The sequence below is a fragment of the Dermacentor silvarum genome, chromosome 11 (genome assembly GCF_013339745.2).
Source record: "Dermacentor silvarum isolate Dsil-2018 chromosome 11, BIME_Dsil_1.4, whole genome shotgun sequence".
NCBI lineage: Eukaryota > Metazoa > Arthropoda > Arachnida > Ixodida > Ixodidae > Dermacentor > Dermacentor silvarum.
The window spans coordinates 91,660,945-91,733,033 of record NC_051164.1 but is presented as its reverse complement, the minus strand read 5'-3'; positions in this window follow the sequence as shown (position 1 = coordinate 91,733,033).

Sequence of the window (72,089 nt, the reverse complement as noted above, 5' to 3'; positions counted from 1 at the left end):
AGCGAGGGCAGTGACGTCCCCCACAGCCCTGAGGGTCGACCCCGCTCTGATACAGTAAATATAGCGCTGGTTTCACATATAATAATAATAAATAAATAAATAAATAAATAAATAAATAAATAATAAATAAATAATAAATAAATAAATAAATAAATAAATAATAATAAATAATAATAAATAAATAAATAAATAAATAAATAAATAACCTGGTGTTGGCGAAATGAGCCCTGGACACTGACCCCCCCTCCTCCACTCATAATACACTTATCGATTGCTTAGTAATATTGTGTCACCGCGTTGTAAATCGCATTAAGGCGTCGTCAAGTGCCTCGGTAAACACATTTATTAGAGGAAACGCGAGCTCGCCTCGGCTATCGTAATCTAGACCGCTGCGTTGAGCGAAAAGTCTCGTAGTTGTTAAGCGTCGCTGCATTCTAGCCAGCTCGGAAATTGGCTTCATGTCATGTCAATATATCACGCGTCACCGAGCCGTTTCCCAGCGCCTTGCAGCAATGCCCGTAGAGCAGCCTCCCTGAGGCCTTGCATCTTGTTAGCCATGCCTGTGAAAACAGGCGTTCTTTCTTAATCTTCAATCTGGCATACGCTTAACACTCCAGTTCTCTGCAAACACAACCGTGGACTGCCCAAGCTTGTTATCACCACGGCTTCGCTTTCTTAAGCCATGCTTAATTAAAAAAAAAAAAAAAGATGCCAAGGTGAGATAATGGGTTTGAAGTTCGTTCCCGTGACTGGTTTGCGGTGCACCAAGTTCTCGCACAGAAGGCCTATAAATAAGTCCGCAGTGAGTGGGCTTCCTGATCGCGGTTGTTGGAATCGATGCCAACTTGGAAGCATTCGAGGCCCGGAAGATCGATTCTTCGCTACTGAGTGCAGGCCGTGACGGATGTGTTGATTGAGTCATTCCAACGAACGCGCACAAACTCAATCTTATCGCAGTGGTGTTAGAATGCAACGTGTGTGGCCGTCACGAGCAGCCGTTTGCTCGATGCTCGTTTGCGAAGTTGTATTCAACAAACCATGCTTTCTAATCCCGGCCGCGGCGGCCACCGCATTTCGATGGAGGCGAAATGCAAAAACGCCCGTGTGCTTGCGTTGTAGTGGTGCTTGCGTTGGTGGTCAAAATTAATCCGGAGCCCTCCACTACGGCGTGCCTCATAATCAGAACTGGTTTTGGCACGTAAAACCCCATAAAGAAGAAGAATGTGATTAACTTAGCAAGCGCCGAGCAAAACAGTTTTGCTGTTGCTTTAATTCAACGAGCTCAAACTGTTGCTTCAATTAGATATTAAATTCAGGTATTAACAGGAACCTTTTATTACGACCCTCTGTGGAACGCCGGGGCACTACATATATGCGTTGCAGCAGGCTTTTTCTCGCACACCGTCGCATGCAATCAGCCCATTATGCCTGTGCACGACATTTGCTTTTTCCGGGAGCCTCCCACAAGCGCACTCATATCGCCCGGGAACATGTGATGTCATATTGTGTCGGCCGAGGCATCTGGCGTCGTTTCGTATCTTTCTTATGCACAAATAAGTACAGGGTGTTTCAGCGAACACTTTCAAAATTTATTTAAGGTTGCTTGTGGCAGATAGCCCAATTCTAGTTCATGAGCTGGTCTACTCGAAGAGGCGGACATTACTTTCACAAGAAATTGAGATGCATAATCGAATGATTAACAAAAATTCACTAATTAAGTTTTTAACTAATTACCTGATGGCGCATATTGCAATTTACAAATTGTAGCCGTGGAGTTCGCAAGGCGGGTCCACTTGAAATTAATTCTCAGGTTGACACCAGTTTCGAGATATTAATTCCCAAACTTTGCAGAAAAATGCATTGACGTTCCAGTTAAGTTTGTGCTTCAATGCAGACAGCGACGTTCTGTTAAGAAACTAACTGAAACGCCAATGCATTTCTCCGCAAAGTTCGGGAATTAATATCTCGAAACTGGTGTCATCCCGAGAATTCGTTCCAAGTGGATCCGCCTTGCTAACTCCACGGCTACAATTTGTAAATTGCAATATGGGCCATCAGGTAATTCGTAAAAAACTTAATTAGTAAATTTCTGTTAATTATTCGATTATGCATTTCAATTTCTTGTGCAAGTAATGTCCGTCTTTTCGAGTAGACCAGCTCATGAGGTAGAATTGGGCAATCTGCCACAGGCAACCTTTAACAATTTTTGAAAGTGTTCGCTGAAACACCCTGTATATTCCGAGGTGTGAACGCGCTCATTTTTCTAGAGCTGCGCGACTCCAGACGAAGACATTTATTGCGGTTCTGTAACTAATGGTATAGTCATTGTGAATTCGCAGTTGAAGAAACATTCGCCCTGCATTCCGGGAGCATATACAGTGGAACCCGGATATATCGAACCCACAAATAACGAATTATTGTGTATAACGAACAGCCGTAATATCCATCCGGGTTCGATTGCATAGAATGCGGTCGATTAACCGGCAGACGATAGGCGGCCTGGCCATTCACACGGCTGACGCTGCGGGATTCGTGATTCTGTGAGGCGGGAGCTAGTGCGCGTGACCCTGCTTCCGCTGATCGGGTCAGTTGCCCTGTCCGCGCCCCTGGAAGCAGCAATATCATCTCGACCCGGAGCACTGCAGCTACTGTAGCTTCCGCGCAAAGCGATGGCCGCGACGGCGTCGTCCTTAAAGCCGGCGCGCTGTTCTCCTGACAGTGGGGCGGGTTCGATGCGGAGCGCCCCCCCCCTCCCCCTCCCTCCCCCCCTCCCCCGGTCGACCCCTTAGAGATTGATGCGCGCACGAGCCTGACCCCTTCGCTTTCGAGCAGTGGAATGAAGGGGTGGAAGGAGGGATGGGTGTTGGATAAGAGCTGATGCCTTGGGGGGGGGTCTAGTGTGTGGGGCTCGTCTCGCCCCGGCTTCCGACAGGCGCGAACGGCTAGATGGGGGTCCCGGATCGCTTGTTCTTCTCAAGCTTAGATTGAACGGAGGGCCCTCTCTCGTGATGTGCGGTGTTATGATCGTGAAATATCTGGCAGTAATAGTGGTGGTGGAGAGGGCGCAGTACGACGGAGCGTCGTTTTTGGAGCTGCCTGTATTCAGACTTCACACGTTCCGGATAAAGACTTCGGCTAGCGTGGGGCTTTAGCGCGTTGTGTAAACAGCTTTCGACGGAAGCCACGCAAGATACAGAAGTGACTACCATCGCTTTTCTCCATAACTGTTTGAGAACGCGGCGCTGGCGGTGATATCTTGACTGGCATGCACACAGAACTACAATTGAAACTGCCATGTTCTACCTATCTGCTGGTGCGAAAGCACTGGTAGCAAGTAGCAACAATCGTTAGCGTATAGGGGATCTTTTTTTCTTCTCTCGTTTATGAGCACAATGACGCAAAAGGAGACGTTCGTAAGGTCTCATGGTTGAACAAACTGTCACATGATTGCGCCGTCTGCGCTGCCGCTGCTGTTGATATTCCGTCTTTACGGTTTTCGATACGTTACGCTTACGGATACGGAGAGTGCCTCTCCGATGGCTGGCACACTTTTCGCTGCCGCCAATCGCAGCGTACCGATGTTATAACGTGGATGCAGCGCACTATTAGCTCGTACTTTTGATAACACGAGTTCTTCGTTCCTGAGAAGTAACTCTTTGCAAACGCAAGGGCCTTCAATGAAATTCAACTGTCGCCACGCATACGCCGACTTGAACCAGCTGGACCCGCTCGTCCGCATTTCCATTTGTTCGACGTTCATTTTGGAGCCTACAGCAGCCGTGTTCACGAACCACTTGGAATATTACACTGTAGCACGTCGTGCTTGTTTACGAGCGCATTAATGGGAAACCAACAGCAGAGACAGGCCGCTTGCAGTCTAATGAAGTGGATGCACGACGATCGCGAAGATGCAAATGTCAGACGCCCTTGAGAGCAGAGAATCGCTCGGGCAGTTCGAAGCAGGCACGAGGCCGGTTATGCATGAATATAAAACTGTCAAAATAACGAAGTAGTGACATCAAAATTGAAGTTTCAGTGGAGAGAGAGAGAGGGAGACGCGAGGAGCTGCATCTTGTCTTACCAATACTGTGCAGTGTGTAACAAGGTATATAGCTTACGAACGCGTTGGTGGTGGTGTTAGGGCGGGCCATTGCCGAGGTAAGCTTTGCGTGTGGGTGCGTGTGTTTTCACACCACCCATGTGACTTGCGTGATGCATGTGTAATAGAATAGGCAAAGAACGACTCGTTAAACATTTGTGGAAGACCACTGAAAAGAAAACCGCAAGTGCTATCGAAAGCAATGATAGCTTGCCCGGCGACAACGCAATGATGGTGACGACTGAACGGTGGCGGTATACGACACAGCTTTCTCTGGCGGCTTTCCTCAAATAAACACGGTGACAAAATTGACGGTGATGGTGGCTGCAAACGTCGCAATACGAACACTTAAAAGCGATCGCTTACACCCTATGGAAGCACACGGAGTTATAGTCGTGACACATCGACAATTCAGCGAAGATAATGCTCTGCCACTGTGCCGCAATGTATTGCTGGCTCCGACATTGAGACAAATAATCGGCGTCACAGAACGGGACCTTTGAGGGCGCTTTATGACCACATTCGTTAAACTTTTGAGTTAAATGTTACACCATCGTGTACACCCTTGCGGGAATCGGTGTTGCAGCTTTAGGAAATTACGATGGCGTCCCCGCGTCAAGGAAGTCCAGATCAGTAAACACTTTGGTGACCGTTGTCGTAATCGTTTATGTCGTGATTGGCGTGTGCGCGGAAGCCGGATTCAGCAACAGTGCACACTTTTATTGTAGCTATATCCATTGGAGCAACAGGAAGGAGACGCGGCGAATGCTAATTAAGCAGTGCGAAGACCGTGCATAGGCAACTCCATCACGCGAGCTTGGTCTCGCCTTCGTTTTCAACGCTTATTACACTACAGATGGCGTGATGTCGAACCGCGCATCTCGTGAGAAACTTGGCTCGACCGTGTCCTCCTCTCCGCGCACGCGCGGGTAGGAACTCTCCGTAACCTCGAACGCAAAGCGATGTCAGGAGTGCGCCACAAGCTACTGGAGAGAGAGAGACGGGGGAAAGGCAGGGACGTTAACCAGGCTGAGCCCGGTAGGCTACCCTGCACTGGGGAAGGGGAAACTGGCGTGCTCGAAAAATACGCATACGTGAATCAGGAACAGGGGATGAAGCACGAAACCGAGCAGCCGAGGGTCGTCGGAAGCCAGCCAGCACCCGTTCCAACTCACGACTACTCGAATAGACGTGTCGGGAGCCGAATAAAAGACAAGTAAGAGACGAAATTGATGATGACCGATGACTGGTCGCTGGAGCTATCCTTTTGTGCGCCGAATTATTCTCCCGTGGCTCTGTCGAATTCTTTCTGTTAATTGCCTTCCCGTTTCGCTCTCTCACTTATCCTCTCCACGTTACAGCCCGCGAGGCCGCGAGTCCTTGCCCGCAGACAAGACTACAAAAATAAATGCGGATGGAACTTGACAGAAAACGAAAGCACAAGGAGCGTAATCGGTGATTGTCTCCGTGCCAGCGACGGTCTGATTTGCTGGGACGTCACGTTGAGGTCTCTGTTTCCTCGCAACAACCGTCTCGGTAGTGGGTAGCGTCCAAGCTGCGTTTTACGAGTCGAGTTGCCCGCCCTTGGGTCTCGCAAACTGGTCTCTTAGACGAGACTGTGCGTAGTGGTGTTGCGCGCATTACAAACGTCCATACCGTGTGGCCTGCCGTCCGGCTTGTCCATTGTAGCTGCGACAGCTGTCCTTGATACGGGGCTTGTCCGCATACGCGAGCTCCGTATATAATATGAACGCGCGGTGGGGTGTATAGATGACTTCTTCTTGGCGTTCTGGACGCGCCCGATGCAGAACTCTAATTACGTTCCCACGTCAATCTCGTTTCGCGGTTGTCGCGGTACCGCAGTGCCTAGTGCGCGTTTGTCTGGCGTGGCCTCCGGTCGGAGGGCTTCGGCGGCGCCACTCGTGACTCGTGCCATTTATGCTCCGCTCGAAACCGGACGACAAAAGCGATCATCCGATTGATTTCTTCGATAGCGCACGCGACAGCGCGGCGAAGCGCCTTCCAATACTGTGGCATGGATAATTGATAATCGCCGGTTTCGTGGCCACCGGTTCTGTCCGGATTTCCTAGCCACACTGTGTCCTTTTTTTAGTTGAAGTTATGGTAATGGAGCATCACCACCCTATAGATAGTCGACTGCTATTCCTCTTACGACAACGTAGGAAAAAAAAAAAATCTCCCAGGCACTCCGTACAGATAGTTAATCAGCGAAGCGGAAACGTGCGTCCCCGGTGTTTCACTGGGTTAATCCCGACGGTACATTAGTCTTTCTCAATTATTGGTTACGTCTTTGTGTTTCTTAATGAGTTTACACACCCGTTCGCCCGCGACGGAGAGAACGACGTCACTGACGGTTGCCCGCAGTCCACCGTTGTCGCATTGCTGCTTGCGATTCTTCAAAAAATTCATCATCATCATCATCACCAGCCTATATTTATGTCCACTGCAGGATGAAGGCCTCTGCCTGTGATCTCCAATTACCGCTGTCTTGCGCTAGCTGATTCCAACTTGCGCCTGCAAATTTCCTAACTTCATCACCCAACCTAGTTTACTGCCGACCTCGACTGTGCTTCCCTTCTCTTTGTATCCATTCTGTAACCCTAATGGTCCACCGGTTATCCATCCTACGCATTACATGGCCAGCCCAGCTCCATTTTTTCCTCTTAATGTCAACTAGAATATCGGCTGTCCCCGTTTGTTCTCTGATCCATACCGCTCTCGTCCTGTCTCTTAACGTCGGCCCTAACAGTTTTCGTTCCGTCGCTCTTTGTGCACTCCTTAACTTGTTCTCGAGCTTCTTTGCTAACCTCCAAGTTTCTGCTCCATATGTTAGCACCGGTAGAATGCAATGATTGTAGACTTTTCTTTTCAACGACAGTGGTAAGCAGTCAGGATTTGGCAATGGCTGCCGTATGCACTCCAACCCAATTTTATTCTTCTGTAAATTTTTCTCATGATCAGGGTCCCCTGTGAGTAATTCACCTAGATAAACGTACTCCTTTACAGACCCTAGATGCTGACTGGCGATCCTGAATTCTTGTTCCCTTGCCAGGCTATTGAACATTATGTTTGTCTTCTGCATATTAATCTTCAACTCCACTCTGACACTTTCTCGGTTAAGGTCCTCAATCATTTGTTGTAATTCGTCCCCATTGTTGCTGAATAGGACAATATCATCTGCAAACCGAAGGTTGCTGATATTCACCGTTGATCCTCACTCCTAAGCCTTCCCAGTCTAAGAGCTTGAATACCTGTTCTAAGCATGCACTGAATAGCATTGGAGAGATATTGTGTCCTTGCCTGGACCCTTTCTTGATAGGCAACTTTCTACTTGTGGAGAATCAAGGTAGCTGTGGAATCCTTGTAGATATTTGCCAAGATATTCACGTATGCCTCCTGTACTCCTTGATTACATAATGCCTCTATGACTGCTGGTATCTCTAGAATCAAATGCTTTTTCATAATCTATGAAAGCCATATAGAGAGGTTGATTTTACTCCGCAGATTTTTCCATTACCTGATTGATGACATGGATATGATCCAGCCAGCCTGTTCTATTGGTTGGCTGAAGTGTTGCCCTGATTCTATTGGCAATTATCTTGTTGAGTATTTTATACAATACTGAAAGCAAGCTAATGGGTCTATAATTCTTCAATTCTTCAACGTCTCCTTTCTTATGGATTAGTATAATGTTGGCGTTCTTCCAGCTCTCTGGTACGCTTGAAGTTGTGAGGCATTGCGTATAAAGGGCCGCAAGCTTGTCAAGCATGATATCTCCTCCATCTTTGATTAAATATACTGTTATTCCATCTTCTCCAGCAGCTTTTCCCCTGGTCATGTCTTTCAAGGCCCTTCTAACTTCATCGCTAGTTATAGAAGGAGCCTCTGTATCCGGTTCATCACTATTCCGAATGAAAGTAGTTTGGCTATTTTGGGAACTGTACAGGTCAGCATAGAATTCTTCCGCTGCTTTTACTATGTCATCGAAATCGCAGATGATATTACCCTGCTTATCTTTCAGTGCATACATTTTGCCTTGTCCTATGCCTAGTTTTCTTCTTACTGATTTCATGCTGCGTCCATATTTTACGGCTTCCTCAATCTTTTCCACGTTATACTTTTGGATATCCCTTACTTTCTTCTTGTTGATCAGTTTCGACAGTTCAGCGAATTGTCTGATCTCTCGAGTTTGACACTTTCATGTTTTGCCGTTTCTTTATTAGGTCAACTGTTACTTGGCAGAAGTTACCTACTGATTGCCTTGGTGCCTTACCTTTCACTTCAATTGCTGCTTCTGAGATCAACCTAGTCACGGTTTCATTCATCACCTCTATGTTGTCTTCATCTTCCTGTTCTAAAGCTGCATATTTGTTTGTGAGCACCACCTTGAATTGGTCCGCTTTTACCCTTACTGCCTCTAGGTTGACCTGTTTCCTCTTGACTAATTTTACTCTTTCTCTCTTTAAATTGAGAGAAATCCTAGACCTCACTAACCTATGGTCACTGCACTTTACCTTACCTAACACTTCTACATCCTGCACTATGCTTGGATCGGCAGAGAGTATGAAATCTATTTCATTCCTTGTCTCTCCATTAGGGCTTTTCAAGGTCCAATTCCTGTTGCTGCGCTTCCTGAAGATGACATTCATTATTCGGAGCCTATTCCTTTCCGCGAATTCTGCCAACATCTCTCCTCTTGCATTCCTAGAACCGATGCCGTAGTTGCCAATTGCTTGCTCACCAGCCTGCTTTCCCCCCACTTTCGCATTGAAGTCGCCCATGACTACAGTATGCTGAGTTGGCACCTTTCTCATTGGTAATTCAACATCATAAAGCTGTTCTATTTCTTCATCATCGTGACTGGAGGTTGGGGCGTAGGCTTGTACGACCTTCATTTTATACCTCCTATTCAGCTTTATCACGACGACTGCTACCCTCTCATTAATGCGTTTACGGGGGTACGGGCCATTGCTTAAGGGGGTATGATCCATTCATTCTCTTACGTGACGGACAGATTTAATTTTGAAGGAATTTAATTTTGAAGATTAGCAGCCAGGTGTTCTAGTAAATTAATTCAAAATTAAATCTGTCCCTCACGTAAGACAATGAATGACCCATACCCCCTTAAGCAATGGCCCGTACTCCCGTAAACGCGGCCTCCCCATTACGACGACAGAAGAGAAGCGAAATTCTACGCTGGAATGATGAGCGGCAACTAAGCCAGCTGTGGAAGACGACGACGAACGCGTGAGCAGTGGCACGAGCGCGTTCGCGCGGTTGCGCTGAGGGGCGCCGAAAAACCAGCAGTGGAAGGAGACGACGCTCGAGCCATTGCTGATGATGATATTTTCTGCGTACAGGCGACGGACGGACGAATCGGCTAGCCATATACAGCTTCGCTGTAGAAGAGTGATGAAAGAAGGCAGCAGGCAAGGAAAATTGAACGCGCACATAACGTGCACAAGACCAGTAACACGAGCTCGCTTGATATGTGTGGTACATGATGTGCTGCTGATGTCTTCCGAAAAGCCCAGCAAGAAAAAAAAAAAAAAAAAAAAAAAAAAAAAAAAAAAAAAAACGCTCAACGTTTCAGGCCGCGAGGTGCTTGCGGTTGCTTGCAGTATCGAGGCCTCCCTTTTACAGCGTCACCACTTGTGTTATGCGCCGGCCGCATTTTGTGGCATCCGTCTCCGGTGCCATCACCGTGTTTATCACCATCGTTTTCTTTGGGGGCACGAATCGACGGCGTGAGCGCGTACTTCGTTATCCCTGTAGTTGTCCTTGATGCTATCACGGATTCTGTCGTCGCCGTTAACGTTGTCGTTGATGCTGACGTCGCTGTCGACGTCGTGCTCGGGTCAGCTGACTGTTTCGGGTGGCAATAATGCTTTAAGGTCGAGTTGGCGCACGTACACATTTCTTCGTATTTGTTTCCGTTTGGCATGTTGGAAAGAGAGAGACTGTAAGAGGGAGAGATGACTCATTCCCAGGGAAAAGGTTTAGAGGTCCGTTAGGAAGGCGGTAGTTGCCTGGTTTCCCGCCCTGTTGTGAAGATAACGGTTCGACAGTGGGAAGGGCTCGAAAGTGCAAGAGACAACGAGAGCGTGAAGTTTCAAGGTGCATGGCCTGCGTACAGTACGCATACATGGATGCCCGGCATGGAAGGGGAGCGTCTAATCGGCGATCAAGAAACGATTACTGCACTATGTAAGGGTTGGATCTGTGATTGCTTATAGCTTCCTGATTTCATTTCATTTCATTTTATTACCTGTACGACTTCCTGCACCAGTGAAAATGCTTCGTGGCACTTTTTTTTTTTTTTGCAACGTATAAAAACGAATGGGTATTCGTCCTATACGCAAATGAGGCCTCCCCTTTAGAATAGTTCCTGGCAAATAAGAATGGGTCCTAGGCTCGCCTGGCGGCGGCTGATTTCAACGTAAACCGCCCGGAATGTTGTCGCGAAATTATTTTCAAGCCCGCAAATACACAAATACGAAAATATGAAATGCAAAAATCCCACTAACACAATTTAGACAGCGCCTAGAGGCCTTTCAGGACGGTAAAGTAAACACCTGTTTGAACGACGAGCCAAAGCTGCAGGAATGCATAAAGAGGCGCTTCCCCCGCTTCTCGTACGCGCTTATAATAAAGAGCCGGCGATTCGCTCGCGCGAAAAGCGCAGGCTTCTTGGGAACGAGTTCCGCCCGTTTTTATGAGTGCCTAGCGTATATGTACGTGCGTATATAACGGCCGCTCAGGCCCTGCAATCGCATTCTCGGAGCGCCCATTCCGACTTGTGGGCGGCGCTAACGCCTCTGGCTTTCTCGACCACGACTCGCTTTATATACGAATCGCCTTCGCGAAGCGGTTCGCACGTGCCAGGGGGGCTAGAGCGCTTGCACGAGCTCGCGCTATCAGAGGCGTTGGGGGGGGTGTCGAGCAACCATTTGTTTTCGTCATTGCTTCGCAAACAGGCGCGTAATAAGCCCGTTTCGATGCAAACAGCCGGGACATTAGACCGATGGTTGTTGGAGAGGCGGTTGGGGGAGGGGGGGGGGCAGGGGGGGGGGGGACGGAGGGAAGACGGCACACAAATGGCGCCAGGTCAAATGGCGTTGCTCAAGAGTCACGACTCAACCGGGCAGCCCATGCTTGACCGAATGCATGCATGACTTCGCACTGCATATATCTGCGCACGACAAACCTGTGTGCGCAGCGGTTCAAAATGGCAACTAAACAACATCAAAAGAAGCGGCCCGCGGATGCTTACGGAAGGGAGAGCTGAGAGCGAGCGACTGATTAATGGAGACGAAACTGGCTCGCGGCGTGCTCACTTCATTTATCAACGTCTGAGCGCCTCGGCATAGCGCACCCGAGTGCGTGCTCTCTTGAGGTGCAACGCACCCCCTTGGGAGGCATTTTTCTCTTCCATTGCTTTTTTTTTTGTGTGTTTTGTGCAGCTCTCCCGCTGCTAATAGCCTTGCAGCGCGAGATCGAGGAGTGGCCACGGCGGGGAAGATTTGTGAATCCGCGCCGGCCTCGCCGAATGTCTTTAACGCTTTTATTTTCTTCCTCATTCTATCGTTCGTTCTTCCCTTCTTTCTTTTCGTTCACTTCTCCCGTTTTTGTTCGCTCTCAGTCGTAGTCAGGCGCGCCTATACCAGCAGCTTTGTAGCATACAGCTCGTAGCGCATCCGCTACCCCTCCCCCCCCCCCCCCCCCCTTTTTTTTTTTTTTTTCTTCTCTGACGAGTCGTCGTCGTCGGCTAACCGACGGTCAACCATATACCATCCCGAGCCTAGCCAAGCCTGAGCACGTTGCCGCAAATCAGCGACTTATCAGGGCGGTTGTATCGGACGCGTCGGGGAAACGGCCGGGCGTGGAGTCTTTTCGAGTCTGGCCGGGGCGGTGTGCTTATATGCACACTTAAGGAACGCCGCGGAAGACGCTCTGCGCGCGTGCACGAGCTCGCGGTGCGCCTGTTTGCACGCGCAATTATTCAGGAATCGGTGTCGATTACGGCCGGGGCCGAGCGGGCGGCCCTAATGGGACGGCGCTTGGTTACACACGCGGCGCTACGGTGTGTAGGAGAGCCTTGCCTTCGGGGTAACCATGCAGTGTAGTAGAAGGGGGAGGCGTTATGCTTCCGTTGCATTGCATGGGCTCTGGAGCAAGCGGACGGTTTATGCCGTTCGGGAGTACGTTATTCATCCTTTCTGCGCGCTCATTCGACGCGGGTGTCTTGTTCCGCGTAGTGTTAGATGCACGCATTCTTGTTGTCTGTGTGTGTCCAGTGACGACTGCGGAAGTGTGGTTAATAATGGATCCCGGGTGCAACTAAGTGAGCGGTGGGATGGTCTACACCTTCAGGCGATACGTTAGTGTGCGTGCCTGTATAGTTTATCTGATCTCGGGTGTTCCAAGGTCTGCTGTCGTGTTTTAGCGCTCAGTGACAGTGAAATAGACGCCCAGGCTGAGCGATTGCCGGCCTCGATCGCCAGGATAAACCCGCCTGTAGTTACGGCACACCACCACCACATTAGGCACATACAACTCTCGCGCGTGAAGGGCTTTTCAATGTTTGAGAAGGTAATGTAAAAGTTATAGGTAGTAATACAGTGCTTCTCTTGATATCATTCTCTAGTGTCTCCTTAATAATTATTAGCGCTAGTACTGTCAGCGCTGTCATGTATTTAGCCAAGATAACTGCTTCCGCAAATCAGTGGCTTATCAGCGATTGTAGCACCGATACTTGTCATTGCAAACTGCATCACGTCAGGTTATCGTCAATTTTCACCGTGCGTCACTATAGCTCTTGGCTTGGTTAGAGTGTCTCTCTATAACGCCTAAGACCGTTACTGTCCCTTGGAGAGCGATAAGGCCGAAACGTAAGATAAAAGAACAAAGTCGGCCCATAAGTGTTCCGTTCTTTCCCGCAACGGTAACCTAAACCACCGGCCCTACCCTTCCAAACTGGCCTTCCTGGCATGCCGTTGGAGCGAGGAGCATATGCTCTAGAGAATGCATGTTAACAAGCTGACAAGGAGCATCTGTAAGACATCTGCAATTGCCCATGGAGAATGCGTTCGGGTCTTGGGTGCGGTTCGTAAAAGGCGGAGAGTGACGCTGTTCCGCGTCGGAGGCGGGGGGGGGGAAGAAGTCGCCAGCAACGACTGTAATTAGCCTCTCGTAGATATGCGTCGCGTAATTGTTTCCGTGCCTCGACTGGCGCAATGCTCACTGGACTTGTCCATGGACTGTTTTACGGGACCCACCGTGCATGACACGACCCTTTATCTGCCCTTGCATGCACGTACAGCCTTCGAGAATATGCGCGTTGCCTTCCACGTCGGGCTGTGTTTCGGTCGGCGCAGGCACGCATCCGAACCATCAACACTGACCTCCCCGCTCCCTGGGAGGTGTGGGGTGGGGGGGGGTGTCGGGCGGTCTCGTGCTGGCGTGGTGTCTCGATGACTGGTTATGCGTATTACGGATGCAGCGTGTCGGTTATCCTGCCCACCCTTTGGGTTCTTAGTCGTTAGTAGACCCTTGCACGCCCCTGTGGCGCCTCAAGCCTTGGGGCATGTGTTACGACCTGTCGGCGTGCCTCAGCGGTACGTATAGTCGCGCCTCTCGCGGCAGACCCGAGGGAGGAGTTCGGCGAGGAGGGGACTCGGCCCGCGAGTGATGATGTGTTACCGATTGCCCGAGATGTGCGTTGAGATAAGCCGATTCGGGCTATTTCCTGTGTCAACAAACCGAATGCTCGCTTGAGTCTACACGCAACGGAAGAGGAAGGGATGACAGGTGCATAGAAAAACGGTGTCTGTTGCAGGGTCTTGGAACACCAGAGGCAGCGGCTGTTCGTCGTCTAGTGTGACTTGATGTTTTTGCATCGCGACTCGTGACTGACAGCTTCGAAGTTCCTTCACGAGGGTGCGGGATGTTGTTAACAAAGGCTTTCTTCGTTCTGTTCCGTTGTACCCTCCTGAGACCCGAACACATCTATGGGCTATAATCGCTCTTCAATGTGTTTTTTATTGTGTACTGTTATGTTACTGAACTTGGAAAAGCAATTAAAAAAATTAAATACCACGGTTAGATGCCAGAAACTTCAGTCTCCATGTACGTGAAAAAAATAACTCTCCATTATCTCCTCATGTTTGCCATGGTAAAAACGGCATTTCATTGCTTAAACGCCGAGACGAAGATGGAACTAGGTGTAGTGCATTGCGATATGTTGCTGCCACGTCCTGTATTTTCACACAATCTCAGTGATTTCGAAACACACCTCAAGGTTGCTTTCGGCTGTCCGGGAGGACACAGAGGCCTAGATCAACTGAATGTCAAATGTCTCGAAAGCGGATGACAAGAATATGAGTAACCACTTCTTTACAGTTACACATGCCCTGTACTTCACACCCAGAATGAATATTTTGCGTAATCACATCCGAGTGAACTTCAAAAAAAAAAAAAAAAAAAAAAAACAACGTTGAAGGCAACGTGCAATGTATTGTACAAGGGGTCTTAGGAGGATACATTGGTTGCTGTGAAGTGGGTGATGCGCAGAGTACTTCGGATACTCCATTCCTGTAATAAAGAAACAAGTAACAAGTAATAAAGAAACAAGTAAGAAGAAACGAACAAACATGACGGCGCAACCGAATGATACATACACTTTAATTGTAGTCTTCTACTATTCGTGTAAACAGTTCTCCACGTTCTAAATGCATGGTGCATGGTTCTAAGTGCAGGGTAGCAAACCGAACGTGCGTTTCGTTAATCTCCCTGCCTTTCCTCTTTCTATCTTGCTCTGCTGTTATTTTCTTTTGTTCATATTACACTGGAAGCTTGCGCGGCTTGTAAATCTAGTACGGTAGCCCTTAATATTGTGCGTCGCCCTTCCCTGCCCTTTGCCACAAAATCACATATCGTGGACAGCAGAGCCGCTCAGACAGGTGGGTTCGACCTGTGTTTTGCATTGCTACCCGCCGTGGCGACTTTATGGCTTAATAGTGTCGCGATAACGGGATAACTTACAAAAAAATGCGAATCGCCTATGCCGACACAATATGAACTTTATGTGGAGCGCTAACCGTACGAATGATTTAAAAGTCTCTGACTCGGGACGACTCTGAAAAGAACACTCGGTACCGTGAGTGTCTTGAAAATTTAACATGAAATGTTAAGAGTGGTTTTTCACCGTTGGGGGGTGTCCAGTTCGTTTCCGTTGTACACGGGTGGTTGCGGGCAGAATGGAGTGGTAAACACATCGGCTACATTTGCCACTGCGTTCCAGAACAAAAATACTCGTAAAGAGGAAAACAAAACAAGCCGCTACCGCAACGCAGCTCAAATATACTACTACAAAAAAAAAAAAAAAAAAAAAGCCGGGAGATGCCACGCCCTGTGGGAGTCGATGTCATGCGAAGCAGTGTGCGGGGAGCCTACCATGTTAACGAAACGATCATGAGAGCACCAAGATGTAGGCGGCTCATTCATAACCTACACGACACGCATCTCATGAAATTCATGTCATTAGTCCTCAGGTGTCCCTTTAGCTACACCTAAGATACCTTAAGGCAAAATCCTTAGTCATGATCATGACTTCTAACATCAACCTTTAGCCTTTTCCTTCACTTAGTACCACATCTGAACCCATTCCATTGGTTTTCGAGTGTTAATATTTTTTCGCTGAGTCATTGTCATTTTTGCGGAGTCATGCTCATGACTATTACTTCTACCAGAGTCCTTTAGTGTTTCCTTCACTTAGTATCCACGTCAGAATCCGTTTCAGTGGCTTCTGAGTGTTAATCGTTTTTTTTTTTTGCTGAGTCATTGTCATTTTTGCTGAGTCAGGACACTCCAATTTTGGTACCTACGAAGTTAATGAAACGACCATGACAGCACCATGACCTAGGCGGCTGTTTCATCACCTACATGACACGCATGTCATAATAATCATGACATGGCATATCATGTATGTTCGTCATATGCTCTTGTCATAGTATGCTAATTTTAGTACATACCATGTTAACGAAACGACCATGAGAGTACAAAGTCGTAGGCGGCTAGATAGATAGATACTGTCTAAGTAGCAAATGTTTGCCAAGAAATGCTTCGCATTTAATACGGTATAGGCCCTTTGCAGAAGTCCTGCATGCACTGAAGTAAATGGAACTTCCAAATACAAACGTCAGTTCGAGCACAGCGCTGATTTATCACGAGAACCTTAGCTCCAATGTTTCCTCTCGTTCGCACGTTGATCGCTGATTGAAGCTACCGCGTCGTAAGTGAGTGAGTGGTCCTGATCCCTTTTGACGCAGGGCAGGCGCTTGTCGCCTGTGCGCCCCGATAGATGGCAGCACGGTTCCGGCGTTCGTAAGGCGGTCGTCGTGCCTACAGTGTTCACGGCCGCTGTACCTATGCTGTAGCGTGCCAATGGGTGGTGGTCACGGAAAAGTCACCCCTGACGCTTATAAAGGGCGTTATGTTTTCATTGGCGCCATTATCTAGGCCAGGGGTCACGTGGACGCCGTGGGCCAAGGTTCTGTGTGCGGCCGGCGTAGTCCTGTTTCCCCTTTACGAGTTCTGTGAAGGTTAATTAACGCTTCCTCTTTCCACTCCAAACAGCTCAGTGTGATTTGCATGTTGTCATGCCCTAGGTATGTCTGTGGCGTGACGTCTCACTACAGTTTGTAGAGCATCATGAAACACTCCCGATAGAGCTTTCTGTTGCTCAATACGTGCTACATCAAAGTGTTTTGCCGAGCGTGAAAGAAACCCGCGAATACACGCAAAATTGCCGCGCGGCTGGCCGCTCGAGCCACTCTGCGGAGAAGTGCATTGGTGTTCCAGTTACTTTTGTGCTTCAATGCATAAACGACGTTTTGTTAAGAGTACCTGGAACACCAATGCATTTCTCCACAAAGTTCGGGAATTCTCGAAACTGGTGTCATTCTGAGAATTCGTTCCAAGTGGATGCCTTGCGAACTCCACGGCTAGAATTGTAAATTGCAATTTTGGCCATAAGGTAATTTGTTAAAACTTAATTAGTGATTTTTTGTGAATTAGCGGAATATGCATTTCAATGTTTGTGCAAATGTTCGTTTCTTCGAGTAGACCAGCTCATAAACTAGAATTGCATGTGCTATCTGTCACAGGCAATATAACCGTTAAAAATATTTGAAAGTGTTCGCTGAAACACCCTGTATATTTATTGCATTTGTCTACTTTTTAGGTCACGCAAATTTCTATGCATACGTATGCTATTACGAATAAGCTTCATGAAGCGATATGTTTCTAGCATTCCCGATTAGGTTGCATGAGTCGCCAATCGGATAGCTCGCCCGACTGACGTCACGCGCCTCCGCTACGATCGGTTGCGATCCACATTTTTAAAACCTTGTAATAACTAACACTTTTTACGGAGAACTCTTAAATCTGTCTCTCTGTTTAGAAAGACCTACCCTACCGACTCAGTACATTTGTACGCAATCGTCAAAATCGTTTCAGGGTCCTTTTAAACCCTGAACCACTTTTTATCGAAGTCGAGAAATGCAATTGAAGTTAAAATAGAGAGAGAGAGAGAGTGAGAGAGAATAACGTTATGCAAAAGAGCACACGAGCGCAGGTAGCTCCTCCGCTCTGCAGTCGGCGGTCCCCTCAGTCCAGGAGTCCAGGGGCCTTAGCTGCCCTTCTCGCTCGGTTGACCTGCAGGTTGAGCTGGTCCGTCGAGTCGGAGCTGGACAGCGCTGCCTCCCATTGCCGTGTGGTGGGGTGTGTTATGGGTGTGAGCTGTGGTGTGTTTGCGCAAACCCATACCATGTGGTAAATCGTTGCTCATTGATCGCAGTGTGGGCACTTATAGGAATACAGCGCAGGGTGCATGGCGTGGTAGTAGACTCAAATGTGGATATGTGTTAAAATAGACTATTTCAGAAATACTTTGCCACAAAAAACGTACTTCGATGCGTTCCGCAGAAGCGGAATTATTGGCAATCAAAGGTCGCCTATGAACCTCGTTCGTGGCGCTCCCGTTCCTCCTTCAATGCCTTGCAGTGCGAAGGCTACAGCACAGCGGGGCGTGCACATGCTCACAACGCTCCCCTAGGGCCGTATTCTGAAACGTTCGCCTAGGCGAAATCAGCGTGCGCGCTGATTGGCTGGTTGAGCTAAATTGAATGACGTCGGGCTCAACCACTCAATCAGCTCATCCAATTTTGCTAAAACAGCCAATCGGCGCACGCCTGAAAGCGAAAAAAGAAAATTCGCCTAGGCGAACGTTTCAGAATACGGCCCCTACTGAACGTCACCGTGGCGCGCAGTTTAGATTTGATTTTTCAGTTCAGATTTGGACAACCGCCAAACCAGTGAGCCGCAGTGCGCCCAACCTGCGGACTCGTCGCGGCGGCCGCGGTATATCTACGCTTGTAGCTGTAGATACCGTGTAGAATTACATGTAGCTACGTAGCAGACAGCAGACATGCAATTCTATTGCCTATGCGCAGCGTTTGCTTTGTGCGCGACAGGGCTTGAGTGCTCGCGCTCGCACTCATATATACGTATGCTGCAGTCTGGCCGTGCTACGTGGTACGGACCGGCTTTGTCCTGCACCATCTTTACCGACGGATAGTAGCCACATCCAACTTGCGCATTTTTTATTTCAGGGCTATCAATAGATCAATAAGAAGCGACGTCTGCCAAGGCGTCTAACCAGGAGCCGCCAAGAGTGAGAGCGCGCTGACAGGCATGCGTGCCGTCTGACCTAAGTTTCGCGTGATTCGAGGCCAGTTGCACGTTCAAAACTAGTTGAAATTAGCGATACCTGACGGCTACTACACCGACACGCAGGGTGGCCAAAATTAATTCTTACGCGGGCGGCCGCGGCCGTGCGTGAGCAGACGATAGTCGGCTTCTTCCGGAAGCGCGTAATTTTTATCGAAATTCGAAATCAGATTTTCGCTTACTTCTGCCTGTTTGTTAAACTGTGCCAATACATATGCACGCTAACAGTAGGAAGAAGCGCAGCAAACACCCTTCTTGGTTCGTGTCACCCATTGGCCGATTGCAGCCGGGTATGGGAATCTGCTATATTACGAAATAAAGCGTCTATAGAGAAGAGGGAGGAGCAGGCTTTTGACAGCGTTTGAGAGAAGCAGAAGACATTTCGCGCTCCGTTGGCGAGCTCCACGCGCCGCGCACGACTGCAGAATTTGGCTGAGATGCTCCCAGCAGCGTCTGGTGAGACGCGATGTACGTGGTGTGGTGTACAGATAAGATGGGATTAGCCTTGCTATATGAAGCTGCACCACTTGTGCGAAAGTACAATTATGAAATAACGCTCGCTCTCTTCTTGTGCGGTTGATTCGGAGCAACACACAATTAGTGCGTTAGACGCTGGTAATATTACAGCTAAGTTACAGCTAAGTTTTTTTTATAGTACCATATGCATTACAATCAAATTATTGTGCACATGAAAGCCTATTTATGACGACGATTGTCCGACTGATTAATATTCGATTTCGACCAGATCTTTGACTTTGCCAACCTTCGAGGTTTTTGTGCTGAATGGTGGCCCTTTTTCTTATTAGGGTTTATATACAAACACAAATTGTCCTTCATAAGTTTCTTTGTGCACTGCTCACTCTGGATGGGATCATATGGCGCTCGCAGTTATGTGCATATAGGTAATGTACACTTTAGAGGTGGGCGAATATAAACTTTTTCGAATACGAATCGAATACGAATAGTAAGTATATCGAATATCGATTTGAATGTCGAATAGTCAAACGCAGACGCAAGTATTCACAGCAGGAATATTTATTTCGGTGTAATTGGGTACCACGCCTGTACTGACTAGTAAAAAAAAAAAAAAAAGACAGCTAACTATCAGGGACAAACGATCAGTTTTATGCATAACGTTGCAAATTTTCACTATAAAACTGCACGAATAGCCTCTAAAGATACTTTGGTTGGAAACAAGCTTTCCAAAAATGCACAGCTGCTCTATGAGTAGCTTTCCAAAAACGTTGCTGGTTGCAAAAAAAAAAAAAAAAAGAAAAATGCTATGGTGGTGCTTCGCTGGTGCACCAGCGATGCACCAGCATTTCGCCACCTCTGCACCAGCTGTGCACCTGCTGGGTTGGTGCATTGCGCACCAGCTATCTGGAACAGCTATTCCGAGGGACCTATTTGTAACATCTTCGATCTCCATCGTTATAAGTTCCAACCATAGAGGCATCAGCGCTCGCGCTGTGTAGCGCGCCGTCGCCATAACCTTGGTCAACCGGCTTCGCCTGTGAAGACTAGGGAAGCGTGCTGTGCGTACGGTCGCTTGCAGCTGCCGGCCAGGTAGCGTCTGCCGTGAAGTCTTGCCTCGCGTAGTCGGACGCGCATGGCGTGGAGGCGTGCTGGTCGTGATCTTCGCTCTTTCGGCATGCTCGCCGAAAGAGAGGGAGAGGGAGGGAGAGAGATGTAGATTTTTTTTTTTGAACACTGTAATACTTAACGTGTCATATACGTGCTATTCTGCTTTGATACTGCCAAATTGATATTGCCAAACGCATATTTTGGTACGCTGGAGACAGTTTTTCGTGAATGGTGGATTACAGATCAAACCAACCACTAATATATATATATTGGTGTGCTGATTAAGGTTATTTACAGGAAAAACCAGTCAAGAAGACGAAGGACAAGAGAGGGGAATTTATGCAGCACGAAACTTGCGGTAAAAATGCACTGTTGTTCCACCGACTTCGTTAAGAAAACGCAGACTCCCTTCTCTTGTCCTTCGTCTTTTTTACTGGTCTTTTCCTGTAATGATGTTCCAACTGGCCCGAATTTGGGTTCTCCTGATCCAGCTTAATTAGTGTATAATGAAATGGCATTTCATTGTTTTTCCTTTTCTTCCTTTTCTTCCTTTTTTTTATTACAAATGCCCAGAAGAATGCCCGTGACGAGAAATAAGCGGAAACAGAGAAGTTCTAATTTTCGCTGATGTGCAACTGCTTTACGGCATCACGAAATGAGAAGGTAGGCTTCATTTGGGCCGGCTATCCGAAGACAGTTAAAAAAAAGAAAAAGAAAATTGAGGCTACTGATATCCTCATAAACATGTAGACACGTAGTACATACTACAAACATGTAATCTGGACCGAGAAAAAAAAAAAAGTAAGGAAAAGCCTCTCATATGAACACGCGGTAAGCGAAACTTTGTGCCCACTGCAATGAAAATGCTATTATACGCGCAACGCACGAATGTGCCATTGTTCAAATGGTCCCGACATCAGCAAAATGCGGCAGCGCGGCGCATCCAGTGCTGCCGCCGGCCTTTCTCTGAGCTTATCACGTGTTTGCAAAGCTGTTTTTTTTGTAGCATTATGTTACGACGGGGGCTGATGGGTGGAATATCATGGCAAGACGCGCTGCTACTTAGCGCAGCAAGGGACATGTGGGTGAGTTCGTGGGAGTCGCGAAGATGTGTCGCCCGAACCGACCCTTCCGGCGTGCTCGGGGATAGGTTTCTTTAAAGTGGAATTTTATTTCTTTAGTTGAAAGGCACCCAAAACATCGCATAATTCACACACATTTCGAAATAGCTATAGATATATTCGGCCTCTGGCGCTCATCGCTTCCTTGACGTCAGCAGATGTGACAGTAATCTTGGTGGAAACAAGTACGCGATTTAGTTTTCTAGCGTTAACCGCAATCATGCGCTCCCAGCCGACACTGTTATAGAGAGAAGGAAAGGGGAGAGGGCTTGGAACCAAGTTCTCGGCTCACGCGGCAGGTATCTAGTACAAGGAGGGATGGCCTCAGCCTTCGGGGTTCTTCGCAGCCGAGCCTTCACTCGAGCCAAGCAAGCCTATAGCCGAGTCGAGCTTACCGCCGCTTCCATCATCTTCCTACGCAGCCACGTCCGCAACGAATTCGCACGACGCTGCTGCCTCGCGTGCAAGCGGTTTCGACTGCACGGTGGTGGTTTGGCGGTGTGGTCGGACTCTCTCCTCGATTCGAATCTCCGCGGCGATCGCTTCGACGCGGTTCCGCCGCTCTTCTGTCCGTTCTCCTCCGCAGCTCGGCGTGCGACGGCAGCACGCTGTTTAGGCCAGCCGAGCGCGCCAAGCGTGCCCGGCGAGGTTGTAATTACGGGCTGCCGGACTCGAGCGTGAGCCTGCTTAGGCCTAACCTCCTCCGCTGCGGCGACTCGACCGCAATGGGGGGGAACTACCGGTGTTTTCCCCGGCCACCGCCACCTGTTGCACGCTTCTTAGCCGGGGCCAGAGGACGAGGCTGCGCGTCACGGTGGCGGTGGGCTCTTCGTTGGCGCACCGGCGCTGCTTCTACAGCGCGTGCGTTATTTACTAGGTGCACGCTGCCTTGTTTATAGCTGGCTTATGTGTGTGTACTTCGTCAAGCCTGCCTTCCTTTGTTTGTTAGTATAGGTGGCAATGGACGTGCTTCTGCGTGCCGTATACGTATAAGCCTCGTTCGGACGGATCGTGTTTGCTTACGCGTTGTTGTCTGTTTTTTTACGTGTCTGGTAGCGCTGCTCATCGCGTATACATGCCCTGGCCTGCATGGGATTGCTTACGCCGCCGCTTCGACCCTTTCTCTCTTCGACCCTTTCTTCCTTAACCCTTGCTATCGGTTTTATGGACTTCGCGGTGCGTAGAGAACTGAGCGCGGAATCTTCGACCGGGCTCGTGATCGGTTTCGTCTTTGCAAATCGCGTCTGACTGAGTTGCCGCGACTTCCCGGCCCAGATATATGGCTGCACGTGGGTGGGCTGGGGTGGCCGAACAATCGACGTTTTGCTTGGATCTTTTTATCTTTCGTTGATTCACGTCTCTTTACTGTCCTATATGCATTTGTGATGCAGGCTGTGACGTTTTTGTTCTGTTAGTCGTGCCAGAATGATCTCGCGCCCGTGGTTGTGCCCAGTCGGTAGCTTCAGTGAACGTGGTTGCATTTACCGTTGCTCGAGAAACTGAAACATACAAAATGTAGCACTCAAACATTTAGAATAGATTTACAGATATCTGCAGCGAAATACATTAAAAAAAAAGACATAGGGTTCAGATTTTAGAATTTTTGACAAAGGTATACCGAGAGAATGGCAGTCGAAAGAAAGCAAAGAGAGCAAGTAACATTCTCGGCCTCTTCGCTTCGTAAATCTTAAGCACTGTATAGGAAGTGAAATGGTACGCACGTACCCTTATGTGAAGTCCGCTGAGCCGCCTTCTTATGGGCCACCAGCGCTGAAACTTCGCGTACCAACAGCAGCGCCGTAAAACGCAGCCTAGCGAGCGGTGGAAACAGTTTTCAGTAGCACATGCAGTGATTTCGCGTCGTCAGTTTTACTGCTCATCTTGAGGTGCCAGATTCTGGCCTGACTGGTAACCGGCGTGCTATAGAACGTATATGAGACCATGCGCTTCTCCGACGCGCACGGGTATTCAAGTTTGGCTGGACGCATAGAGCTAAAGTGAACGTTGATGCAGGCGCGCGTTTGTTAGCATCCAAAATGTCGCACCATTCTTGTGGCCTCCCTATCGGATGGTGTCGGCACATTTCTGCTGCACAATCAGATTGCCGTAGCGCCTCCTGGCCAGCGATGGCTCGCCATAGGCCCATTTGCTGACATAGGTGATAACGTCGTCTGCTGAGTGCGTTGCCCGGCACTTCCTTTCTGGCTCATTTGAGAGAGAGAGAGAGAGAGAGGCGGGAGGACAGGCAGGAAGGCAGGGAAATAGACGACTTTGTTTAGTTGGCTCCGCGCTTATGATCCAATGTGTGAGTTCCGCTTGCCGGGTGACCTTGACAGGCGCGATTGTGCGTGCCTGAACGTTGCTAACACGAAATGCTTTTCGTTTAAATTAAGCGGGCAGGGTCGCCGCTGTGCCCCGCGTGCAATGTACGGGAGCATCTCAATCTGCTCTCTGGCGTTCTTTCGCACATACCAAAGGACCGCCCTAATGTGTTCGCACTGAACATACCGCCCTGAGCTTACGACATGTAACTTGGGCTACTATATAGTGCTGCCAGATCGGTCCCGCGTTACGAAGGATGGCATTTGAACTTCTTGAAACACCCTGGTCTTAACGAGGTACTACTTTAATTACGTTTGAGCGCTTTGCGTACTATTGTGCTCTTGCTACTTTTGTGTATGTTACAAGGCTCTGAGTTGAGTGCTTTGCAAATCGTTCCATTTGTCATCTTTTTCATTCGTAGTAGCATGGTAGGCGTGATGCCCGGCAAACCTCTCCAGTTCATTAAAACCTCCCCCCGCACATTCCCCCCTCTGCCTCTTATCTCTGCACACGGAGAGGGCATCGGGGCAGCGTAAGATAGAGAAGAAACTTGGGTTGAGACGTATCAGCTGCGCTAGACAAGTCGAAGCGTCTCTGTATACAGTCACACTCGAAGCATTATTTTCAGCTATTGCAGTAGCGCTCTCGGCACTTTTTTAACGTGATGAGGGCTGAAGCTCTGCATTCGGAACTTTGGCTTTAATTACAAATTCGATCACCTACATTGCCCAAGGCACGTCTGCAATATCAACAGATCGACAGACTCTGCCGGTAATTTCTTTTTTTTTTTTTTCGTCTGAGTCTCAAGACCACCGTGTGAACAAACGATGTGCAATTCTCCACGTTTCGACGTCGCGATGAAACACCCATATCATCTGTGATTGGACGTGGACAATCGAACATAATTTCTTCAGACGGCGGTTTGGTGAGGGGGGGGGGGGGGGGGGTTAGAATGCTGAAACTTTCGAATATGAATCGAATAGCAAGAACTATTCAATTCGTGTCCGTTTGGAAAATGCGCTTTTCTAAATTGTAGAATATTCGCCTGCGTTCGAATATCAGAGATTACAACGCCTAATGAAGTCTACAGGAAGAAAGAAAGATCGCGATAAATTTGATGCTGGATAGTGGCGATATGTGCAAGTCAGTTAATTATTTATCCAGGTTCACCATGTTTGTATCCGTTTAAAACGATTTGCGGTACTGTAATATTACACTTCATTTATTCGTGGATATGGTGACGTGTTGTTCTTTTTTTCATTACTGCCACTGTCATGGTGCAGTGATACGGTCATCATTTGCGGACTCCTCACTTGGTCAGACGTTCAGATGTGAATGGCACGATACTTATATATCATAATGTAAATAAGCCTTATCAAACGCACTCGACGTAACCTTTATATTTTACTTCATTTTGACGTAAGGAAATACTCAATATTCGAAGGTCGTTTTCCTGAAATACTTGACAAGCAATTCTTGACAAATCCTCAAATCCTGGCAAATCCTGACAAGCAAATTTGCTCGCTGAGACATTTAACGAGCTTTGGAAGTGAACTGATTTAAATCAGTCCGCTCCCAAAGCGAGTTAAATGGCTTGCTGTGAAGGCGTTGATGTATGGCACGTACCCCTGCTACTGTATTCTTGTTTTGACTTCGAGAGAAGCAGTGACCCTCAGTAGTGTGCGCTATCTTATATATACACACACCGCAACATCTCAAACCGCACGTCCGCACTGCCCCAGCACTGTGCTCAGTTATTGGCTTGAAACATTGGCTCATAGTGCATCGCATGTGGGTTAGATGCATACCAAGTTCTTCAAGGGTGTTTCCACCACCAACGTATATATTGTAATGTAATGTCTCAACAAGGTACCTTTGGGGAAATAAATAAACAATTAGATGAACATACACAAACCCTGCACTTACATGGAAATGGAAGCCGGCTAGCAATTCTCCTGGCCACCCGCTCATTATATTGCCAGGATATATCGGAACCTCATTGGGCCCCATCATGCACTGCACTACGCGAACATCGCCAATGTAGGAGCGTGGCGAGCTCGTATACATCCGGGCCGCCGTTGTATATGTGCAGGCAAGTCGCGCAGCGACTTTGATTTCAAAGACATCTGCGTAAGCGGCAGCCACGCGCTCGAGCAACGCAAATTTACTGCCGGCAATTCGATGCTTCCTTTCCAACTGCGAAACGGTGTACGATTAAGCGGCGCGGCAGCGCATTCTTTTTTTTTTTCTTTTTTCGGCTATACGAAATGTGCATTTCCGAGATCGTCTCCTTACTCATTCGATTAGCCTGAGGTGCAGGCGGAGGCTAATGGCGCCGTAAAAATGACTCAAGATTGGCCATATCTCGAGAGAGAGGAGAGGAAGTATAAAGAACGCGCAAAGGCTTCACTTAGCGCGCATTCTTGGAGACCTCTCGGATTTCATTTCCACTGCCGCTAGGCCCCTCCCCACATATATACCTTCCTCGCTCGAGCTGCAGGAGCGAAGTAACATTAGTCCGTTTGGACATCCGCGCCAAATCGGCCGGCATGCAGCGGTGCCGCTCGCCGTTTACTCGCGAACGCTTCTTCGGCGGTCCGCGCATTTTCGTCGTGGTGTTGGCGGCATCGGCTCTTTTTTTTTTTTTTTTTTTTTTTGTCATGAAGCCGCCGGGGGTAGTGCGGCAGCCGCAGTTGTACCGTGTGGAATCGCGCATGTATATATGCATGCGCACGTGAACGGCAGCCCGCGCGCCAGGGTGATCGTCGCAATTGGCATTACCGTCGCTCGGAGAGACTTCGCCTCGAGTGGTTTTTTTACCGCGGTATACAGGCACAAGAACACCGTACTTCCTCGCATGTAACCATATATGCCTACAGTGCCGTGACTATATGCGCAAGCGGCTATTGGATGGATGGGGTCGGTGGAGTGACCTGCTCGGAACCGTATACAAGTGTGCGCGTTGTGATCCCGATCGTGAATTTGCCATCGATGAGTCTTCACCGCGAAAGAACTTTAGCAATCATGGCGTATTCAGCGCTGCGTCCACGACTTCGATTTCTGCAACATTGTAACTCCACAGTAATCTATAAATCCGTAATACGCAATAATCGGCGTTTCTGGCGACCTCCAGGTTCATCCCTTCAGCTCTCTTATGGTCGAAATGCGTTCTTGTTCAAGCGCGACGTCTTCACTCCAGACCTACTGATGACGGGAGGTTTTAACGCTTCAGGTACATCGTGGCCATCCCTATATATAGCTCGGACTGGTCATGACGTCCGCTTATCGAGGGAGCTTCTTGAGCTCTCATTGTGGACTGGTCTTAAGAGGACAGTGGATGAGCCAACTAGAGATCAGACAGTTCTAGTTGTGGTCTTCTTCAGCCCACGCCGCCTATGTGGCGGTTTCGGATGTGACATCACGGAAGGTATTTCGGTTCATAAAGCGTTTTCAGTCTTCCATTTCACTTCCTATACGTAAACCAAGCATGTCGTACACATCATTTCCCAACTTTAACCTCGCGCATGATGCTTCCATTAATGATACGATGAGTAACTCGATCGCTCTGAGAAACTCAGTACTGGTAATCATGTTAATGATTTAGTTTCGTTTTTTGAAGATCCCATTCGCCGGGGTGCTCAGCGCTTCGTCCCTCAGGGTCAGTCGCAAGTGAACCTACATCTGCCGTTGAACGTGATGCATGTTTCCAGTTATTCGTCATCATCATTATTACACACACAAGAATATAGCAGGGTATAAAGGTAGTTCAGCCACTTAGGTTACGTTTTTCCAGTTCCGGTTCGTCACCCGGAACTCAAGAGAGAGAGAGAGAGAGAGAGAGAGAGAGAGAGAGAGAGAGATAATAAGCTTTATGAAGCGAGCAAGATAACTTGAAGGTACGACGCAAGAAGCCTGAGACTCACACGCATGCGCAGAGGAAATCACGCTGAAACCCGCCGCAGTTATACCCGAGAGGTGCTCCCAGACTTTTTTGGGGGTCAAACGACAACTGCCGCAATCGAACTACGGTGATCCTCTAACCCGGGTGAGGCTCGTTCCTGGTGCTTTAATGGCACGCCTTGGCGATTCCCGCGCGGCGGTACCTTGAAAGGGCAACAGTTTGTCCCAATACCATCAACGCTACGGAGTGGCTGCGGGGTTACCCGATGCAGATGCTACGGTCCATTCACCCTGCACTAGTGCGTTACAGGCGTCGCCTTTTGTGAACTCTCCGGCTACGACCTCCAGCGTATGCAGGGACACGTCCGGCAGAATCTGCATACGCGCGCCAACGCCAGCCTTCGTCCCGAGGCGAACCGATTATCAACGCGAAACGCGCGACCCGAAGTCGGTGGTCCGAGCCGCCAGAGAGGGCGCAGGTGCAGAGGGCGCAGGTGCAGGCTGCAAGCAAGAAAGCAATCAAGCGAGTGAGCACGCAAGCGGCAGGCCAGGGTTGGGGTCGTGCCTTGTAATTCGGCACTGTATGCGACGGGGGAGCGCGTGCCAACGCGCGCGCCACGAGGATGTACGACCGTGCCATGACAGGCGTGCACGTGCGCGTGCACTGTCGTCTGTGTTGTACTCACGGGGGCTAATTTACACGCTGTCTTCGTTAAACGTGTGCAGCGTGATCAAATCTATGCGGCTCTGTCAACTCAATCTTCGGAAGTGTGGCAGATGTTGATGATGATGATTTAATTGCATCCCCATTGAAACGGGGTGGTGGCAAATAGTCACCTAGCCTGCTTGATTTAATCAGCTATGCTGTACATGTTATTCTATCTAGCATTCTTGTATACGTCTCATTAATCTTTCTTCTTTCTTTCTTCAATATCTACCTTTTACCGCTGCCTATGACTGTAACAGATCCGGTCGTATCAATCTAGCTCTTCCCTGATTTTTTTTATTTGCCACCATACATTAAATGCCTCTTGATTATCTCGACTGCTGACCGGTTGATGTTATGCGTAGTTGGTAGTGCCCCGTGCACGCACTGCTTTCAAAACAAGTGCCAGGCCAGTCGTGGCCTACAGAGTAGTTTTCTCACATTCTGTGTGTGTCATTTGCTGCTTCCTGCCGTGGCATCTAAACGCAGTCGTAATCCATCGCTACGAGCCCCAACAACGTAACAGGGCCGGCCACGTTTTGCAGAAATGCTTCAGTGGTATTCGGTCCGATATTTGCCGCCGTGTATACAACCGCTGACGTGCTACTCTGTACAGGAAGGGAGAGAGGGGTTAAGGTTCGTAGTAAAACAGCGCCAGAGAACACAAGGGACCAGACGAAGAAGAACGACGCGTACACAGGGCGCCCTGTGTACGTGTCGTTCTTCTTCGTCTGGTCCCTTGTGTTCTCTGGCGCTGTTTTACGACGGATATGAACCAATTAGCCAAAAAATTCGTCTTGACGGGTTAAGATTGTAGAGGAGTGGGGAAAAATTAAACTAAAAAGGAATAAAAATAAACACGAAATGCACGAGTGAACATGTTAATGATATTTGAAGGTGAGACGATGGTGGAAATTTACGAGGTTTATTTACGAGGTTTACTTACGAGGTTTATGTACGACGTTTATTTACGAGGTTTATTTACAGCCACACGCAATGCGGCGAATCCGCGCACGAGCCTAAGCGCGCCTTAATCCATCGTCTTCACTTTGTGGCCATCGCCGAGTGACTGTCCCGCGACAGTATCATAAAGTGAACCTTTACAAAGCTTTCCATGAAGGCCAATTTCAGATTTGAGTTGCTGTGAGAGTTTGAATGCTCATGTGATTGTTGCCCAAACAAGAATGGAAAACCCTGGGCCACGATTTTGTAGCGATGCTTTCCGCTCGCGATTATATGCCAGTGTTTTCACCCGATGTTCGCGGCCGGCTTTTAGGCTTTGAGGAACTTTTTGAGGAAAACGCTGTTTTATGCATTGAAGCATTAAGTTAACTTCAATGCTTATGCATTGAAGCACTAAGTTAACTTGCGACGACTGCTGATAGCCTTCCTGCGAGACACGGGGCTAATCGACACCTGGTGACACACCCCTGATCTCAACTCGAAGGAGGATCAAGCGGAACAATTGCCGGCTATGTATGCCAGGCTAACCCCGCCTGCTTTAACACCACCACCACCACCACCAATTAACTTGAAAGCCCATGCATTTCGTCGGACACTTCGAAAATTAATATCTCGAAACTGGTTCAGTCCTTAGAATTTGTTCCAAGTGGATGCGCCTTCCGAACTCAGCGGCTATAATTCGTAGATTGAAAGATGTGCCGTAAAATGATTAATTAGAAAGCTAATTAGCGCTTTATGTTAATTATTCATTAAGGCGTTATGATTTCTATAGTGGAAGTAATGGCTGCCTCTTCGAGTAGTTTAGATGAAGGATTATAATTGTGATATCTGCCACAGGCGAATTTTTAAAAATTAGGTGCAGCTAATATGAAACGCCCTGTATATGTATACCGCGTGTGTCGTGCGACGGGTGCTATTCCGCCGTATACGCGCGCCAAGGAGTCGTCGTCTCGCGTGATTGCTTCCGAGTGACGAGAATAACTCAATTACGCACACACAAACATGCACGCTCGCACGGGCTTGTTGGTTGGTAGCGTGCTGTAAGTGTGCGGTGTGTAGTAGCCCCGCACACGGCTTCGTTCATCCGGGTTCAGCGTACGCGTGTCCCGGGGACCCGTTCCGGGCTCGCGCTCGTATAATTCGCGCATTAGAAGCGTGCTCGCGCGCCTCCCTGTAACCGTGGCTCCCCTGGCTCTGTAAGAAGCGCTGAATGACGTGGTGGACCTCCTTTTCAGTCTCGGAAGCGTAAGCGCGCGCACGCACGCACGCACGCTGGTCATCTTGACCACTTCCTTGGGCTCTCCGGGGGAAACTTATTACCGGCAGTATAAAATATAACAGTGCGACTCCATTTCATTCCGGGATATCTTCGTGAATAAGGATCTTCGCGGCACAACAAACGTGTAAGGTTTTAGGAGGAGCTTTATGTCGCTCAAGAAATCGCTTCGGGTGACCAGCACTTGACTGTTCAGGAGGAGTACAGTAGGTAGTGCATAGGGCGCACTTCATAGAACCCCAGTTGGTCGAAATTAATCCGGGAGGACGAAGGCGATAAGGGAGGACGACGACGATAAGAAAACGGCAGCACATAGTTTTCGAGTATCTTCATCATATGCTTTCACTTTCGTTTTGAAAACGTAGCGTAGCTTTCAAACGCAGCGGAATACAGGACGCTCTATTATGTTTTGGTCTGGGATTGGCGTCTGGTACTCCGCGAATCGTGTGGAACCTGTCAACCTGGTGGCAAGGCCTTTGTACTAATCAGCCGCTGAAGCCTATAGTTTCTGGGCTGCTGCAGATACCTTCATCTGCCAATCGTCAGCGAAATGTTCATAAGCTTCGCAACGGGGCTCACAAGTAAACGCGTTCGAAAACTCGTTTACGTACAATAAAATTTTATTGTGTAAGCAGCCGCGATCGATTCTAATGCGAGTGTGCCCAGCGAGAGTGACTGAGACACTGAGTGTCCTCTGTCTCAGATTATAGCAATTGTTTTCGTGGAAGAGAAAAAGGTGTTCACTGCATTGTCTTCGCGTTCTGTGCGTAATTATCGTATGTATTATGGATTAATATTTTTTGCTGAAGTAATAAATATAAGCAATTTTTACTGGAGTTTCAATCTTTCTCAATTTCTAGTATTTCCTGGAACAATTTCCGGAAATTTCGCATTCCTAGTTGTAGCCTAGCGTGCTATTTTTTCAGTTGAGATTTGGAAATGCAGGCTGAATACTATATTCCGCTTTGCTAAGCGATGTACAAAGCCGCTTTGGGGCGCTTGTTTTAGCAAGATCAATAGTCATTTTATAAATGGCAGAAGCGTTGTAGTATTCAGCTTTGTAGAACACTCAGAGTTTGAGTTCGATCGTTTTTTCGAAATTACCTGCGCATTATGCTGATGCGTTGACGTTCAATCGTCAAATCTGGCGTCCACCAGGAAATGCTCCACCCTTGTAGTGTTACAGCTATTCGTCAGTTACCCGAAGTGTATGAAAACAATATAGAATGAAAATGGACTAATCCTATAGCTTCTCTTGAATGACGTGAGCTTTAAAAAAATGGAACTAATTAGAAATAGAGAGCGATTTCGGAATCTTTCGTCTTCCAGTTTAAAACCGTTTTAGTGTAGGTTCGGTGTAAGTTCGGCAACTTGTCTTGACAGAAAAAAGGAAAAGTTATTGTTTTGGTATCCAGAGTTTCGGAGTCGCAAATTAACCAGTCGTAGCCGTAGGAGGCGAGTGCAATAGATGGCTAACCGTGTCATCAATCCAGTTGTGAACACTTTGCGATTGAAATGTATACGGTTGGCTCCGAGGGCTATGTCATACGCATTAGTGCGTTGCTAATAGGTCTAGAAAGTACGCGCCGACAATGCGTACACTTGAGTCAGACAATGAGATCAATGTGGCAAGCCGCGTGACTGCTCCCGATGTAGCACACTGCGCACTGCGGCGATTTGACGTGACAGACCTCGTCGACCCTCGTCAGAGCAGCTGCTTGCACGGTCGTAGAATTTCAGCAAGGACAACCTTGGCTATAACCGTATGGTCGAGCCGGTTCGGAAGCGTTCCTCCAAACAGTTCCGGTTCGGGTTTGGTTCCAGGATGGCGGAAAGCATATCGGCTTGGTTCCGGTTCGGCTGAGAATAATGGTTTCGAGTCCGTTTAGCTCCGGTTCGGTTCGACACCTTTGCACTGCATGCGTTCTTGGCAACTCAGTTCTGTGGAAATCCTCAAGGTGGAGGAAAGTTAATGAAATGGGAAAATTGGCATCGACCCCACTTAGCATGAAGCTACAAAGGAAACCCATACATACGGGTTTCTCGGTAAGAAAGCTTCGCAGTCGAAGCGATACAGTCGAACCCGGATACATCGAATCCGAATATAACTAATTATCGTGTATAACGAACAGCTGTAGAATACTCTCGAACATTTTTGTACAAAATTTGTATATTGAATTATTGATATATCGAACTATTTCGTGATTCCCTTCGAGTTCGATAAACCCAGGTTCGAGTGTATTCGTCCTGGTCCGGGGGGGGGGGGGGGGGGGTTCGAACCTGGGACCAACGCCTAACCGGGGCTCTACCATCGGAGCTAACCAAGAGGCTAGCAGTTCGCAGACCAGTGCTTCGAGTTCCCGATTAATTCGCCCTCGCTCTGCTTGACTCTGCACATGCAACTTATTTGGCCTGGGGGAACTAACGGCCTCTATTTCTTAGGTTGTTCCTTTGCCTCGGGGTCATAACAGTCGATCCATGTCTCGTCACTAGTTACCCCATTTGTCTAGGAAGTCTGACTAATTTTTTTTTTTTACAAAATGTTCCAAAATTCGCGTACGTGGTATTCCCAGATATGCAGCACACTTTTCGCTGATATTCGGTGGTCCTTCACGTTGATGTCACGGATGCCTTCACATTTCCAGGCACAGATACAGAAACAGGCCTTCCAGTGGTTTTCTCACTTTAAACGCCGAAATGACCAGTTTTAGAATTGGCAACCGGACGTTTAACGGTAGCATTTGAAGGACCATTGTCGCCTGAAGTTTGCGATTTGCTCATCCTGGAATTTCTTCAGCTTTATTTCGGTCCTATGCTAGCTCCCATACACTCAACGTTTCTGGAGTTGCTGCCTTGTTCACTTTGGACCTTAAAAAGAAAGATTTGATTTTTGCACCATTGAATATAGACAAAATGGACAACATACTCCGCAATTCAGAGTTACCTGGGACAATTTTTTTTTTCTGGATAAGGCTCCATATTTATCAGCACCCCCTCGTAAATCATCGGTAACAGTGCTTGTACCTGTCCGACAAAAGGTGTCTGCTCTAGACAAGCTTTAAAATTAAATCAGCAGACTTAGACAAGATGCCGATAGCCCATTGTTGTGCAGTATCCAAGAAACTTCGGGCAAAATTACTTCCTGTGGAGTGTCCCTCATTGCCCAGTGGGTACCCTCGCACGTGGGCATCGCTGGAAATGAAGAGGCTGATCGCCTCGCTTCAAGCTGTGCCCACCATGAATGTGACTGCCCTGACATTTCGTGCACGTTTGAAAACGCCCGTCTCCTTATACGCCGACACCTCCTAAAGCAGCACCCAGACCGGCGTGTTGCAGACGGATCGTTCCCTCCCCGCGTTCGTGGTCGAGGCTTGCCCCGTCGTGCTAGAGCACTGTTATACAAGTTAAGGGTTGGGTCTGTGTTGGTGCGCGAACGCCTATACCGACAAGGACGTGTGGACAGCCCGTCGTGTACGTTTTGTGGCTCCTGTGAGACACTTGAACATATAGTTTTAGAGTGTCCCGCATTCGTTGCGCAGCGCGCATTACTAATTAAGGAGTATAGACTTATGGGGCTGCAATGTGCGACCCTTGACGATTGCCTTTTTCCAAAGGGGAGCGCTGCAAGACGTGACCAGGCCCATCGAGCCTTGCTAAGTTTTCTGAAGGACACTGACTTGGCCTCCCGTTTATAGACATTATTTGTATTTTGTTTTTATTTTTTTTATTTGTTCTGTCCGTGTCTCCGTCATTTCTTTATTTCCTGTTTTCTTTTCTCATATTTTCATTTCCTCTATTCCCTCCTCCTATAGGAGTAGGCAGGCGTTGTGCCCCTCTCGGTGGCAGTTGTCAGCTTGCTCCCTCCTTAATCCATTTGTGTCCTTGTGTGTATATGTGTACAAATCAAATAATAATAATAATAAAATTAAATGCGTGCTAGTTTCCTTCCTTTCCCCTCGGCGTTGTCTCCACGATATTTATTGTGAAGAAATTTCACAGTTTGGCAAGTATGTGTAAAGCAAAATAAAAAGCATAACAAATAGAAACTGTTACGTATAATGACATTCTTCTCCATGCAAGACAGGAGTGTCGAATTTCTATTCCGAATGCATGCAAGCGAGAAATTGGTACAGTACGGCTGGTCGCCTCTGGGCGAGATGCTATGCATGCTAACAAGCTGCGCTATTTACGACTTTTATACCTTTTTTACTCAATTTTCCCCGGCGTTGTTCGTTTTCTGCTTGCTGTAGCGGCACTGGAACTTCAGGCTGCATGTAAAACAGGCACGCCTAGCGCTGTATGCTCCACGGTGACCAAGATCGCTGTGACGTTCTACTGCTGTTCAGCACGAGGTCGTGGGTTTAGTTTCAGCACGCGGCGGTCGCATTTCCATTGGGTGCAAGAACGCCCGTGTATGGTGTGCGTGCACGTTAAATGACACCGGGTGTTCAGAGTTAATGCGGCGCCGTGCAATATACGGTGTGTCTCGCAGCCTCCGTGGTGCTGTGGGACGTCAAAGCCCACGACTTGATATTTTGAATTGACGGCTGGTTCCTAAACCTCGCTAAAACTCGCGGCTTTGCTGCGATGCGGAGCCCTCTCGGTATTAGAGCCAACGAAAGCCTGCCCCCAGTCGAACGTACGAGTCGAACGAGATTGCTCCCAGAGCAATCGGAGAAGCCACGTGATCGAGTTTCCATCGGATCTCGGTCGCGCGCTCCCCAAGCTCGAAGGCCAGAACGCCTCCGAGCTCTCTGGTCGGGAGCACGGTGCTCTGAATGAACGAGTCGAATATGCCCAGAGCGCTGGATTTGGACCAGCCAAATGTTGGACCAGCCAAATGATGCTCTAGAGCGCTGGAAAGTGACCGGTCGAATGTACCGTTACCTTTGTAGAATGTAGCACATGAATTCACGGCTGCACCTGCGGTGTGTATAAGGCCAACTAAGCTGCAAGAGGTGCGGCCAAAAACGCTCAACACGTACAGTTGAACTCGGATATATCGGACCCACATAAAACGAATTATTGTGTATACGGAAAAGCTGCAAGATCCCCTTGAAAATTTATGTGTAGAATTTTTGTTTTATATATCGAATTACCTATATGTCGAACTTTTTTGTCATCCCCTTCACTATCGATATATCCGGGTTCGACTGTAATCAAGGAGAGAGAAGAGAGGAAAGGTAGGGAGTTTAACCAGACGCACGTCCGGTTTGCTACCCTGCACTGGGGGAACGGGGTAAAGGGATGAAGATTGTTGCTGCGGCAGTGGATGCATGCGGAACACAAGTCTGAATCCGCGGGCGTCACGTAGGACTAGCCCGATCTCATACATTGCTTCAGTTTACGTGCAGGCACGTGGTGCCTTGATCATATATAAGCTCGGTCATGATAACGGCAACGTCAGTACAGCAGCCTTTGTGCAATCTCTGTGTGCCGCAGAAAATTTCCGCTTAAAACCGATGTATCAATGCAGGCTGTTACCAGCCTATCTGAACGCGAGGGAAGTAGTTTGGAGCAGTGAAAGGTTAGCCTTGAAGCATTCGTGGATCCGAAAATCAGATGCCCAGTAAAGATAAGTATCTTTAATGCTACTTTCATCTTTTCGACACGAGTTATGAGTGATGGTTCAAGAAGGTTCAAGTGTAGCTGTAACTGCTTAAACGTCCTTGTATACATTATCAACGGCATTACCAGCTTATGCATAAATTTCACCCGCTGTATGGGAGACTTAACTGCTGGTGAAACCTCGAGTTTCATTTATAACTTTAAGGTCTTGCTTTTGTATGCGCGCTGGCGCGCGCGACCGCATAACTATGCAGATGAGTCTGAAGTCAGAATTATTTAGTGGGACCGTTTATATAGTTCAGACGACGACTGCGTGTCGCATACATGCGTCCCCGTTCGCGCGTGAGTAACTTCCCAGGCTTCATATCCATCTCCTCTTTAGAAAGTGCCGCCATTTGCCCTTGCCGCCACCGTCCTTCCTGTGTGTCTCGATAAATCCGTGCAGTGTTCTGGGAAGCTGCTCAGCGTGAAAAGGCGATCACCAGGTTGCTACAGAAAGTAGTGCCGCGTTCGGCTCATCGTTTTCCGTCAACGACATTCATCAATAAGGTTGTCTGTGCTTTTTAAAAAAGAGCACGTGTGGTGTTTTCTTTTTTTTTATTTCTGCGTTGTTTTCGTCTTCATCTGCAGAAGGAGACGTGCGCGTCGAATTATGCGAATGTTGAAGCTAAAAGGGCATGAGAGGGAATTTATAGATCCGTTTGGGAGTTCATAAAAGATGCTTGCTGGGCGGTGGAGTCGATGTGTGACTATAAATGACCAGCCAACAAGCTAGGCGGTAAAAGAAACAATCGCAAAGAAGATGCAGAGGCGTATACACTAAACACACTGGATTTACCTTGTATACATGGGTTCTGTACAGTAGCGAGAGTAGGCGCATGCGCGCGGGGTATCCAATTGTCCGAAAATAGTCTGCTATTGTCTAGCAGACGATGCTTGGACAATAGGATGCTTCAAGTCTAGCGAAAAGCATTAGGTGTCTATGTTGGTGGTGCCCTTGGCGAAACTTCGCCGTCACGAAAAATGGCCGACGCAAAAAAAAAAAAAATGCTCGGGTTGACGTTACATTTCTCAGGGAGGTCCCTGTAAACAAAGTAGTGGCTTTGAAAAGAAAATTTGGTACATTTCGGTCTGGGTGGTAGTCGAACTCGTGCGAGGCGAGCGCGCTTCCCTGACGCCACGGCTCGTCCACGGTTCTGGCTTACTAAAGGTGTGCCTAGTGCGTGCCTGATTGCACACGTCACGTCGCAGCCGTCTCGCTGACTAAAGGCGTGGCCTATAGTGCGTGCACTAACATGCTGCATGCACTTTAGGTATTTCGTTAAGTGTTCATATGTGGCGTTCAGGAGGTCGCCTTGTGCCACGCGTGCACTTCCCATTGCGGCTCGTTGTGTCTTACAATTAATCTAGCCCCGATTGTATAACATTATGCATTACCAATATGTCTGACAAAGAAGTGTAAAAAAAAATTCAATTACGGGGTTTTGCACCCGCAACACAATGTAGGCGCAGACGCAGGGCCCGGGCGGCCGCACTTCTCAGATCCGTCGCTGGCGATCCGCGATCGGTAGCGTTCGTCGACGCCGCCCAATACGGTTCATCCGACCGATTCGTGGCGGCCGTGGTAGATCACAGGGGCAACCTCCTTAACGCTGCGTCGGTGCGGGGCTCGTCTCCGGCACTGGCGGAGCAGGTCGCGGTGGCCCTCGCCCTCCGGGACGGGAGCAGGCCGCAGATCTACACGGATTCCCGGGCGGCGGTCAGGGCCTTGGCCACGGGTTCGGTCTCGAGGGAAGCGGCCTCCCTGCTTTGCGGCAGGGGCGTCTCCCGCCACGTCATTACTTGGTTCCCGGCCCACATGGGACCTCAGGTCTCCACCGTCGTTCCCAACGCCAACGAGCTGGCCCACGCCCGCGCGCGCGAACTCACCCACGGCGCCGGGGAAACGCCGCTCGAGGGCGCGGACGCGGGGTTCCACAAGGACTGGCTCCACACGTTTAACGAGATTTCAAAGCACTATCAGCTCGGCAGGAGGGTCTATCCCCCGCCTCACGCCAAGCTCTCCAGGCCTCAGTCTTCCACCCTTCGCATGCTGCAGACCGGGTCCTATCCCAGTCTAGCCAGGGTCAGTAGGTACGCGGACTCGTTCGAGCCCGATTGCCCGGATTGCGGCGATCCCTTCTGCACTTTAGAACACATGCTCTGGCGGTGTCCCTCGTTACGGGACCACGATAATCTCACCACGGAAGAAGAGTGGGTGGAGGCGCTCAAGAGCTCCGACTTCACCGCTCAGCTACGGGCTGTCCAGAGGGCCCACGACGCGGCGGTCAGGCACGGCCTGCCCGTCCCAACGTGGGAGCGGCCCGCGGTGGCTCCTCCCCCGTAAGGGGTTCTCGGAGTCGCTCCTCAGGACTTAAAATAAAGTTCACTGCCTGCCTGCCTGCCTGCTACGGGGTTTTGCGTGCCAAAACCACGATCTGATTGTGAGGCACCCCGTAGGCTTATTGGACCACCTGGGGTTCTGTAACGCGCACCTAAATATAAGTACATGTGTGTTTTCGCATTTCACCCCTATCGAAATGCGGCCGCTGTGTACGGCCGGGATTTGATCCCGCGACCTCTTGCTTAGCAGCCCAACACCAAAAGAAGTCTAACCCCGATTGTATAACTTCATGTGTTACCAAATGGGCAGCAGGCTTTCGCCTTCCTGTGTTACAAGAGTGTAACACCTGCCGAACTTTTTTTTTTTTCTTTTTCGGCCGAGCTTCCTGGCCTATTGTTTGCCGGTGTAGACAGTGCGGCTGCTTCCGATAACCGCAACGAGGTCAATTCCGATGTCGGCGCGTGATGCAGGCTCGGTCGTTTGGTTGGGCTGACGCAAGCCGGAGCGTTCTTAGTGCGGCAGACTTTTACCGAGAACGACGTGTGCGGACCTTTCTTGCCTACACCCGCGCTGCATCACGTACGCAAGCGAGAGGAGGTGGAGAGGGGGGCACCTTGAGCGATTTTTTACGGCTTCGTGATAAAGTGTTTCCATGCTCGGAGGTTGTCGCAATCGTTGGCTTTTACGAACGTCGTCAATTTCGAGCTTATATCGAAAAGCGAGTGGTGGGGGGCAGCGAAACGAACAAATCAACAAAGGGATTACGGTAGCAGCTGCAGCTGTAGACGAAATCGTGAGAACCGGATCGGCCATCTTAGCTCTGATTAACGAGGCGTTTTTACGGGTTTACTATAGCACTGCCCGCTGTCGGCGAGCGGTTCTGTACATCTTTTTTTTTTTCTTTTTTTCTCGTTGGTTTCCTGGTTCGTTCTTTGATATTCCTCTTCTGTTCCTGCCGCACGCTATACGTGTCTTCTCCGAAGATGCAAGCCGTGAGCGGCTTGAAAAATGTTCCAGCCGCCGTAGCGGGACGGCTTTCAACAGGATTCGCGCGAGCCGCAGTATCAGATCGCGCCCCACGCGGGTTGCTGCTGTATAGCTTCGTACCGTGTTTAATGCCCGCGTTCCGTTCCTGTTCCGATGCGAGACGACCACCTCTGCTGCGCTTGTGCGCCTTTGCTTGCCGTTCCGACTTGGAAGCGCAAGCGCATTTGACGGCATTTTTTGCCACCATGCTACGCTGGAGGACTGCCCGTGTCATCGTTGCGAAGGCCATGTCGCGGCACTGGTCATTGTGGCGATGTACGAAGAGTCTTGAGCAGTTCTTGCATTCAGGAATCGTAGCAGGAACGTCGACGGCCGCATCTGCAGCGAGGTCAATTACAATTACAAGCACGACGACAAGGAGCGAGCTAGATAGATAGACTGGACATGTTTCCCCCAATTTAGATGCTATTCGCAATCACATCATATATCATCATCATCATCATACATCATCATCATCATCAACATCAGGTTTCGTTTTCCCCAGACATGTAGCGGATTTGCTTCCCTACACATGGGGTCAAGGGAGATATACAAAGAATCACGCGCCACTCCACTGCTGCGAAGGTGGTTTACCAGCGAAGCAGTTTAGCACACGACATACAGGTATAACACAGAATTTAGATCAAGGTTATCAGCTAATACAGTATCTCTTGAGCGGTGACGGTGGTCATCTCGAAGAAAGACACGCACATACTCTTTTTATTTTGATCGGCGGTCTTGATCGGCGGCATACATTCGCGTGGAAGACTACCGCCACCTCGGGGAGCCGGAGGAAACTATAGACGCGCGCGACGGGACCACCACGCCGGGAGAACGGAAGGAAACTAGGCACGCAAGCGCTTGGAACGACGACAAAGAGAGGGTAGTGTGAGCCTCACATGGCCAGCGCACATGGCCGACGCGGTTCGCACAGCGGCATGCACATTTTTGAGAAACCCTTATCTGCCTGAGAGTCTACTGATTTTCTTCTTCTTCTTTCTGGAGTTTTACGTGCCAAAACCAGTTCTGATTATGAGGCCCGCCGTAGTGGAGGGCTCCGGATTAATTTTGACCACTTGGGGCTCTTTAACGTGCACTACAACGCAAGCACATGGGCTTGAAAATGGTGCCTATTGATAACTGAAAATGCATATTGAAAATGCATATATATAAGTGATGAGACGTATAAGCTCTTGCATAGGATGAAGCGATGTTGCATCAAATTTGGGAGCTGAGTTTTTTTCGCACGCATATTTGTTGACGGCCATCCTAGCCATAGCTATAGGACACCCCACCCCTTGCCATAGACAGCTTCACTGTAAAAAGTCTACCTGTATTACACCCTGTGAAAATGAATTTACAGTGAAGCTGGTTAGGACGTTAGAAGACGTTACACAAGCAACACCACCACCACAAGCGACGTACGTTACGCGCGCAAGCACGTGTGCGGTGGTGCAGCATACACCCTCATTCTTCTAGGCCTTCCGCAAGCGCAAGTGCCTGATTAAAGTAATGTTTAAAAGTAAATTCTGTCAGAAAATGCGTAAAGTAAGGCTTACACACAAGCTGCTGACATGGTAGCTTCGGATTGTAATACTAATATACGAGAAAACATTATGTTACCCGGAAACTTATTGCATATTCACGTGGTCGGGTTAGAGCGCACTGGTAGCGCTACAAAGATCATGTAAAACAGTTGCTAGGCGTTACCGTTGGCATAAACGGGTTCAGAGGACGATGTGATTTGCTCCCATTTAATCGCCACCTAAACTTCCGTCTAAACGGGATCACAGGGGCCGATGCGGAATCTGTAATCGTCGTCAGTGGTTGGCCGTCAGTGGTTGGCCGTCAGTGGTCAGCGTCCGTTTGTACAGCCAGTGGTTGGCCCGTGTCACTCGCTACCTAACATAAGGTTTGCTGCTTCGCAGTGCATTTTCGGCGCTCTGCCAGCGCCAGGGTCGTCGGCGACGTTGGAGTACGTGCCACGTGGGCACGCTCTGCGTACTGGAATGGAAAACTTCGGCAAACGCGCTTCCCGAGCGGCATGGGGTTGTGCGTTAAATCTCTCTTCAAGAATGTCGGCGCTGTCAGATACCTTACCTTGCTATTCATCTCACTTGGTCATAAATGTGGCAGCAGTGCAACAGACGTGCCTTCTCGACGCCGATCTCGTGGTCGTTTTCAATGGCTTTCATCGAAGGGTACAGACACAATGTGACCTCTGCATTTCAATTTCAAGCTTTTTGCGACCCGAAAACGAAGGAACGCGTATCCTTATACTGCCACGTCTTCAGGGACTTGCAGACACACGCATCTACAAAACAAACCTGCCCCAGAATGCCCACCTCGCCACTTTTGAAGATAAGCCCCTACCAGTGTATACCCGTCTCTCGACTAAGAACGAAGAGCGTCTAGTTTGTTTATACTTGTACTATGAGCCTAGCGCAAGTCGGTAGTACAGCAGTGACTAAATATAGTCATTCACCTTGACCAGGGGCTGGTATTGCTGGTCTATCAGTAGTGTCGGGGATACTCTCAGAGTTGTGCAACGTCATACCCCTGTCGCGAAGTCTCACTGGAGCGACGGGCTTATTGTCTGCGGCTCGGCCGATCATTGCTCACCGAAAGTGACATCTTCAAAAACGTGATACATCTAGAATACGCGGCTGCATGTGTCGCAGGCTCAAATCAAGTGTCGGACCGCTCTGTCACACTTTTTGTGGTCACCTGGAAAAGCTTTGGGAAACATGTGAAGGAGGACGTTTCTGAGTGTCCGGCATGAATGCCACTGCGTCAGAAAGAGCTCAGCCCTATTGCGCGGCGCTGCGCATCACCGTGGGCCAGAGTTGAAGACGTGCCACTAACCAGTAGTGTGTCGTGACAAGTGCTGGCCTTCAAGTGTTCCAAGCACAAGTGCTGGCCTCCAGACTACATTTCAAAGAGGTCGGTATACAGAAGTTATTTCAGCACACGTCCGCGCATCTGTACTAGATGTCCGAGCGTTTGAAGTGGTCGTCTCTCTTCGCCCAAGTCAGGTGAACCTCCACGACATCTTCACAGAAATTTTATTGCACGAAAGGCGGAGAAGTCGGCCTCAGCTTTAGTATGTGCTCCAGTACGCTACTCTGCACTGAACAGGTGACGGAGTCACGCACTTCGTACGACCGTGACATCACCTTTTCGCGATTGAAGCAATTGTGCGCACCAGTATTTCAAAGACGAAGCAACAGCTTCTGGTAGATGCCCGAATGCTGGTCACGTAATTGCTGGCTTCTTGTCTTTTATCCTTCTTGTTTTACGACCAAGCGTATTGGTACAGATGCGTGAAAAAATAGCCACGAGCGTCTCTCTCGTCTCCTTCTTTCGTTGTAAGTAAGGCATGTTGTTTGGAATGAAGAATCGCACACCCTCAGCCGTTTTACGCAACGCAGGTACGCTGAGAAGTCTCTGAGTGTGTCTACAAGTACTGCAAATCGCATCCAGCGAAGTCTCCTCCAAACGAAGGAATTGTTGTATAGAGGAGCGTGATTCTCTTGCCGATGACATACGGCCGCCGTTGTCCTTGACACGTGTGTTGTTGTTGCCAGAACAAGAAAAAGAGGGCACGTACCGACAGGCTGGCCTATAAAAACGGTCGGCGAATTCCGAAGCGATCGAAGTGAAGCTTATCGTCTCGCGCGGCAGACGGAAAAGAAATGAAAACTGCGCGCATTCTTCCAAGCCAGTCTCGACACATTCGTCGCTTTGCAAAGCGAGTGAGCTTAGCCGGTCGCTCGATACTGCTTCCATATACCTTGACCTCGGCCGTTATCGGAAGAAGGAGCGCTTGCAGCGCAGAAAGTTAATTACTGCCACTTCAAACAAGTGAATCACGTCTCAGTCAAAGAGGGTGGAAGAAGAAAAAAAAAAAAGAGGGGGGGGGGGGGGTGAGAAGGGCAAATTGGATCATCGCGCACTGTTGGAGGAAAACTTACTCGAAACTTAACTGCGTGTGACTGTGATGTCTGAGCTGGGATGCCAGCGAAGGAGATTGAAGAGCGCGATAGGGCAGCGTCGGGAGGCACGTAAATGCAGCTACCTGCTTATCTACGCTGGACGAATGTAAATATTTCGCACATCGTTCTCGGCGTATATATATATCCTCGTTTTCCCTTGCCTTACTTTATTAGTTCGTTAGTTCTCTTGCTTTTTTTCTTTCGCAGCCTCTAAGCGAACGGTGCGCTGTCGCAGCCGGTCGGCTAGCGTATGCCGACATATCGGCCGTACGCTTCAGTGACCTAACCTAACCTAACATTTTGCTCATCCAAACAAGGCAGAAGTTCACGGTAAGGTCGATGCTTAAAGCTGATTATTATTATTATTATTATTATTATTATTATTATTATTATTATTATTATTATTATTATTATTATTATTATTATTATTATTATTATGTGCAGACGATAAGATTTGGCGATCTCGGCACATGCAAGCAGACGCACTGCATGGGTAGCTCTGTATACGTATCTCCTCGTTTAATGTTATTTCCCCTCCGTCGCTCCTTCCAGGCATCATCCATTAGCTAACGGCCCGACAGAGACAAGTCAGAAAATTTGCCGCCACCTATAGCTCTGGCACCCGCACATATATAGCTGCTCTGCCTTGGCACAGACGCTCCGCCCTCGCTAAGGTCTTTCTTTCTTTCTTTCTTTCTTTCTCTTTCTTTCTTTCTTTCTTTCTTTCTTTCTTTCTTTCTTTCTTTCTTTCTTTTTTCCGTCCGCAAGAATTTTCTCACGCCGATCGGCCAGGTTTCCCCTCCTCATTCGCCACTCTCCTGGGTCTCCGCCAGAGCGCTCTTGGCGCACTGGCATCGCTTGTACGCGTAGCTACCGTGTTTTTCTCGAATTGCGCGAGCATCTCTGTGCAGTCATAATCCTTAGAGATTCCATTAAGTTCAAAGGAAAGTAACGGCGGAGCGCGGGCTAAAGAACCTCGAGAAGACATCAACATACCTGCCAACTAACCACATCGTTGTTGGTGGATGCGGGCGCCACTTACGCAGGGTGCGCGCGTAGAGATAGGGGTGTGCGCATTAACCTTCATTGTTTGCAGAGCAAGCACAACCTTTCTCACGCGGTGACGTTGCTCGGCTGCCATGGTGCACGTAGTCGGGTCGTCCAATATGGACACTGCTTGTCGTTACTCTCAACATAGTGGTTTTCGCTCTACGTAAGTGGCGCTTCGAGAGACGACTGTGATTTCGGGCCGATGCGGCAGGCACGGTGTGTATAGGAGGCTGTGGCCTGTCGTCACGCCTGTCTTTTAGAGGTGACGTAACAGTTAGGCGGAAACCGGCTAGGTGGAGAGAAGTAATTACTAAATAGAAAACGAAACATCCACCCAATCGTAGCAATTGCTACAAAGGAAACCCATACGGGTTCCTCGAAACTTTTTTTACTTCTTTCTTTGGCAAGTGGTTATGACCGAAGCAGCGCAACCACTTGCCGGTCTTCGGGCAATTTATCGGGAGTCGACATTGTGGACTCTACCGCGGTGCACTGTATTTTTTGAAGGAAGGAAGGGAGGAAAATAAGAGGCGAAAGGCAGAGAGGTCAACCAGGTTAAGTGTCCGGTTGGCTACTCTGCACGGGGGGACGGGGTAAGGCCAGAAAAGATTAGAAAGCAAGAGATTAAAAGAAAAAACAAAAAAAAAAACAAAAAAAAACACATCAGTCCGCACAATTCTATAGTTTTTCATGAAGTCCTGTATTTTTTTATGTGACTGTGGTTCCATCTGTGCTTCCGGCTGTGACATCGGTTGGGGCTCCGGCCGTGGCTTCAACTGTGGCTTCAACTGTGGCTTCAACTGTGGCTTCAACTGTGGCTTCAACTGTGGCTTCAACTGTGGCTTCAACTGTGGCTTCGGTTGTGGCTTCAACTGTGGCCATGGCTTCGGTTGCGGCTTCGGCCGTGGCTTCGGCCGTGGCTTCGGTTGTAGTTCCGGCCGTGGCCTCGGCTGTGGCCTCGGCTGTGGCTTCGGTGGTGGCTTCGGTGGTGGAAGCGCTTCGGTGGTGGCTTCGGTGGTGGCTTGTGCTGTGGCGGCTGTAGCTTTGGTAGCCCTGGCCACGCTTCAATATTGGTGTTCACCGGCACGACTTTCTCAGAGTTAGACTCGACTCCGCCAGGCTTAGGAGGCAGTGGAGGAGGAGTTCTCAGATGTGCCGCGCGGTTCGTAGAGGAATCTGCGTTCTTTGAAGTCCGACGGCGTCGGGAGCGTCGCTTTCTAGTGGCCGCAACAGCTTCCCGCCCCTTCCTTCCTCATTTTGGGGCACTCCTTTGAGGTAGCATCATGGGACCCAATGCAATTGGGGCGTTTGAGAACCGTGGCTACACAGGAGTCTGCAGCGTGGGGCTGTGCGCAACACGAGCAAACTCGTGTTCTCGCACACAGCGCTAACGTGTCCCAGCCTCAGGCAGTTGCGGCATTGGAGTATTCGTTGGAGTGGCCTTTACACAGAAATGAGGCGAAACCAGCAGAGCTAGAGAAGCAGCCTTCTGGCTCGCAGAAACTTCCGTCTTCCAAAGATGCGAGTACGTGAAGTACATTGCATATATATATATATATATATATATATATATGGCTGCCGCGTCTAGTATCTTCACATAATCTCAGTGATTTTGCAACACACCTCAAGGTTGCTTTCGGCTGTCTGGGACGACACAGAGGCCTAGAACAACTGAGTGTCAAATATCTCGAAAGCGGATGGCAAGAATGTGAGTAAACCACTGCTTTACAGTTACACATACACCGTACTTCTTTTCAAGAATGAATACATTACGTAATCACTTCCGAGTGAATTTCGAAAAAAAAAGTATACGGTAATGTATTGGCTATGTATAAGGTAATGTATAAGGCTATGTATTGTGCAACGCGTCTTGGGCATATATTTTTCAGTCTCACCCCCCCCCCCCCACCCCCCCTTTACCCAAACACCATGCATATAAGCGTATTCTCGAACAGTGTTAAACGAGTTGGCAGTTGGTGCCACGTGCGTCCACCTCTTGTTCTTTTATGTTTGTTCTTTAGTAATCTTCCGTCAGTGTAATACTAAGCGCAACACAACCATGATTTTAGCTTGTGACCCCCCCCCCCCCCCCCCCCCCTCTATCTCGTGTATTGATTCCCGGCAAACTTTTGTTTTTCGCGCATTCGTACTCCGACTTCTTCATAGTGTCGCAAGTAGCTTAAATAAAAAACAAAAACTAGAGTGTATAAACATTGCTGTTATTTAAAGCACGAGCTAGAAGCCTGGACATTGTAAAAATTGAGTAAATACGGTACATTGGCGTGTTCCCCGCACCTCAGACGCGGAAGGCTGTAATGGGCCTGGCGAAGGCGTTTTCTTGAAAGATCGCCAGTCGAATCTGGGAGCATAAAAAAAAAAAAAAAAAAAAAAAAAAAACGTGCGCTTGACCGCCGTTGCGAGCCGGCGAGGAAAACGTGCGCGTCTAGCAACTACGTCGAGCCTGCCCCGCTGTCCAATGGCACGTCAGACTCGCGAGCTGCGACGAAGGCATGTAGACCGCGAACGGGACGTCCGGAACGCAGATGCGGTTATTGAAAAAGCAGAGAGAGAGAGAGAGAGAGAGAGAGAGAAGCCATTCGCGTTTACCATACGCTCGCGCGCACATAGCGTCCATTGCGATCCCCGTCTTGCCACCCTTTACTTACTTAGCATAGCGTGTGCTTGCGCTTCCAAGCAGCCGTGAGTGCTTAACATATATTCGTGATTAGCTCGCGGCTCCTCATCAATAACGCTGACAGAGCGAGTTCCTTGAAGAGAAAAATAGCAACCGAAACGCTTCCTCATTTCGACGAGCGTGTTTCTTTCGCATTCACGTCGTTGCGCTAACAATTTACTACGAGATGGTCGCCAGAAAAATCGGCCGGCGCTCGCGCTGTTCGCGTGACGAAACCGAAGTTGGAGCGAATGAGGCGCTGACAGGCGGCGAAGCGTGCCGATAAGCGCAGAAGGACGCTGAATTGAAACCACACGAAAATAACTCGAACAGAAGCAAAAACAAACAGGACGTTAAAAATACAGGAAGGGGTTGCGGGATGACGGAGGCTGTCCTTCGATATCTTCCTGCTTCATGCGTGCCGAACAAGAAGCATGTGAAACACTCCCATCGCTCACGACTTTGGGTTGCGCAGTACGGCTGCTTCGTATAGATGTACATATTGCTATCTACCGGAAGAATTCCTTGGCCAAAACGCTCTCGACCGGTCGTGTGATGATTGACGACGTACGTCACGTCACACCTTGGTACTGTTTTACAATGTTTCATTGGCAGACTTCGCCAGAACAGAAAATTAGAATTTTAAGTACATTCTATGCAAATGAACGCACGATCCGTGCAATTTCGTTTTATTTCATTTCGAAAGCCGCGCGAGGAACTGTTCACGACCCTCACCGCGCGGCCTACGCGACCGCGACATGATTACGTCATCTTCTAAGTTGGGTTCAGTTGGTATCATTTGGCTAAATTCTGGACAGGAAAGCATAAAAGGTTTGGAATTGATAAAAGAATTAAATGTTTGAAGGCGTATATTTGCTGTAGGGGGGGTATGAACACCTTATTACATATGTTTACAAATGCATAAAAATGCAGAGCCCTTCCACTACTGTGAAGATGGAAGCCAGCGAAGCTGTGACTATGGTGGGTCTGCTATAGTAAATATTGCTATAGTGAACTTATATATTACCATTGACTATAGTGAGCGTCGTCGGCATGTTCTTCAAAGAGCAAGGTCATCGGCGTCTTGTTTTCGCCCGGCGCGATGGTCAAGCAGTGTGTTTGCTGCGCCAAGTCCGCCCCATCGTCATAGACTAGCGTATGAGCCACAGCATCCATAGACGCGGCACATTGCACGACATCGTCAGGATCCTGGAAGATGTGGTTAAACGAGTGTCCGTCCCATAGCGAGTCCAAAGGGCAACTGCTTATAACAGCGCTAGCGCGATCTCAACGCCACGAGGACAAAGGGGCACAACGATTGGTGGGACGTGCCGCCGCCCAGTATCGCAACACTTGTGAAAGAGGCATCGGCGGTGGCGAGGGGTCGACAATGGGCAATATATATATATATATATATATATATATATATATATATATACGCGGAGCTGTTAAGGGCTAGGTTCGCCGGGATCATGTCTGCGTGTAGAAAAAAACTCATCATGATCAGCATTTGCTTTGACTCCATGTGCGGCCAAACCGCCACCACGCACATGGAGTCAAAGCAAATGCTGATGATGATTTTTTTTCTACACGCGGACATGATCCTGGCGAACCTAGCCCTTAACAGCTCCGCGTATAACCTAGCCTGCTTAATCTAATTTTACATTTATCGCCGTCTAGCATCTTGCCTATCCGATCTGAATCTTTATTTTTGTCATAAAAAGCTCTGTCTATATGTACCTCCATATGATTCCGTTACCTACGCTTGCAACGACTCTGATTCTGTCATTCTCTTCCCTGCATTGTTTCCCACCAATATTCTAAACCTCTCTTACGTATCTCCGAGATAAGGATCAACTGTTCAGCAGTCGAGATTCACGACTGCTGAACAGTTGATCCTTGCGTCCTCTATCAATCAAAACGCTTGTGAAAGGCGGACGTTCCCTGTGCGTCTCACTGGGTGAATACCGTGGCATTCCATAACGATGTGCCGAGTAGCTTCCCGGCTTTTGTTACAGCACACACATGCGTCATCCAGCAGCGCATATATTTTCCACTATATTTTTTGTCCTCAGGCAGCCAGCTCGGGCCTAAGCTCGTTCATCGATGTTCCTGGTCTTTTTTTCACAGCTCATTTCGCTTGGCGCCTCTCTGACTTCAAAAGAAGCCCAGCACATATCACCTTGCACTGCATAACTTACCGTGGGCCCGATGGCAAACGCCACCAAGAAAGTTGACGGTAGCGCCGCTCCTCGACAGAAGAATACGGGGTTTAGTGTTTCTTGTGCACGGTGGAAGAATATTTAGGTGTTGACACTGCGCGCGAGCGAGCGTCCAGATTCTGTTCGGCCGCGCGCGGGCGCACCGAGTAGCTCTCCGGCGAGGAGATAGATGGCGCCGCGGCCAGCGGTCCCAGCTTAGCGGCGCCGGCGGCTTGGCATTCCTCTGCCTCCGCTATATTTTCGTTCATAGTGGAGTGAGTAAATCTCAAAGCGCGAAAAAAAAAAATCGTTGTTTCACATTAAAGTGGTAAGTGTACCAGGCTTCACTAACATGAAGGTTCCTTGTGCAGCAGGGCGTGGATGACGTGAACACGGATCAATCGGGCAGCACTCAAAGGCCACTGAAGTTACCCTCGCGCGCGCAATTTGTTTCGTCCGGTCTAGCCGTTCATCCAAGCATAAAAAAATGAAAGTGTTAGCCTACGTGCTACCTCTCGATCAGAAGAAAATAGTGACTGCACCAGAAAATGTATTTCATGCTTATCGCTGCTTCCATTCACACTCAGAAAATCGCTCAATCATCGTTGCGCGAATTCAATGTGGCCGCGATATAAATTAAGAAATGAAACGGCGCAAGCTTGCGATATGCAATGTACTAGAGCAAAGTGGCTGTTCATGGCTAGAACTTGAGATGATAATGCACATCAGCTATGTAAAAACTCTTTCAAATGGGAATTTATTAGGCGGGACGAAGGCAGGCCTCTATCTTGAATTAGAGCATCACTACCACAGTTTACTGATGAAAACCTGAGCAAATGCCTTTCTTATTCCAATTCCACTTAACATAGACCGTGTATATTATTCATTGGGCTTTCGTCCATTGAGGACTGAGTGGATCTTGCAAGATCTAAAAAAAGAGGTGACTTTCTTTTTTCTTAAATTGCATATGAGAATTTGCCAATGTAAGCGTGTTTGACAATGCATGCTACAGCCTGTCCACAAATACACTTACACCCACCACACAATAATCCCATAGACCTTTTTTTTTTGCATAGACACAATACGAAAAAACTTGTGCATGAAGCAGCTCGATAATGTTAATAGGTGATAACCATCCCAGAAGCTTGCGGTCTCATACACTACCCACAATGGAAAAATGTATAAAAACATGCAAGCGTATAATATACACCGCGCGCGCATTGTAAAAAAAAAAAAATTCAGTAGCCAGGATGGAACAAATTTGAAAATCAGGCACACACCTTCACAGAAAACATCACTATTTTACAGGGTGCACAAATATTTCAAAACATGCAAATGTCACGTAGCTGGACAGAACCATAGTAATGTTGTTGCCGTCCCTTGGAGATACTCCGTTATTTTTTACATTCCGCCTAATTAGATAATTAGTCTTATTTATTGATCAACTTCTCAATTATTATATTTAGAATAAAAGTCTCAATGAGAAAATTGTAGAGCAACATGAAAGACTCCCGATACAGCTTTGTATTGCTCAATACGCGCTACGTAGAAGTGCTTTTCCGAGCATGAAAGAAGCTCACGAATACACGCAAAGTGCCTCGAGCGGCCATTCGCGCGGCAATATTGCTGTATTCGCGGGTTTCGTTCACGCTCGGTAAACACTTTTATCTATCACGTATTGAGCAACAGAAAGTTATATTGGGAGTTTTCCACGCTGCTGTACAATTCTCTCGTTCATACTTTTTATCCGATTATAGCATTAAGAGTTGATTATTCAATTATGAAAATAATTATGTAATTAAGCGGAATGAAAAAAATAATATGAGTATCTCCAAGCGACGGCAGACAACATTACCTTGGTTCTGTCCAGCTACGTGACATTTACATATTTTCCAATCTTGGTGCATGATAGTAAACCACCCACTATATATCTTTTACATACAGCAAAATTTGCACAAACTACTGCGGCACACAGGAGGTTCTCTCGTCCGCAGCGGCTTTCGAGGTTTATTTGACCGTGTGAGGTTCTTTGGACAGTTCGGAAATAAGGTGGGGATCCTTTTATCGAGCGCACCGCGTAATATTGCCACGTGTCTAGCGCGGCGATGACGACGCCATAAGACGCATCGGCACTTATTAAAAACATAGCAAGAAGAAGAAGCAGTGACTAGCGCGCGCTATTTTAAAACCGTCCGTTCTTGTTACTGCCTCTGCCGACAAGTGCGTTTCGTTTGTCCCTCGAGCTTTCGACGTCGTGACAATATGCCATCGATATCGTATCCTCTGAAAAATGGCTGGTGCAGACATGGTCGGTAGGCGTTAGAGTTCGGTCTGCCCTCAGATTTGCACGGCGCCACTGCTCTAGACGACCGCTGTCGGAGGGCGCTTTGAATAAAGGCACACGCTCCGCACAAGTCAGGTATCTAGAATCGCAGTTCGGAACGAAGCACTTTCTAGCCATTTCAAACGCCCCTCAGGAGGCCGCTGCCACCTTCGTCGAGGGCCCGTGGCGACAATACCCAAGCACAAGCTCATGAAACGAACGCGAACAAAAATCGTGCCTTCAAAATAGCGCAACCGCACATGCAAGCAGGAAGACGAAGCAACGGCAGCACGCGCCTTGCCGCCGATGCTGGGACAGCATACCGCAGCGCCCTCTACGACGGCGCCGAACCAGCTGCAACCAAGCCGAACATAATCTGGACGCGAGCGAGCGGCGCTTTCGCGCGCGTTGGGGGGAGTGTGTCAGCACCTCTCCTTATTCTTACACCGTGTTCTTGTGTCATTGCGGAATTCCATAGAAAACAAAGCCGGCCACCGGCACACCGTGGTAGGATTTGTTATATAGACTTCAGACTCTGCCCAGGCGGCGCTGCGGAAAAACCCGCCACCAGCGCCCCCATCGCAGCCTTGGCGCAAACTGAGTAGTGCAAAGAGAGCTGTCCGCAAGCGAAGCTTGCATAGGCCACAATAGAGCCCCGCCTTTAGGTTTTGTAAAGGCACGGTTTCCTAAAAATCAAGGACCTGGAAAGCTTCTTCCGCCCATCCACGCTTCGGAAAGGGAGCAGAGCGAAGTACGTGTACAATGTAAAAGAAGTTTCAGGTGTTATTTCGGCGCGCTGCAACTCGCAAGTACAGCGAGCATCGTACAACGTCGAGTTCGAGGCAAGCACTCCGACGTCCGTTCTCTAGCGCCTAAATGTGTGAAATTTGGGTACGTACATAATGTCACAGCGATGAAGTACATATATGATTAAGTCAGTTAACTATGTAGCTTACGGTCAGTGGTACAAAGCTCACTTTATCAGGGGCGAACGGCCCTGGCGACCTTCGCCTTTTCAGTTGCGTTCTCGCTTCAGCTCTCGCTTCCTGGGCGTTCGAGCGTGTTATCGCGCATCTTCGAATGCTTTCTTCACGGTTGTCTTCCGTTTGTATTTACTGCAAATGGAGATTTCATTTTTCCAAGGCAGCAAACAGCCTGCGAACATAACGAAAGTAAGCTTCTTACAGTGCCTGCGCGAAGCATATTCCTGTCTCGCGGGAGCTACAGCACCGCTCAGTACCCTTGAATTTTTAGCAGACGCTTAAAACAACACACGCGCACAAATGAATGTAAATAAACGTGACATTTTTTTTCTACACACGTGCGTTACTTCGCAATTACTCATCCAGTGCTCCCACAGCAACTTTATTGCTCAGATTAAAAAAAAAAAAAAACGCAGTCAAGAGGGCTCAGTGCATTGCGAAACGTGCTTGTTGTATCGGAAAAGCCGAAACTAGAAATGAGCTCGCGATACCACAATGCCCTAGAACACGATTTTGAATTTATAAATGAACCAAAATGTTTGGTTAAACTGACCGGCCAAATCTCTCCGTTCCACTTGCTGAGTCAAGCGGAGGCGGACGTGTGTAAACAGGTAGAAATATCGATGGCACATACGCAGGATGGTTCACAACTTTGTTTATTCTGTTGCCAAAGAAGTGGCGGCTGCAGATTCTTTAGTTTTCGCTTGGTTGCCATAGTCCCTCGTCAGGGCTACGCAGCACAATTACAGCAGACCAACATTATCACACTTTCTCATGTGAGCGGCTGTGTTGTGGAGAATGCGAGTAATTCGCTTACCCAACACGCGAACGGCCCGTATCCAGCGCTCTCGCCTTTCTCCTTCATACGACCGGGATGGAAATCGGTAAAACTGAACGTTGTTATTCAGTCCTTCACGTTCATGGCAATTTACAACGCAACAGTAACGTCGATTGCGGCGTTTCTTCGTAGCACGCGGAGCTGATCGCGGTTGCCGTCGTGCTCGCCATCGTCAACAAGAACTTTATGGCAGTTAGGCGGCGCGTCCGACTAGCAGAGAAATTCATAGCTCTCATTCTGGGTGTTAAATGCGCAAAACATTCCCAATATGAACCAAAATTAAGTTAGATCGTTGTTTCGCACTGGCTAGCTGCTTAGGCAACTTAGCGAGGGAGTCGGACTTTGCACTACTCAATTATTACCTCTTCGCACCGGCAGGTGGCGCTACGCGTCTTGCAAAACTGCAGAGTCTGACGTCTATATGGTGACAACGCTTCGCTTGGTAAACCCTAGTTTTTTTCGGACCCCAGTACTACTCGATCGCGTAAGCGTCACGTTTTAATCTTCGTTACGATGGCTGGATGGGTAGGTGTGCCGTCTCCCGGACGTGAAGCGTAGTTCAGCACTTCTCCGCTTTATGACGACAAAAGTGGCGCTGCGGTCAGAGGCCTGTCGCAAGTGGGGCTCGTTGTGCACGCGCTGCAGGAGGAAGGCGCCTGGAGGTGGGGAAGAGAATCTTGCGCCGGGGAAATAACGGAGGAACTCGCCGAGCGCGCGGTAAAGCAACGCCACCTAGAGGAAAGTGTAGATGGCATTGAGCGAAGCGGGGAAGGGGAAAGGAGGCGAAGCGTTGCGGAGGAGGAGGATAGGCGGAGGCGTGCTGGGATGACCTCCTCTGGCAGTTGCTATGGGTTCTGTGTGCGCTATGGACGTACCGGCTTCGTCTCATGATCGAGAAGCCGAGCGCCAAACGAGGACGGAGCAGCGACGCAAGCGGTCGCCGGGCACGAGCTGAACAAATCCGGCAAAGGCGCGGGCTTGGCGTGCGCATGAGACTCCAGAAGAGGAAGAAGGGGAAAGTGAATAGTGTGAATAGCCCATTACCAACTTGCTCGAAATTATACAGACTGTCCGTTTCCTTACAGTGCCTTACCATCTTTCCTAATGGCACTTTACACTTTATGAAAATCGAAAAGCGGTCATAAAACATACAAAATAAACGATAACCCTTAAAAAAAAACACCACGCTTACACACAATCAAACCATTTAAAAAAATTCTACGCGCAATGCACAAATAAGAGAATATCACCTATAGACGATTTTATATTCGATTCACGGGCGCCGCCATATTGGACTGTTACACAAACAATTTTGGTTGAAATCTTATTCTCTTTAAGCGTGTGCAAGTTTGGCTCACTGTCTCTGCGGGATTACTTTTGCGCCTCCAATTCTGTGGAAGTCTCTTGTTTATTTTGCTGGAATTTTGTTAGATATGCAAGCCGGAGCGTCGGGTAGCATTGAAGGAACAGTGTCACTAATCAGCCGCAGATGCACCCTCGGAATCTGCGAACACTTTGGTGCTGCGAACACTTTGGTCGCAGGCACCATTGGTCTACATTGTTAGCATTGCCAGATGACTGAGGCGCTTGCGTACGTGTACTCACGCTCTTAGAGTGAATGTGTCGATGACCGACAGCCATCAGAGAGATTGGGTTTGAGTGTTTGGCTCACACAAACTGCGCAAATATATATAGTAATAAAATATGTTACTGTATACATTATATGAATTCTCCCTTTCCTTTTCTTCCCGCTTCTCGTCGGCCCAGTGTAGGGTAGCAAACCAGGTACAACCATGGTTAAGCTTGCTGCCTTTGTCTCTCTGTCTCTGTCATGCAAGCTCAGCAATGTTTTCAAAAAAAAAAAAAAAATCAGAGCCCCTTCCCCTGCCGAGAAAATGGGGGTAAGCGAAGCTTGTGGCAAGACATTGTCGCAGGCGTTCCGCTTCGTTTGCCCTACGGTCAGGGTCGGCGGCTCTTCGTTGACGTTTGGCTCCCGCAACTCGCGGCCCGCGGCTCTTCGCTGACGTTTCGCCTGCGCTTCGGAAGGCCTCGCCTCAAGCTAGAATCTGACAAGGTTCGCTTACACCTATTTTCTCGACAGGAGAAGGGCTGGTAATTTTGTCGCTTTGGGTCCCACGTGTGACAAGGGTAGTTGAAGGGCACGTTACAGGTCCCCGAGCCCACAGAGGTATGCGCCATTGAGCTTGGACCCTTTCTGCACTATCACCAGAATCGGCCCACTTTTTATCATGACACCACCACCACCACCACCGAAACTTGTGAGCCTATAAAGCTTCGCTTAAAACTACGCGCATACCCGCAGTAGGACGAGTATCTCGGCGAAACGAAACATCTTCGCGCATACAATACTGTGCTGCCACATTTCAGGCACGTAAGACTCTCCGCGCTTCCTTGTCAGGACTCAGCACGGCTAATGTAATCCGCCCAGAAGGTGAGAAGAAGTGAAAGAAGCTGCAGGCACTCCCTGCTGCTTCCTTGGCGTGGAATGCGCGGGGAGAAATATAAATACCGACGAGTCCCTATAAGCCCGACGCGTGCGCTACTTATGCATATGTGCGCGAGCGGGCCGCTCATTAAACACACTCGGCGAAGGGCACGCATACAGCACCGATATAATTCGCGCGGTAGTAGTAGTAGCACGCGCTCACCGAACTCGCGCAGCACGCGCCGAACGCACGTTTGTAACGGTCCCGCTCGCGCCGCGCTCAAGGTTTTTTCTCGCTCGACGTCCCCCTCCTCCTCCTCCTTTTACCTCTCCCCTCTGCAGCTCGCGCGAGCCCCCCAGCTGCACTCTGGCGTTTTCTTCAAAACGCCCGAGGCGGCGCGGCCGCAGCATGTGCAGTCACGCGAGTGTATGCCATCGCAGCTAGCTGAACGGGGCGACGGATACCGTGCGATACCAGGACACGCCTCCCCTGTGCGTACGCGGGTTGCCTCCTAGGCCGCCGCGTGTGGCTTGCCGTGCCGTTCGCATCTTATGCCGTGACTGCTGGGCTCCGTACGGCCTGTGCCAACGCCTCCTAGATAGCAGGCCTGTGCACTATATGACGTCGCGCTACTGGGATCCCGAAATTTCTACTGCCAAGCCCGGCGTGCATGATGAACGCGGTGGCGCCAAAGTCACCGCGGCTTACTCAGGAGCATTCCCATTAGGTTCTATGGCAGTCGAGCCGCTGTCACAACCCGCAGTGTGTGACGTGTACAGAGCTCAGATATGCCGTCATACCTACAGCGCCGTTTCCCATCATCGGCGAGAATAAAAGCATGCGGTTATCACGCTGTGGTTATCAGGAGATGGAGCTGCAGATATCGATGGCCACGCGCTCTTGCGTTTCCGTTATCGTATTTATCGGTTTAGTGACCGAAATTGTCTATCCCAAATTGGTCGATGCTGACACGTATACCCGGTGGCCCGAGTTGGCGTGAAAGAGGTTTGAAACGGACACCATACCGAAAAGTGCGTGAAGGTCGCAAATAATGCGAATTGCATTAAAGAGAATAAAGTGGATTTCTAAGTACGCAAGCCCTCAATCCTGCGGTATTTGTGGGCTTTTGCTGGGGGAAGTGATCAAGTCACGTGAGAGCTCCCGCTAGGCCATGACGTCACACTGACCTTTATAGGTGCAGCAGTTAACCCGTTCTCACAAATATGCAATGCTTGCGGCCTTCGTATTTGTATCTTTAATAGTTTTGGTCTTTCGAAACCATACAAGTTCATCAGTCGTCCTCATTAGCGACCTTCTTAACTAAGACACACAATGAATCGCATGCATATCACCCGCATTATTCATCATGCGATATGAACTCACTGTTGCTGCCTGTCCGCCGGCTTATTTATTTTTTGTCTTGTTTTTTTTTTCTAATGAGCCCTGTTCGAGCGATTCCAATGCCTTATCTCTCCGATCGCCACGCGACCTAGTAATAGCGATCTCGATATCTCGACAACGATCCACACAACGTGTGCCTTCCACCGTCACACGTAGTTCGCGTACTAGTGATCGCTCTATCGACAACGTTTCTCCTGCGACACTCCGAGCGAGGAGTCTCGCATCATGGGGCTTTCAGCTTGCGCCAGCACTGCACGCAACAGCTTACTCCCAACAATGAGACACCAATTTTACATACACGGTCTCGCGTCGCCTTTTCCCTTAGGCTTCTGCAGAATCCTCCATAGCGCGTGCTGAAGATTGCCCCCAGAAATAATGAAAAAAAAAAAAAAACTATATGGGGATGAAAAGATATGCCAAAGGCCAACCCGAGGGGACGATGGAGCGGACGGCGTCGGCGACCTGTATAATAATCGAAGCTTCCGTTCAAATTAATGGCTTCGGCCACGAATGGTGCGGCCCCTGTGCTACGCGCCGATCGCTGGAATATCTAGTATACTGCTTGCGTACGTGCGTGTGTTGCAGGTGTGCGCGGGCGAGCGTTGCTCACAAGCCGTTCCGTGCACGAGCCCGCAGTGGTGCTCCCCGTGATCGACCATTGGTAATTGCCGGCGAGGGCAGATCGGTGCCCGCGGCGTTTTATGCACCGGGTCTCCCTGTGTCGTACGACCAACTGCTGTGGGAGGAGGGTGCACGCGACACGACGGCGCGTGCCAGGAATTGGCGTCGATGCTGGGGAGCTTGCGTGCCGGCGTGGTGTGGTGCGACATAAATCGTGTCTCCTGCGGTGTGTGCGTTTCTTGGGTGTCGATGAGGCGCACACGTGTAGGAGAGAGAGAGAGAGAGCGAAAAGGAAGGTCGAGTAACCTTGCGCAGTGGGTGACGACAATATGGCAAGGACTATACATATTTACGTGTATTAGTGCGCGTTTCGTGTAGTTTGTCATCGTTTCCTAGAAACGGACAGGCGGCCGCTTATGTAAGTGTTCAGTTAAGTTGGCGGTTGTATAATGATGATAATGATAATATATATTAAAAAAAACACGGTGCTGAGGAAATTCTCAGGCTACAGAATATCAGTTTTGTGGTATTACGATGTATGTTGGGGCAAAACGTAGGAATAGACGACTGTCTGACTTATATTGGGGTTTGTCTTTTTTTTTTTTCTCCTGTCTTTGTAATGTAACTAGTCGCGATGACTCAGTGGCTATGGCATTCTGCTTTTGTGCACTAGGTCGTGGGTTCAATTCCAGGCCGTGACGGAAGCATTTAACGCCCGCATAGATGTATAAATACATGAGTGTTTCGCCCCCTAGAAATGCCGACGACACGGTAGCATTTATGGGTATATCCAGGTGCAGGTTAAAGAACCGCAGGTGGTCGACGTGAATCAGGGTCCCTCTATTACGGTGTCCTTCATAGCGCCAGTCTTGCTTTTGGAATTTCAGAACTCCTTGAATCAGTTAACCGGGCAGAGGGTGTCCTGAGAAACCTTACGGCTCCGGAAGGTCAGACATTTCGCTTCTTTGTTCTGTGTTAAGCCAAACCGTATAAATAGAGAAGAGTGGCTTTTTTTCTTCTTTTTTTGTGTGCGTGCGTGTTTCGTCATTTTGTTCTGTCGATCCTTCTTTAAATAATAGTTCACAACCTATGAATGCAGTGACAAGTGTTCAATTGCTGTTCAACTATATAGCAGGAGAATTTTCGTAGATGCAACCGTCAATTACGTTCAGCTCATTTGTTTGACGTCAGGAGCGGAGGCGAACTTTTCGCTATTTGGTGCCTGTCGATTGGGGACCGACCTTAAGCGCAAATCTGGTGGTACTTTTCATATTGACGCTCTGTGTGTACGCAGCATACAGGGTGTCCCAACTGTCATGCACCAATATTTAAAAATATGCAGATGTCACGTAGCTGCACAAAACCACGGTAATGTTGTTTGCCGTCGCCTGGAGATACTGAGATTATGTATTGCATTCCACCTAATTAGATAATTAGATTTACCTAATTATCTGAGAAAATTGTGGAGGAACATGATAAACTCCAGATACAGCCTTCTGTTGCTCAATACGTGATACATAAAGGTGTTTTTCCGAGCGGGAAAGGAGCCCGCGCATACACGCAAAATTGCCGCGCGACTGGCCGCTCGAGGCACTTAGCCTGTATATTCGCGGGCTTCTTTCACGCTCGGGAAAACACCTTTGTGTATCACGTATTGAGCAACTGAGAGCTGTATCTGGAGTTCTTCATGTTGCTCTTTGACAATTTTCATCTTAAAATTTGAGAAATTGATTAATTAATTAGGACAAATTATTTAATTAGGCAGAATGAAAAAAAAATCTGAGTATCTCCAAGCGAGAGCAAGCATTACGTTCTGTCCAGCTACGTGGAATTTGCGTATTTTTTAAATCTTGGTGCATGACAGTTGGGATACCCTGTATACGAGACGGTACGGAGAACAGCCTTCCATATAATTTCCTGACTCGTATGTCCCTCGGGCAACGTGCCTTTGCGGAGCGTGTTATATTTGCATAATATATTTTACATCAGCGTTTGCCGGGAGTCTGCTACTGGGGGTTTAAGGTTTGGCGTATGCACAAGCGCACGCGCATGTGAAAGAATGTTGTTCGTCTGAAAGCAATTTGGCTAATCAATCAATTGATGGCAGTAGGTGCAGCACGCATGCGCACAAACGTATACAGTACCGGCCGTATTTCCTGGCAAAGGAGCGGCCGATCGACGTCAACGGACAGAACAGGAATGACGATTACGCTTTCGCGAAATTGAGAATATGTTGGCTGCTGTCCCCCGTGAAAGGGGTCGACCTCTGGACCGCGCCAAACGTGTATGGTGTATCCCCCCGACAAAGAGCATAACGCATGCCTTACCGGTGCACTTGGCTGAAATTTTCCCGGGCTCGCGAGAGTGCGCGCGCAGTGATCGATTGTAATTGGAGCCAATCTTCGGGCACAGCTCCAGGTAGATCTGAATGCCGAGATTAAGCTAACCACTCAACTCCGCTCGAAGATAAGCCCGCGGATCCGAGCCGGCCCGGATTAAGATGAGCCCTTGGCAAAGGTGCGCGCCGGGTTCCCGTCCGAGGGCAATTAAACTCAGATGGATCGAGGTGCCGCCCGATCGTGCGATGTTTACCCGCTGCAAATATTTTTTTTTTAAGCGCGAGCCGCTTATTATGAGTACGTCGACAGGGACAAACCGATGAGCTCGAATGCACAATGGTCCTATAGCCACTAAGTGCGCGCATTTAGGACAACTGTTTTAGCTTTCGAGTTCGGCGAATGCAAATGCTATACTTGCACGTTGGTGCAATTCGTCATAGTCCGGTGGGAGGGGTTTCTCTGGTATACTAGGGTTACAGCGTGACCGCCTCCAATATATTTAGCTGTCAGGGTTGTTAATGATCGTTTTCCTTTTGTTTGTTATTTTTCGTGGCCGCGCGCGGGCAACGGCTTTGGGTGCGGTTTTAGTCAGGTTAGAATTCTGAGGCTATTTTGCGTCACGCCGACTTCCGCACCCGTCTGTCATCTTGAGAGCCAACTTCATTCTTACGGGGTATTGTGCTTCAAGTGTGCTTACTGTTATCGCTGCCGATTGAGTTTCGTGCGAATGTAAGGGTGTAGTGACACCCCTCGATCTGTTGCATGTTTGCTTCATGAACTCACAGTTCGCTGCAGCGAACGGCGCACGATTTGCGGGACGGCGACCGTGTTGCATGTTTGCTTCGCGCGTGGTGTGCTGTTGGCGAACGGAGTTGAAACGCGCCAGGCGTCTCAACGCGCTGACTTGCCCGCGAGAAAATAAGGGCGTTGTGAGCCGCGTGTTGGTGCATGCGTCCGTGGCGTATTTTTTTTTGGGGTTTTACGTGCCAAAACCAGTTCTGATTATGAGGCACGCCGTAGTGGGGGACTCCGGAAATTTGGACCGCCTGGGGTTCTTTAACGTGCACCTAAATCTAAGTACACGGGTGTTTTTGCATTTCGCCCCCATCGAAATGCGGCCGCCGTGGCCGGGATTCGATCCCGCGACCTCGTGCTCAGCAGCCCAGCACCATAGCCACTGAGCAACCACGGCGGGTCGTGGCGTCTCTAAATACAAGGCACCCGTTACATCGGTTGCCGGAAATCAGTCGTGAAACCCGGGATAAAACACTTTCGTGTTAAAAGGCGGTGCACGTAGGCTTGCGCCCCTTTCTAAGAGGAGAGATGCTTAGGAGTCGTGTGCACACTTAGGAGGCGGGACGGGGGAGACTACAAGAAATACTGCGACTTTTGTGACAGTGCATATGATTCCCTTCGTTTTGTCTGCTCACACTTGCCTCAGTGTAGGGTAGCGAATGCCGTTTTAGATGCGAAGCAGCTTATGGCGGGGGCTTTGTCCGTCCCTCCTTCCCGCGCCGTCCCACACCCCCACAGCGCATGCGCGTCCCCTCCCCTCTCTCTCCTCTCCTACGCTCCCCCCTTTCCCTCCTCTACGGAGCGGCGCGCACGACAGGTGGTGCGACAGCCGCATACTCCGCTGGGGGCGCCACGGTAGTTCCGCGGTATGAAAATGACGGAGCGCGCGCGCCTCATTCTCTCTCCTGTGCAGCGCCGCGATGAGCGCTCGGGCCGCTGCCGCGAAACGGGAGCGGCGACGTGGCGATCCCGAACTTCGGGCTCGAGAAGCCGAAAGGAAACGTGGACGGCGGCAAGCGGACCCTGAACTCCGGGCTCGGGAAGCCGAATCGAAACGTCAACCGTCTCCCGCTCAAGCTAACCATCTCCCCGCTGCTTCGCATCCACACATGGTTCTCTTTAGCGGGAGATGGAGTAATTTTTTTTATTCGGGTTGCTATGTGTCCGCAATATAGGACTATTATGGAGACTGCGAGAGCATTCAATCGCCGAGGGGATAAAAAATAAAATTAAAAAGACTAAACACCGATAGCCGCCGCAGTATCGTATATTCGAGGCGAAATATATTGTACTTATACTGTGTTTCATACATCAGGTGCAACGCTGTGGAGGCTAGAGATACTTCTTGCAGTGGCTGCGTTCGTCCTTTGAAATAGTTCTGTGTTTATTGACCGATTTTTGTGAAAATGATCTTTATATAAGCTCAGTTCTGAACGAAAAAAAAAATGATTTCACCCTTAGTAACAAACAAACCATGTACTCATACGGCTGCTAACACGTTGTTTTAGATAAATTTGCTTTTCCGTTTTCTTTATTTTTGCAGCTGGTCGTGGCAGCCTCACGTGCAAGCTCGCGCGAGCAAACGCCGCTGGCGCGCACCGAAGCATAGACGGAGCGCGCGGAGTGATAAATTTTGGTGAACGCACATATTGCGTAGCTTGCACAGCGTTGCGCCTTATTTATGAAACGGAGTATATAGTCAGCTGGGTAACGACCCGTTACAACGACCCGTAACGACCCATTACAGGCGAGGCAGGTATAACTGGCCACTGTGCGATATTATGCCAGCCATACAAGTCGGCGCGTGCATTCAGACCTTTGGCACACCTTCGGTGAATTATCGGGGTGGTTTAGTTACCCTGGTATAGTCAACGCAAGGTCAGGGCGCGCAACCCCTCCGAAATAAGATGGTTACGCAGACCGGAAGCGGCACTGCTATCGACATGCAGCTGGTGTTCAGGCGTCCCGTGCTTGCAGGTTCAATATTCCTGCCACGAGCGATGCACGCGGAAAACGTCGCCGATGTGCGAGTGATATTCAATCCGACCATAAAACGGTGGACAATTGTATACGCTCCGAGGAATTGCGCAGGGATCGGCGCATTCGCCAATGGAATTCAGCTACGTCGTAATGGCGGGGTGGTTAAGTTGATTATGTTCGGGAGTAAGAAAAGAAAGAAAGAAAAGAAATAGCCCAGACCGCTGTACGCGGACTCGAAGGAAGGGGTCATTACGTCGTTCGCCAGCCGAATCGCCTCGGTCTGTGCTCCTCGTATTACTTTTTGCAGAGCCACCCGCGAACGGTGTGACAAGAAAATCGGGCCCATATATACATTCGCAATCCGCGCAGCCGCCAGCGAGGACATCTGTTCTTACCGTGTCTTTGCACGTGCACCAATGTACCTGTGCGTAATTGATCGTTTCGTTTTCTCGTTTTTTTTTTTTTTTTTTTTTTTACTTTCTTTCACACTGCATGCCGTTGCTGCATGGAACGTTACGGGTGTTGCAGCTCTTAGGCGTGTATATCTTGGAGGCCGCCATTCGCTACGATATTGATTCATACGACTTTGCTCGGAAAATCGCCCTCTCGGCTTGCTGTATTTCTTCATCGACGGCATGACTTCTTGCTTCGCACCAATTCGCGTAGAGGCGAAGCTGCCGCGCTCAATGTGAGGGAATGAGGGTACCTAAGTTTTCTGCGTCGTTCAGCCCGATGTATCTCCAACGCCGTTTTCTATTTTCGGCGCAGTTATAGCACTGACAGAGACGCCGCCGCATTCGACTCCTGGCTGTTTCGATGTGTTTTTACCCTCGTCCTCAGTCCTATTAGAAAGGCTTCTAGAACTTGCTGCGGCGGACTTAGGTGTTGGAGTGAACGGGGACCGAATGTACCTTGTGTACCGCGGCTATTATCTATATTTAAGCATGTAATGGGACGCGACGTCGCAGGATAGATGGTCCTAGAGGTGGCTGCGAGGATAAGGTTGTAAGAGAGAAATAGATATCTAGATAGAGAGAGAAAGAGAGCGAAAGAGAGAGGAAAGTTGTATACGGAGCTGGTGGAAAGGGAGAATATGACTTCGCGTGGAGCGTGAAGATGGGGTCGCGTCGGCTTTGACGATTACGTAAGGATGCGCGATATTCCTAATTGCTCGAGTTGCTGACCGAGTCGAAAATTGAGATGGGCTCGCTCACACTAGCAGGGGGGTCGGCGTGGCGGGCTGGAGACAGCGCAGACGAAAAAAAAAAAAAAAAAGGACACGCACGACGGATGAGGTGAGAAGCGTTTGACGCGGATTGGGGATGATTACAGAGTCGGCGCTGCGCGGGCTCGCCTTGCGCGACACGTCGCCCCAGCGTGTGGGGCGCGTGGAATTCGATCGGTCCATTTTCGCTTTGCTCTTTGTTCACAGCTTTCTTTCTTTCTTTCTTTCTTTCTTTCTTTCTTTCTTTCTTTCTTTCTTTCTTTCTTTCTTTCTTTCTTTCTTTCTTTCTTTCTTTCTTTGTTGAGAGATCTGAGGCAGCGCACCGTGTCGAATCCATCCATTCGAAACGGAATCACGGGTGCGTCTTGCGAGTTAAGCGGACACCAGGCGACGCGGGCTCCGACGATTGCTTCGTCGACGTGATTAATAGGCATCGGCAGTTGCCGGAGAGATCTCGCGCGTTTCTTCGGTAACAGTGGCGTCCGCTTCCTGGTCAGCGCCGTTTTCAAGTTGAGATGAACGTTTGCGACCTTCTCGTTGTGGTGAAAGCGTGTTAGTTGTAGTGCACGCGTCTAATAGGTACAGTCGTACTTCTCGTTCCTTGGTCGTCGTGGTGTCGTAGCATCGCCAGCAATTCGAATTGTTGTCTGCCTTTCCTCCCGGCAGCTGTGTGGAAAATACACCTCCTGCCGATAGACAGCGCAATAATCCTCACATCATTGGGTTGCTGCATGCTAGTAGGAAAGCGTTCAGCCACCCTACTGTTATGATCGGCTTGGAACTCTGCATCTCAATTGTGAGAAACCGAACCCGCGCACGTTCCCGTATCGGGGCAATTATCTTCATCCCCAAGAGGCGGTTATGATCTTCCTGGAAACTCTACCTCTCAAAGGTGGGAAACATTCTCGAGCACCTTTCCCGTGACGAGATAATCACCTTCATCTCCGAGAAAGCGTCACCCCTCTACGACCTGAGCCAGACGTAAAGGCGAGCAACCAAAGAAGATGGCACGAGGGGGTTGAGCTCGTCAACTTGACAAACTGTCAAAGGCACTGACACTTCCACAAGTTACCCAAGGAGACATCGGCTACACCACAAGACTGCGAGGAGTGATTTAAGGCTGACCTGGTCCCCGTGTGAGGTAGAACTGCTCGAGACTCGGATAGAGTCACAACCATGTACCAATGGAGTGAATACACTGCAGTCTTTTCCATTTTTCGTCATCACGTTGCCCGCCTTCGTCGCCGTCTCCTGAATGTTGCGGGGACGACCCACCTCACCCGGTCGAGGTCATATCACTACACAACGCAAAAGGGGCACGATACCAACTCGAATCGATTGATGTGTTTCGCTCTTCCCTCGCTAGACGCCACAGGTTCGTTCGGCTCGTTGGTTCTTTCTACAACGCACTTCACTCGGCGCTCGATCGCTAGGTGCCGCTGGTTTGTCGATGGAATTGATGGAATGCCAAGCTCTTCACGCAGCAAGAAGCGCAGAGAACGTCCGCCTTCCAGAAGCGCCGGAATTCATAGCGGATGCGAACTGGTATTAACTGGTCAGCAGTTCAGAGTCTGGTGCGAAAAAGTTTCGCTTGTCGGTCTCGGACCGTACCCTTTCATGTCTACGACAGAACATTAGTTGGGTGCTTGCTTCGTGCACGTTTATTCAGACATGTTTCTGAAGCAGGCGAAATCCGCAACAAGTAAGTCACTGAAAAGTTCACCACGTTCTAAAAACAATACATTGCCCTGCAAGCTCGGCTGTTCCAAGTTGGCTACTACTCGTGTGCGACGTGAAGTTCGACATCGCCATGAAGTTCGACAAGGCGATGAACACGGTTAGTTGATTCGCTGTCGTTTACAAGCGAAGCTTGTCTATGTCTATCCTGAACATCTGTGTCTGTTCGCAGAAACTATCATCAGCAATGGCTCGAGCGTCGTCTTCTTCCACAGCTGGCTCGTTGAACGCGCTCGTGCCACTGCTTCCACGTTTGTCATCGTCGTCTTCTTCCCCAGCTGGCTCCGTTGCCGCTCATCTTTCAGCGTAGAATTTCTCTTCTGTCGTCGTAATGGGAAGGCCGCGTTTACGGGGGTATGAGTCATTGCTTAAGGGTATATGAGTCAATCATTGGCTTACGTGACTGGACAGATGTAATTTTGAAGCAATTTAATTTCGAAGAATTGCAAGCGGCAATGGCGGGCGGATGCTGCTAACCACGCCGCCGAGCATACTCGAGACATCGAACGCAAACGTTAGCGGTTCGACAACAACTTGTCCCTCAACAGTGTAATTCGCTCCGATGAACAGCGACACAATGCCTCGGAAATGTTGAATGAACATTACGCTACTATAGTGGAGAAGAACTTGGTGAATTTAGAGTTTGCGGTACGTGTAAGGAATCTTTAATCAAGGGAAAACTGCCTGCGTTCAGCACTGTGAACCGTGAAAACCGAGAAGATACACAAGACGAGAGGGTGCATAGCGCAGCCAATCAGCGCGCTTTGTACTCACGTAATCGGATCGCGTGACACAGCGGAGCCAATCAGCGCGCATTACGCGTAGGGGAGGGAGAAAGAGAGCACGGTTGGTGTCTCCGCAGCTGGTCGCGCGCGTCACAGCTGCGCCGCCGTCGAGATGGGACGGCCATTCCGGTCAACGTAAAGTTGATGGTAAAGGGGACGGTTAGGTATACGAAGGGACAAGCTTCGTCGACAAGCTTCACTTATCGTCCACCTTCACGGAGTGGAAGGGCCGACGAATTGCAGTATATATATATATATATATATATATATATATATATATATATATATATATATATATATAAGGTTCGCAGGCTGGCAGGTATGCATTGTTTCGAAGGCTCGTCGTCGTCAATACGCATGCGTTCGCCATCGTGCCACAGCCCTGTCCTCTGGTCTTAACGTCGTCTACGGGGCCCCACAGCCATCTCCGCTGTTCTTTGAATCTACGCACCGCCCCATACATGTTAGAGCGGCTCTCAATTCAGGTTAACCCGCCCATTTATTCTGACAACCGACAGAATAAAGCCGGGACTGTCGAGTAACCCACCCACGCAGCAACCCACCGCTTCGCCTGCCGGCCTCTTCCATCCATCGCGCGCGAAGCGATTCGTCCCGCGAACGCGACGAGGATGACCATCGTGAATCTTCGGTCAACCAAGCCGCCGATTGACCCACGCGCGTTTCTCTTTCGTATGCTGCGTCCCGCCGCCACTTGTGGGCAGCTTACAAGTGGCGGTAGGATGCAGTATTCGAAACGGAGGGCGTATAAAGACACCTGGAGTGGAGCTTTCAGCCCTGTATTGTGAATCTTGAAAACGGCAGCGCTAGACACATAGAGCGAAGAGAGAGAGAGAGAGAGAGAGAGAGAGAGAGAGAGAGATGGTGAGTGAGTGAGTGAGTGAGTGAGTGAGTGAGTGAGTGAGTGAGTGAGTGAGTGAGTGAGTGAGTGCACCTCGAAGCACAGTACGCCAGCGTTTTCGCACTATGCGAGCTCTGACTTGGCAGGCGAACTGTCTCGCATGTTATGGCAGCCTGTAAAACAATTAGTATCGCAGAAGCAACGACAGATATTTGAGCACCTGTAATAGGTTAAGTTGAGTGAGGTTCTTGGATTGTTCGCGCCGATTTGGAAACTCCGCATGCCTAGCATTGTGTCCTCTGTCGGAATTAAGCGACACGCTGGTACGTTTTTGTCGCATGATGGCACATGACCCCAAAATCATGATTTTTCTCGTTTCGCGCAGCGCACGCTTTTGCGCGCTGTGCACGGGAACACCTGACTAGCGGTATAAGTCAGCGCTAAATGAATGTGCAGACGCAAGCGGATCACAGAGCATGATCGCTCGCTGGAACACAGTAGAAAATGACAGTTTCGCTCTCGGCGTTCGCGACTGCATGACGTGGGAACAAGCAGACGACACGGAACTACACCTCTTGCTACGGTACGAAGTAAAACAAAGATGAGCAGACATTCGGTTTGTATGTTTTCGGTACGCATTCGGTATGTATTATCTCTCTAAACTTTAATTCGTCTACTGAAGCCACAGATCAAACGAATAACTGCTGTTGTCTTGAATAACTCGGTCACGTGCCACTGTGAGTGACGTCACAGCACGGCGTACTACGTAGGCGCACTTACGCCATTGACGTCGACGTTCCGGTTGGGAGCGCAGCGCCCGCGAGGAGAAGGGAAAACGGCGTTAGGTTTTAAGTTTCAGCTGTTTTCGCGGCGCAGCTATGCAATAATTTGCAGGCACGATCGTTAGCGCGCATTGTATGCACTGCGCTTGTCAGTTCAAAATGACCAAACCGGGTGAGTCTTTAGCTCGGGGGTTCATGTCTAATTTCATGGGAAAGGAGAAATTTGCAACCGTTGCACCATAATTGAATATCTTTGATTCATTCAAAAGAAAAAGTTAAATATCACGTGACCGACCGCGCTTCCTACCCGCCGTGGTTGCTCAGTGGCTATGGTGTTGGGCTGCTGAGCACGAGGTCGCGGGATCGAATCCCGGCCACGGTGGCCGCATTTCTATGGGGGCGAAATGCGAAAACACCCGTGTACTTAGATTTAGGTGCACGTTAAAGAACCCCAGGTGGTCAAAATTTCCGGAGTCCCCCACTACGGCGTGCCTCATAATCAGAACTGGTTTTGGCACGTAAAACCCCATAATTTTTTTTTACCTCGCTTCCTCTGTAAGGAGAGCCGACACCCCTCCCCCCTACGGCCACAGGGATGCTCCCGCTACTCACAACGACGTAACAAATTTTTTCTACATGTCCAGAAGGGTCTTTCCGCCCCCTCACCCCAAATTGAATAGGGCGCAAGCTGTTTCGCTTACAGACCGGCACATATCCGTGTCTGGCCGTTCTGCACGAAGTTTACCCAGACGTATATCGCGACGACGCCTGCCCATCCTGCGGGCAGACCTCCACTCTTTGTAAACATTGTAACAAGTTCAAATAAGGTATAAATTAATATATAAAATGTTCTCGCATTGGACGTTCTTTCGGATTGAGTTTACAGAACTGCCATACTTGCTCTTGTTGCGGAGTAGTTGCGGATTCGTAAACTTCATGCTGCGGTATTTTTCAATCTTGCCAATTTTCAACAATTTTGTTAAAAAAAACCTCGAGCAATAAATCCAAATTCTGCTTCGAACAGTCACTAGAATTAGCTTTTTCTCTCAAATGCCGTAAATTTTATTAAAATCGGCCCAGGGGTTAACTCAGAAAAGCATTTCTGCGTTTTACATGTTTTCGAATAGGCGGCGTCGGAGTTGGGGCAGAGCTAAAGCTTCCTCTAGCTTTAGCTCGGGGGTTCATGTCTAAATACATGGGAAAATATAAATCGAATTTCTCAGCAACCAGCGCACCATATTTCGTGAGGTTTGTTATATATAAAAGAGGTAAAATCTGGTGACTGTTGCACGCGGATTTTTTTATTTAGGGATATTTTGGTAAAGATTGTTGGAAGTCACGAATTTTCAGAGAATGAAACTATGAAGTTTTACAGCTCTAACTCAGCAATGAAAAGCGATATCAAAATGTAGTAAATTAACCTAATAGTACATGTGAACCAAAAAAAAAAAGGATGTATTATACACTGCTCTGCGATATACCGTTATTATTTGAGACTTTTGCAATACACCATTTAAAACATTTCAACACATTCACGTAAGTTGTAAATTTATATATCAAGATTGACCGCTTTGGATGCGCTGATAGAGTTTGCAGAACGGCGATACCTGTTTTTTATGCAGAAGGACAAATTTGTTAACTTGGTGTTACCTTGGTGTTAACTTGGTGTTAGACGCAGTTAGAACGCAGGCGAGAGCATGCACGTACGTGCTAGGAACGTGCGGATAACACGAGCTTCCGAGGGTGACGTGACTTGGCCACAACGTTGGCTTTGCCGCGCAAATTCACTAGCTACAATTCGTATATTGAACTATGTGCATTAAATAAATTGAATAAAATGTGAACTACTGCAGTTATGTTAATTATTAAATTCAGCATTTTGATTTCTCGTGGAAGTAGGGGCCGCCTCATCGAGTAATTTGAATCAAGGGTTAGAGTTAGGCTGACTGCCACAGGCAATTCTTTAAAATTTGGGGCAGCTAAAGAAAAAAAATCATTCAGTATATAAGTTCGACTCGGTATTAAGAAGCGACAGCTGCTCCGGGTGTTCACTTACCAAACTCTTCTCGGCTCGAGTCGATCGGCTCTCTCAACCACCGGCGTCGGATCGCGGTCAGTGCCATTATTCAAGCTGGGCTTGGGGAGTTGAAGGTGACGCGTGGTTTTCTGGAGCTCACGCCGGTTCCTTTGCATCCAGGATGGCACGAGCCACGGATGAACGGCTAGAGCGCAGTGACGTCCGCACGCAGCGTCTCCGGGGTCACGTTGGAAATACGGGCCTCCCATGGCGAATTCGTCGGGCACTGCGCGATTGCGGCGTCGATATTTACGGCCACAGACCGTGAACAACTTATTCTCCCTGCCTCCTCCAGTCTACGCCCGAGTCGTTCACGCCCTGGTATACGGTTCGGCTAAGATCGGTTAAAGCGGGCACCTTAGATCACTGTCGGTGTAATGTTGTTCGGCCCATACTAGAAAACTTGTCGAACGCGCTTTTTGGTACTTACGTATACTGTATAGGTATACGGTGCAGGGACGCAAGGAGAGTAGGGCACTCTTATATACCGTCTACTTTTAACCAGTTCCCTTATTAGCGCGGACCGTGCACCACATTATACAGGGTACTGACTGACCCACGCTACTTGCACCAAACTTTCAAAATCTGCAAATGCCACTTAGCTGGACAGGACCAAGGTAATGTTGTTTGCCGTCGTTTGGAGATACTCAGATCGCGGGATCGAATCCCGGCCGCGGCGGCCGCATTTCGATGGAGGCGAAATGCAAAAACGCCCGTGTGCTTGCGTTGTAGTGCACGTTAAAGAACCCCAGGTGGTCGAAATTCATCCGGAGTTCTCCACTACGGCGTGCCTCTTAATCAGAACTGGTTTTGGCACGTAAAACCCCAGAAAGAAGAAGATACTCAGATGTTTTTTTTTTGCGTTCCGCTTAATTGCATCATTAGTCTTAATTAATCAATTACATTCTCAAATATTAGATGAAAAGTGTCAATGAGAAAATTGTAGAGTGACATGAAAAACTCTCGGTACAGCTTGCTATTGCTGAATACGGGCTACATAAAAGTGTTTTTCCCGGCGTGAAAGAAGCCCGCGAATACACGCAAAGTGCCTCGAGCGGCCAGTCGCGCGGCAATATTGCGTGTAAATGCGGGCTTCTTACACGCTCGAAAAAAACAAACCAACAAAAACAAAACAAAAAACCTTTTATGCAGCATGTATTGAGCAACAGATAGGTATATCGTAAGTTTCTCATGTTCCTCTACAATTTTCTCATTGAC